At 39.9% G+C, this 72,089-nt stretch overlaps 1 protein-coding gene and 1 long non-coding RNA gene across 4 annotated transcripts; one reads left to right on the forward strand and one right to left on the reverse strand.

The window, feature by feature from the left end:
• Nucleotides 1-4,706: 4,706 nt before the first annotated feature.
• Nucleotides 4,707-10,858, reverse strand: NUDT11 (nudix hydrolase 11). Of its 3 annotated transcripts, XR_009735042.1 has the most exons (3): nucleotides 10,184-10,858; nucleotides 7,870-7,948; nucleotides 4,707-6,425 (listed from the first exon to the last, which is right to left on the reverse strand). XR_009735042.1 is itself a non-coding variant. In XM_061410126.1 (2 exons), coding segments are annotated over exons 1-2 (495 nt in total). In that variant the 5' UTR covers nucleotides 10,678-10,855; the 3' UTR covers nucleotides 4,707-6,424. The 3 variants fall into 3 exon arrangements, 2 of the variants coding, with proteins under 2 accessions (XP_061266110.1, XP_061266111.1); XM_061410126.1 differs by lacking the exon at nucleotides 7,870-7,948 and having other exon boundaries at nucleotides 10,184-10,855; XM_061410127.1 differs by lacking the exons at nucleotides 4,707-6,425; nucleotides 7,870-7,948 and having other exon boundaries at nucleotides 10,183-10,857.
• Nucleotides 10,859-21,164: 10,306 nt separating this feature from the next.
• On the forward strand, nucleotides 21,165-56,878 carry LOC133242519 (uncharacterized). The gene is made up of 3 exons (XR_009734875.1): nucleotides 21,165-21,459; nucleotides 28,509-28,600; nucleotides 56,822-56,878. It is a non-coding gene; the product is annotated as an uncharacterized LOC133242519 (long non-coding RNA).
• Nucleotides 56,879-72,089: the final 15,211 nt, after the last annotated feature.

Below are 72,089 nucleotides of genomic sequence, written 5' to 3' on the forward strand. Positions count from 1 at the left end.
CTATAGGACATTTCACCCCAAAACAATGAATTTCACCTTTTTCTCAAGTGCACACGGAACCTTCTCCAGGATAGATCACATCCTGGGCCATAAATCTAGCCTTGGTAAATTCAAAGAAATTGGAATATTCCAAGCATCTTTTCTGACCACAAAGCAGTAAGGTTAGATCTCAATTACAGGAGAAAAACTACTAAAACTTCCAACATATGGAGGCTGAACAATACGCTGCTGAATAACAAACAAATCACAGAAGAAATGAAAAAAAAATATGCATAGAAATGAATGAAAATGAAAACACAACAACCCCAAACCTGTGGGACACTGTAAAAGCAGTGCTAAGGGGAAGGTTCATAGCAATACAGGCTTACCTCAAGAAACAAGAAAAAAATCAAATAAATAACCTAACTCTATACCTAAAGCAACTAGGAAAGGAAGAAATGAAGAACCCCAGGGTTAGTGGAAGGAAATAAATCTTAAAAATTAAGGCAGAAATAAATGCAAAAGAAACCATAGCAAAAATCAACAAACCCAATATCTGATTCTTTGAGAAGATAAATAAAATTGACATACCATTAGTCAGACTTATCAAGACACAAAGGGTGCAAAATCAAATCAACAAAATTAGAAATGAAAATGGAGAGATCACAACAGACAACACAGAAATACAAAGGATCATAAGAGACTATTATTAGCAACTATATGCAAATAAAATGGACAACTTGGAAGACATGGACAAATTCTTAGAAAAGTACAACTTTCCAAAACTGAACCAGCAAGAAATAGAAAATCTTAACAGACCCATCACAAGCACAGAAATTAAAACTGTTAATCAGAAATCTTCCAACAAGCAAAAGCCCAGGACCAGACGACTTCACAGCCGAATTCTACACAATTTAGAGAAGAGCTCACACCTACCCTACTCAAACTCTTCCAGAAAATTGCAGAGGAAGGTAAACTTCCAAACTCATTCTATGAGGCCACCATCACCCTAATACCAAAGATGCCACACACAAAAAAAGAAAACTATAGGCCAATATCACTGACAAACATAGATGCAAAAATCCTTAACAAAATTCTAGCAATCAGAATCCAACAACATATTAAAAAGATCATACATCATGACCAAGTGGGCTCTATCCCAGGGATGCAAGGATTCTTCAGTATCCACAAATCAATCAATGGGATACACCACATTAACAAATTGAAAAATAAAAATGATATGATTATCTCAATAGGTGCAGAGAAAGCCTTTGACAAAATTCAACATCCATTTATGATAAAAGCCCTCCAGAAAGCAGGAATAGAAGGAACATACCTCAACATAATAAAAGCTATATATGACAAACCCTGAGCAAACATTATCCTCAATGGTGAAAAATTTAAAGCATTTCCCCTAAAGTCAGGAACAAGACAAGGGTGCTCACTCTCATCACTACTATTCAACATAGTATTGTAAATTTTGGCCACAGCAATCAGAACAGAAAAAGAGATAAAAGGAATCCATATTGGAAAAGAAGAAGTAAAACTCTCACTGTTTGCAGATGACATGATCCTCTACATAGAAAACCCTAAAGACTCCACCAGAAAATTAGTAGAGCTAGTAAAGGTGCAGTAAAGGTGCAGGATATAAAGGTGCAGGATATAAAATCAACACACAGAAATCCCTTGCATTCCTATACACTAACAATGAGAAAACAGAAAGAGAAATTAAGGAAACAATTCCATTCACCATTGCAACGAAAAGAATAAAATACTTAGGAATACATCTACCTAAAGAAACAAAAGACCGATATATAGAAAACTATAAAACACTGGTGAAAGGAATCAAAGAGGACACTAATAGATGGAGAAATATACTGTGTTCATGGATTGGAAGAATCAACTTAGTGAAAATGAGTATACTACCCAAAGCAATCAGTAGATTCAATGCAATCCCTATCAAGCTACCAACGGTATTTTTCACAGAGCTAGAACAAATAATTTCACAATTTGTATGGAAATACAAAAAAACCTCGAATAGCCAAAGCAATCTTGAGAAAGAAGAATGGAACTGGAGAAATCAACCTGCCTGACTTCAATCTCTACTACAAAGCCATAGTCATCAAGACAGTATGGTACTGGCACAAAGACAGTAATATAGATCAATGGAACAAAATAGAAAGCCCAGAGATAAACCCACGCACCTATGGATACCTTATCTTTGACAAAGTAGGCAAGAATATACAATGGAGAAAAAACAATCTCTTTAACAAGTGGTGCTGGGAAAACTGGTCAACCACTCATAAAAGAATGAAACTAGATCACTTTCTAACACCATACACAAAAATACACTAAAAATGGATTAAAGATCTAAATGTAAGACCAGAAACTATAAAACTCCTAGAGGAAAACAGGCAAAACACTCTCCAACATAAACCACGGCAGGATCCTCTATGACCCACCTCCCAGAATATTGGAAATAAAAGCAAAAATAAACAAATGGGACCTAATTAAAATTAAAAGCTTTTGCACAATGAAGGAAACTATAAGCAAGGTGAAAAGACAGCCTTCGGAATGGGAGAAAATAATAGCAAATGAAGCAACTGACAAAGAATTAATCTCAAAATTATACAAGCAGATCCTACAGCTCAGTTCCAGAAAAATAAACGACCCAAAAAATAGGCCAAAGAACTAAACAGACATTTCTCCAAAGAAAACATACAGATGGCTAACAAACATATGAAAACATGCTCAACATCACTCATTGTCAGAGAAATGCAAATCAAATCCACAATGAGGTACCATCTCATGCCAGTCAGAATGGCTGCTATCCAAAAGTCTACAAGCAATAAATGCTGGAGAAGGTGTGGAGGAAAGGGAACCCTCTTACACTGTTTGTGGGAATGCAAACTAGTATAGCCACTATGGAGAACAGTGTGGAGATTCCTTAAAAAACTGGAAATAGAACTGCCATATGACCCAGCAATCCCATTGTTGGGCATACACACTGAGGAAACCAGAGTTGAAAGAGACACGTGTACCCCAATATTCATCACAGCACTGTTTATAATAATAATGCTTCCACGACATGGAGGCAACCTAGATGTCCATCATCAGATGAATGGATTAGAAAGCTGTGGTACATATACACAATGGAATATTACTCAGCCATTAAAAAGAATACATTTGATTCAGTTCTAATGTGGTGGATGAAACTGGAGCCTATTATACAGAGTGAAGTAAGCCAGAAAAAAAAAAAAAAAACACCAATACAGTATACTAACGCATATATATGGAATTTAGAAAGATGGTAACGACAACCCTGTATGCGAGACGGCAAAAGAGACACAGATGTATAGAATAGTCTTTTGGACTCTGTGGGCTAGGGTGAGGGCAGGATGATATGGGAGAATGGCATTGAAACATGTGAATTATCATATGAGAAATGAATTGCCAATCCAGGTTCAATGCATGATATAGGGTGCTTGGGGCTGGTGCACTGGGATGACCCAGAGGGATGGTATGGGGAGGGAGGTGGGAGGGGGGTTCAGGATGGGGAACACATGTACACCCATGGCAGATTCATGTCAATGTATGGCAAAACCAATACAATATTGTAAAGTAAAAAACTAAATGAATTAGAAAAAAAAAAAAAGATTACAACCTTTAGTATCTTATTCTTGTATAAAGATCTCCACACAGGGCTTGCTAGCCTAGGCTGCAGCTCTTTCGTGGCTAAACAGATAAATAAAACAAACCTGCATTGTTCCCTTCATCAACACTTGATAGAGAACTTGGTCTGGATTTGACACCCAAGTTTTGTGCTATGCCTGTGCACTTGTACAGAAAAGAAGTAGCAAAAATTCCATGACAGCCCTGTGTAGTGTGCTATATTTAGTCGTTCTGTTGTATCCGACTCTTTGTAACTTCATGGACTGCAGCCTGCCAGGTTCCTCTGTCCGAGGGGATTCTCCAGGCAAGAATACTAGACTGGGTTGCCATGCCCTCCTCCAGGGGACCTTCCCAACCCAGGGATCGAACCCAGGTCTCTTGCATTGCAGGAGCATTCTTTACCATCTGAGCCACCAGGGAAGCCCATGACAACCATGAGAAGTACCCTAAAACACTCTGAGGAACAGCAAGGTGCCTGTGTTGTGTTTGTTTAACAATAAAGTGGTCATGGATTTTAGGAACTATTCTGGGGGAAGGGGCTCATCTGTGCCATCTGTGTCTGGGTTATGTATGTTTATATTTGAAAAGAAAAATGGCTAGAATACACACACACACACACACATTTTTTTTTTCAAACATAGTTATTCTTGGTAGGGGGATCATGTGTGATTTTTGATTCATTTATTTTGGGGGGAATTTTCCAACTTTTATGAAATTAAGATGAATTAACTTTGTAATGAGGAAAAAAATTTCAGCTTTTAAAACTAAATTATAGAATGGGGAGTGGAACCTAAGCTATGTCCACCAGTAGTGTTCAAAGCTTTCTGGTCATATTTGACATACTGATGCAACTAAAAGTCTTTTTATGTGTAGAGCTGGGAGACCTCCGAGGGAAGCATTCACATTAAGGGAAGAGAAAGTCTGCCAACATGTTAGCTCAGGAACAAAACCTAGGTTTTTTTGAGGGGAGGAGACGTTCTGGCTGTAAGGGCTGTCGACCGATGTTCCAACCAACCTTCTCAAGTCGTAGGGATAGAGGTAGGCCTACAAGTATACTCTGAAGAATTTTTTTCAATTTTTATTATGAAAAATCTCAAACATATTCAAAAGTATAGAGAATAGTATAACGAACTCCCAAATATCCATCACCCAACTTCAATAATTTTCAATTTATTGCCAATTTCGTCTATATGCTCACTCACCCCATCTAAGCAAATATCAGTAGCATATTTTTTCATCTGTTAAATTTACAGTATATTTCCCTAAAAGATAAGGATTTAAAAAACATAACCACAGTACTATATCATACCTAAAAAAATCCAATACACCAGGGAAATGTGTCTTTATTTCAAATTCTATAAAAATTGGGGAAATAATCATTACATTTCACTGGTACCATGTGGAAGGGTGTAACACTCAAATGGAGTCCAAGCTTTTTTTCGATTTTACTGCTTTACAATGCAAAAGAAAGAAAACTACCTTATTAAGGCCACTCTAGGGCCTCTGTAGGGAGATGAGGAAGAGTGCTGACATCACAAACCCCATGGCAGAACTCCATAAAATTTCCTCTAAACATCTCTGTCATTGTCTTAAAGTTGCTCTCTTGGAGGTAGCTGACCCAAGTCATCTCTAAATCTTTTAATTTTCAGCACCCTCCTAGAAGTGTCCCCCCTTGACTTTTCTAGGTGACAACAATGTAGCTCTCTTTCAATCCTCTGCATTCTCACATACAGAATCCAGGTGGGATGAGGATCTAGCTGAGTGTATTGGAAAAGGGGATGAAAACTATGGCCAACTGAATCAGTGAGAGGTAATAAAGAAACCTAGGCAAACTAAGTGGCATGATTAACTTTGGAAACTGCCTGTAGCAGTTTTTTTTGCCTCTGACATCAAATAATACAGTATACTGAATCTGTAAAATTAGAAAAGCAATCTTTTCTTCAAAGAAATGTTAAGATTACATGAAAGAAGTGGTTAGAGCAGTGCAAAAACATTAACTTTATTATTTGTATATTGTAAAACTTTTATTAAAAGCACATCATCTTATTATGTTCATTGTATTTATTTTTATAATTAGTTTTACAGCAAGTGGTATTCTTGAATAAAATTTTAAGCAAATTAACAACAGTACAAAAACACTGAAGTTGTTACACAAAGGACTGATTCTATAAAATTTTGCCCTACGTGATGTAAAAACCGTGCTATCCACTGCATGGTATGACATAGCAATAGGAGTAGTAGTTGTTGTCCTTGAATATCCTACAACTGCCTTGAAAAGTTTCCAAAATGTCTTATTCAGAAAAGCCACACACATGGTGCCTGGAGAGCATATAGCACCAGATTGGAAGGGGAATGTTTTGCCATTATAATTATATGTAGTGATTATAAAATATTAATTGAATCAAAGAACCTTCAGTGATGTCAACCATATTTCAAGTAGTGTCTCAGGGGCAGAATATGCAAAGAATAAGGAGATGTGGTTCTTGCTTTCAAGGATATCATAGTCTAATAAAGAAGGCAGACATATCAAAAAAAAGCACAACAAAAGGCTACAGGTGCTGAATAAGAGTCTGTTCATGTACAACAGTAAAATCACCAGGGCAAGAGAAGTCAGCAAAATAGACAGGGAAGGCATGTCTCAAGATGCAGGAAGAAAACCAGATGAGCTGTCTCCTTGGAAGCATGGAAGTGCTCACCTATACTTGACAATTCCATTTATTAATGGTTCACATCATTGATTCTTTCAAACAATCCTGGACATCTTTGCTGTTCATCTGGAGAAACAAACCAACATAAAATTAGAAGGCTTATATTAATTTAACAATTCTTCCAATTGATAAACTTACAAAGGCTTTATTATCTGCATCATTCACTTCACATTTGGAAAGCCTTCCCAGAATTATGTAATGCAGCTGCAATGTGAGTCTGGATAAGCAACTGAGGAAGTTATAAGTCAATATATGTTACAAAACAAAAAAATCTGGAAAGAAGTGATACCAGAAGTTTTGCAAAAGGGGGAGTGGTCATCTAAGACATAAAAAAAAAAAACCAAAACACATAAATTTCATGTTCTGGACTCTAGGCTTATGGGAATTATTGGTTCCTAGCCAGTGGCCACACAACCATGCAAATAGGTAAGTACAATAAATTGTAAAAACCATGACACACACAGGAGAGGGTATCTTGACCCAGGTGGTCAGGAAAGGCTTCTCATAGGAAAAGTTTATGAAGTAACCATTTTTATTATCTTCAATTTTATATTAAAAACCCTGAGCATCAAATAACTTGGCTGAAGTTATAGAATTAGCAAAAAGAAGCAGTTGAAAACTGCTCATAAAAATATCCAGTTTTACTTCAGTTACCATAGTGACCTTTCCGATTCTCATAATGCTATTTGCCCATAAAATATTTAATATCTGTTAAATATAGTATTAACAGTTTATCAGAAGACAACTACCAGGAAAACACTGGTGAAACCCTGGTAGTGCCTGGTGGCTTCCCTATATGGGACACCTGGAAGTAAAAGATTTGTCCCCCAAATATATTTGTGTGTGTACATATTCAGACACAATTTATTTAAAATTTTTTATACATTATAGACACAGCACCAATTATTTTCAGTGTTTCTATGTATTTATAATTAATCTCTAATGTTGCCTCTCTATAAATTAAAAGAATAAAATATTTGAGCAGCTGAAAATATATGCTGGTTATAAAACATGCAGAAAAAAATTTGATTCATTGCTGCAAACCTCAATTATCTATGGAGAGTACTCTTTTTCCCTTTTTACCAAGGGGAAGGCTGAAAAACCAAACAAACAACATATAAGTGACTTTAACACTCTTAGAAGAAAAAAAAAATCAACTGTACATCAATCTTTGGAGCGCTGAGGCGGTAGAAATTTTTTACATGATCTCTGCTCATCTGTTTAGCTTGAAAGGCTTGGTCTTAAAGAGAAAAAGAGAAGTCTCCTTGGAGCTTTAAACTATTTCGACTAGGCTAAGTTCCAGAGAATATTTCACAAAAGCTACTTAAATGAACCTAACAGTCAATCCTAAAATATAGCATGACATATTCTAAATGTTTCTGGCAAAAGCAAACAAACCCACAATGTATTTATATGCTAAATTCTTAACAAAGGGTTAATATGAATACTGTATATTTTTGCCTTTGTCAGACACTTAATTTAAGAACCAAGTAAGATGATGCATTATTACCTCTAAGAATAACAAGTTAAGGCTCCAAAGTATTTGTGACAGCATTTCAGATGGAAGGGGTTTTTATCTGCAAAAATATCTGTAAAATAAGAACCCAGTATATCTGCTGTGTTAATGTTAAGGTAGAATTTAAGAACCCTCTTGAATAACTAGGTTATTGGGGGAAAATATCTTTGGGGCTATTTGAGATTATATGAATAGTAAAGGTCAAGTTGTTTGGAATTAAACATATGTGCTCAAATATATATTTGATATAGATCACTTTTGCAGAGGAAAATTGAAAAATACACAATAATTAATCAAATGAAATAATTCAGATAATAAACTGTCACTTGTTTTTAAAACTCATTCATTTTTTAGTTTACTTCAATGGCATTAGTACAGAAAATGTTTTGTGAACTGAAACTTGCACTTTATCTGTACTTGAAAGTGTAATAAGATTTGTTTTCAAAATAGTAGTACCAAATTTCTTTAGAAAGTGAAACAGAACCCACTTTTTAGAAGCAATCATATAAGCATGTTACTAATTTATAGAATTAAAATGCAACCAAATAGAGAAAAATATTTGAGTATTTTGAGGAACAAAACACATACAGCACACAAGGGAGCAGCACAAAAGAGTATATGTTCTAAAATTCAATATAAAGTTTAAAAGTAGAACTACTCTATGGTCTTAAAAGATAGAAGGGCAGAGTACTGATTAGGAAGAGGAATGCAATGGACTTTTGAGTTACAGGTAATGTTATTAATAATTTCTGGATCTGAACTCTAGTTACATGTATTGCTCACTATGTACAGATTCATTAAGCTGTAAAGATTTGTCAACTGTTCTGCATGTATGTTGCACAACAGTAAAATATGAATTAATTTAACAAAGGATAACTTCCATTAAATCTTTAGCAGTAATTGTGTTTTAAAACAGGCTACTTTCAGGACTAACAAAATGTTTGAAATAACTATTACTTTCTATCTTATTATTTACTAGAAGGATGTTTTAAAAATGCTTAAGTATTATGTATGGAATAACTTTTTCAACCTGAAGCCCAATTTAGAAAGTAGATTTTCCATCTACCTAACTGCCGACATGGCTAGAGGAATAAAGGTAGTTCCAGAAGACAGACCTATACATTTTAGATAGGATCCCTAAACAAGTCCTGAAGCAAATGTAAGTAAGAGCTTTTACTTAGACACCCAAAAAAGATTGTCATGTGACACAAAACCTAATCCAAAATCTTCACAAGAGATTGTTCAGACATCTTAACAGTTTGAGAAGTCAGTAGTAGCTGAGTAGCTAAGAAAGCTAACTCCCTCAATTGGGATGAAATTACCATATAATATTCCAGTTCTTTGACTACTGATATTCAGACAAGTTTAACTTGACTATCACAAATTCAAATACGCAAACTTTCTTTCAAAGAATAGTTTATACTGAGAACCATAGTTGTTCTAGGGCACTGAGAAAAGAGCAATGGAAGTTGGAAGTTGAGCATGCTAAATCACACTTGGAATACAGTTTTCATAATATGTACATTATCAGGACAGTACATAACAACCTTCTCGAGAGAGTGTTTACTCTATAAAATGGTATTTTGCTAAGCTACATTTGGGCTAAAAAGGTAATGGTTATTTCAAGTAAGAAGTAAAAAAATATCAGTTATGAAAATATTCTGAAACTCGAATTAACAACATATGAATAAAGCAATTTCTGAAAAGGGCAAATTAGATCACATATCTGAACATGCAATTATTGCTCAGTGCAGAAAGAGCAAATGATGTAAAATTTCTTAAATACTTTTTTGAAATTCAAAACTGGACCGTCAAACCAATTCCCATCACAGAAGGGCTTGCTGACAGGACTAAAGCTGTGAATGAGAAAACAACTTAAAAAAAATTAATGAAAATGCCACACAACCAAGGTGATCAGATTTTAAAGGCCCTCAATACAATACAAACCACAAGACTGGTACCAAAAGTACACATGCACACAAGCGCGTGCATGCACATACACACACATCCCAAACTCTGGGTGACCAGTTAAGGCAACTTAAAAAACCCATGTGGCTTTGGCTTTCTGAAATGTTATCAAGTGTTACCAAGAAGCGATTCTGAAAGCATCTGAAAAACGTGCAAAGTGCCTGAAAACAGTGCCTGGCAACTGAGACAGTTTGCAAGCGTGATTCAGAGGTCTGCCAAGGAAACAAAAGAAGCCTCCCTCCTCCCGGTGAGACCGCACAAGGCAACAAGAGAGGTGCTCCAGGCACTACTTATTGTCAGGTAGGCGGAAAGCAGAAGTTTGTGCACGAGCGGTACATACTAGGGATCGCCCTCCGGCGGGGACGGGGCCACGGAGTTTCCATTGGTTGGGGAACCGCCCAGCTTTAGTTTTTGCAGATATTCGGCATGCACGGGCTTGTGGCACTGGAGAACCTTGATCGCATCTTCGACTTTGAACCACTCTCGCTTCCTCCCAATGCTAACCGAATCTTCCCAATCCTCCAGAATCTCAGTGACAGTCAGTACATACACGTACGTTCTGTGCTTGCGATCTTGGTTCTGCTCGAAAATGCCCAGGAGCCGGCCTAACTTCCCCTTGACTCCCGCTTCTTCAAACACCTCGCGGACGGCCGCACCGCCCGGCTCCTCCTCGGGCTCCATGCCCCCGCCCGGCACGATCCAGCGGTCCGGGTACCGACTGCTACTCACTAACAGCACCTCGTCCTCGCGCTCGCTCCGGAAGCACAGGCACGCCGCCCGCTTCTTGAACCCCTCCGGGTCGTAGGTCCGCGTCTGGTTCGGCTTGCACTTCATCTTCGAGGCCGTCCGCCGCCGCTCAGGTCCCCGCCGCAGCCGGGTCGAGGGGCTCCAAGGTGCTGGGGAGAGAAAGAGCCGCGAGGAGGAGCAGAGAGTGAGAGAGAGAGGGGCCTCAGCTCAGGAGCCCCAGGAGCTCAGGGAAGATAAGGCGGGGGCGGGGACGGGGGCGGGGGCGCGCGAGGTACGTCAGTCGGTCCGTCCCCCGCGCGGCCGGGGGTCCCGAGCACAGACGCCAGAGTGGAGGAGGCGCCGCCTCCGCCCCCGTCCCCGCCTCCGCCCCGAGCCCGCCACTCTGCGAAGAGCCCACTCGCGTCTCCGGTGCGCGTCTCCGTCCGTCCCTCCTTCCCTCCTCAGCCGCCCAGACCAAAGCTGACCGAGGTGATGCGCATTCGCGCGCGCGTCCGCGTCCCCAGGCACGTGCGCGTTCCCGTCGGAGGGCGGGGGTCTCGCGGCTCCCGCAGCGCCAGGCGCCTCTGGCGCACAGCGCAGGCGCCTGGCACTTCTCCGACTGGGAGTCTCCGTCCCCCAGGGTGAAATGCACCGCATTGTGACTTGGGCCAGCTTGTTTCCACGTGTGCCTTTGACCCACACGTGGCTGTGGCGCGGCCAGACCTCTTCAACCTCTCCATCAGGTCGCAGAAAACACACGCGCAATCGTTTTACACACAGGACCACAAGACGGATGGTCAAGTGCATAAGGTTGTAGTCATCTCCCACAATGAAGAGTACCGGCTTACTTATAGGAAGGCCTCGGTTTTGTCAAGATGATCCTAGGTATTGGGCGAAAGAGTACCGAATCATTGCTGAGTCATTTCGTGCAGTTTTGTTTTTTCAACAGGTTCTTCACTTGGCCAGGCATCTTGGCACAGTCCATGATTGAACAGCTTTCTTGAACCTACCCCTGTTGACATCTTACCTAACCTCTGGTCCCTGGTTTCCTCATCAGTAAACTCCTCACCTACTTGGTTCAGACCTTTGCACTTTAGGTCATATTCACCCAACAGCTGGAGAGCCACCCAAAGCAGTGTTTTATTCAATCCCAAGAATCTCTCCCCTCCACACACTCCACACGTCTCTCTCTCTCTCATTGGGAAGCACTGGTTGAGGTTTTGGGAAACATGCCTCTGGCAGTCCCTTCATATTTTACATTTTGAGTTTCAGAAGCCTCCTGGCCTGGGACTCCAGCAAGGCCACTTGGTGATCTCTCACCTCTGCTGCTGCTGCTGCTAAGTTGTTTCAGTCGTGTCCGACTCTGTGCAACCCCATAGATGGCAGCCAACCAGGCTCCTTCGTCCCTGGGATTCTCCAGGCAAGAATACTGGAGTGGGTTGCCATTTCCTTCTCCAATGCATGCATGCATGCTAAGTCGCTTCAGTCCTGTCCAACTCTGTGCGACCCCATGGAGAGCAGCCCACCAGGCTCCTCTGTCCACAGGATTCTCTAGGCAAGAATACTGGAGTGGGTCTAGCCATCCTATACCCTTGGCCAAGAAGTGGCCTCCCCACAACCCCAGATATAACAACCTAAAGCCTTCCCCCTCCATTTTATTTCTTCTTATTGCCTCCCTGCTCTCACAGTAACCTTATGGAGAAGACCTCTGATGTCCCCCACATTTTGCCTTATTGCAACTTAGGCATCTTTGTCTCTTTTGCCTGCAGACAGTCTGCTGGCATCAGGCAAGCTGGATCATGACAACTCACTTTTCCAAGGAAATAATCCATTCCTCAAGGGGAAATGGAATCGGAAAGGTATGTGGAAAATGGTTATGAAACATACAGTCCGGTTTTTAAATAACAAGTTTGTTCAGCTTCCCAGGGTCTGTTCCACTCTGTGTATACCCAAATAGCCCATAAAAATGATTCTGTTCCTGGTGGCAAGACTACCCTCAATATCTTGAGCATAATATGACAAAAGTATGTAGGCATGATAGAACAAAACTGTAGGAAGAAAAAGATAAGAGATACACAGAGTATCACCTGAACCAACAGCCATACTACTGCTAATGACCATATTTCAATGATATATGGATGATCAAAGAACAGTTGGTGGAATGCAACATACCATGACCAAAAACAAACTAGGAGGACTTCCCTGGAGATCCAGTGGTTAGGACTCTGCACTTCAAAGCAGGAGGCACGAGTTGGATCCCTGCTCAGGAAAGTTTCCTCTGCTGCATGGTAGGATTTCCACCCCACCCCACCCCCCAAAAAAAACTACACTAGGAAAAAATATAAATTTCAGCAAGATGTATTCCTCAGTGTGTTTATACTCACAATTAAAAAATCAAAAACAAAATCCATCATAATCAGAATCTAAGCAAATATATCAATTATCACCCATGTTATTACATATCATTTAAAATTTTCTTTCCCATGTAATGAGATCATAAAGAGAAAAATGCCTGCCATTTTGGAAAAGAAGACAAAATTCTCTTTTTGGCAGACAGTAGGAATATATTCTTGGGAAACACCTGAGAAACGATGTAAAAATAAACTTCTTTAAGTGGGAGAAATTAATAAACATTAAATTTAAAATCCCAAAAGCTTTCATGTATGCCAGCAATAATCCTGTAGAAAATAGAATGGGTAAATGATGACATCACAGTAGTAGTATCAACCACTACAAAGTAAATGAAACGCCAAGGAATCCTAAAAATATGGTTAGGACGTTGTAGTAGAAAATGATAAAACTCATACTCAGCTTTAAAAGATATTTGAGTAAATCAAGAGGCACTTTAGCAAAGTTGGGAGATTGGGCTGGTGTCTGCAGGGATTATTATTATTCATTTCTTGCTTAGTACTTTCTTGTTTTCAGTCACTTAGTCGTGTCGTGACTCTCTGGGACCCCATGGACTGCAGTACGCCAGGCTTCCCTGTCCTTCACTATCTGCTTAGGACTTGAAAGTGTCAGTCCCTTAGTCGTGTCCTGCCAACTCTCTGTTCATGGGATTCTCTGGGCAAGAATACTGGAATGGGTTGCCATTTCCTTCTCCTGTCTGCAGGGAGGTGTGGACCAAACAGGCTGCAGCTACAACACAGGTCTGCTTCACAATTGCCAGGTACTATCTCCTTGTCTTACCAGAGGTGGCGTTTTATAGTCTATTCCACCATTCCCACGTCAGATTACACCCATGTAACATGTCTGTGCTGGGGGTGGGGCATAGTTTTTGGAAGGTAGAGGAGAGGCAACATTATAATATGGAAGGAGGTAGAGAGTGAATTCCTACTGGCAAAGACCCACAAGTTGCAGGTTTAGTACAATGCCAAGGATATTTACAGATTAGTTTTTCCCTTGATTTTCATAAAATAATTGTATTTTCCACCTGTTAAAACAATAGGGCAAGACAGTTTTGACTTTTTCTAAACAAGAGTAGAAATCTTTTTTGAAAGACTAGCACTCCACTGCGTGGTTTATCTATACTTCAGGGCTACTGCACTGATGAGCAGGGTTGTTTTTTGAGCCACTGTAGTAGTAGACTGTTACAGCAACAGCTGTGATATGTGCATGCCTCCCACATTGTCGTAGCCTTGGCGATGGAGCTTGCTTTGTCTGATGGCACAACAGCATGTGTGAAGCAAGCAGAGAGTTGAAAAGTGCTTGCACACTGGGGTTTGCCCTCTCTTGCTGTTCTTGAAACAAGATGATAGCAATGTGAAGAAGCCTGGGATAGGTGAATGAGGCGAGATCCATGGTCCATGTTTCACCCTAGCTGCCAGAGAATCATTTACCAGAAGTGTGGGTGAGACCGTCCTATACCATCCAGCCCCCAGCACAGCCAGTTAGCTAACAGAGCACTGACCACGAATGCATTAAGTAAGGCTTCTGAGAACAGCAGGACTGCTCAGCTGAGCCCAGCTGAACTCATTGAGCTGCAGAATTGTGAGCAAAAGACTCAGTTGTGTAAATTGTGGGGTGCATCAAGAGCTAGCTGACACAATCATTAACTGCCATCCATCAAATTCCAACCAAAACTAAAGAGAGAACGTATATTTCCTAGTAGAATTTCACCTCTTTTGAAGAGATTGACATTGAACTGAGTCAGACCTTGACTCTGACTCCAAAGGTAATCTTCCCTTCACTATGACAGATTGCACATGTGCTGAGATTGCTGAGATGCACACACAGTACATGTTGTTCCTTATGGTACAGACTTTCTCTTCTCTCATTTTTTTTTTTCTACCTGGGTGATCCAGACACCCAGGAGACCATAGCTTCTATGTAACATTCTAAAACTAAGAAGACCTGCCCTGAGAGCAACAGGTCAGGGATACGTATTTGTGCACTTTTTCTGAGTTAGGAAGGAGCAGGCAGATTGGAAAGTGAGAGCAAGATTAGAAACATGATCCTGCACAGTTGGGCACCTTTCTTGGTGAGATGGGGATGGAACCTAGAGTTGTCTCTTTTGTGATTAAATTAAAGTGGAATGCAATTCTAAGAGGGAGGAGTTCTCCAGAACAGATGTCAGCTCAGATGGAGACAATTTCAGGCCTTCTCAGAGCTTTATGGTATTCACAGCTGATTCTAGCTTTCAGGAGAGTTACCACCCATATCTGCCAGGATTTCTGGATGTATTAAAGGGAAGCTGAGTCAGGGAATGTGATTTTAGTAGTAGTCAATGAGTGGGGGAAATTGGTGTTTTGTTAACCCAATGCCCTAGCATTTAAATCTCGCTCTCTCACTAGCTGTATAGTCTTAAATCAGTGAATATCTTGGACCTTGATAGTTCTCATCTATAAAATGCAGATAATGAAAGTACCTACCTCATTAATTTCTCCCTCCCGCAAAGGCTTTCCTGACCATTACTCACTCATCTCTTATACTGTGATTAAATTACCCTCCTCCTTTTTGCCAGGCTCCCTTGACTTGAATTCTGTCATAGTTTTATTTAGGGAGCGCTGTGATGATCTGTCTGCATGTTTGAGAAAAATGTAAAGGCTGGGGGCCAGCCAGATACGTACCTGTTCCCCGAGTCAGCACAGTGACCTGAACTTGGCATCCAGCAGGGATTCAAAATATATTGATTGAATGAAAGAGTGTGACAAAGGCTATTTGGATCATGAAGGATGGTTCTCATTACACCTAATAATTGTTTATTCCAAATATAAAATGAGAGATGAGTGAACACAGGCAACTCCATACGTGGCTTTTCATGTGGGGAGGCTTCATCGTGTTCCTTGCATTCTCTCTTTTTCCCTCAAGCGCAGAGAGGGGCTATAGTAAGTCATTCAGTAGAAACTTCTCAAACACCAAGTGATTAGAACAAAACAATGCCTCTCCAGTCTTTCTCTTTGATTAATCAGTGAACCATGGGGATAAAAACAAGACTTCTAAGTTTGTGATTGTGTGAGTAACAGCACACGTGTGAACAATCAAGGGTGTGAGCACAAAGGTCAATGGAGATCAAGTCCAGGTGAGTGTTACCACTCTCAAAGAGGCCGTGAGCACCCCTTAATTCCTCCTGCTTCTTTGGTGACTCCCTCTGGTTCCCTGACTGCAGTGTCCCCCTTTTTCACCGATTACTGTCCTCTCTACCGACCTAAATTCAGCACCCAAACCCTTGCTAGTGCTGTCTCTAGAGTCAAATGCTAATCACTAAGAGAGGTGTTTGAGGTCCTATAGGATCTGACCCTGTCTCCTCCCTGACTGTACCCCCAGCAGCCTCCCTTCAGTCACTCAGCTCCAGGTCAGCTGGGCTCTGCAGTTTCTGGGTCATGTCAGCGAGGCTCCCTCCTCAGGGCCTCTTCCCTTTGCCTGCATGCTCCTCACCCACATCTGCCTGGCTGACTTCCTCACTTCCATGGAGGTCTTGCTCATTTCTCACTTGCTTCCTCTGTGAGGGCTACCCAGGCCACTGGACAGTATATTGGCAAGTGCACCCACCTTTCCCACCGTCCACCCTATCTCTCATCCCCTTTATCTTGCCCTACATTGTCCTTTAGTTACAACATGTATCACCTAACAGACTCTGTTATTTACTTCTTTGCTTTGTTTGTACTTATCTCTGTCCTCCCCCATAGTTCCCAGCTGCAAAGTCCTTGATCTTAGAAATCTTTCTCTCTTGCTCACTGGTCAATCTCCACCAGCCCAGAACATTACTGAGAACACACTGTAGTCACGCAGATGATATCAGTTTATGTACTGAATGTATCTGCCTCCCTTGGTACATTGTGATACCCTTGAGGGCAAGGGCCGTTGTTTGTCTCTGTCAAACCATGGATCTTTGTCACTCCATGATCCAGCAAACTTTCTGATACAGCTGGAGAGACACTACTGAATATTCACTGAATTAATGAATTAATTTGTGAAAGTGGCACTAACAGAGAAAAGATTCTGTTTCCAAACTGTAGTGCTTCCAGTAGGCACCATCTGTGTGAGAACCATGGACCTATCAGCGCCATGCAAACTCTGCTAGTCAGTGCGGCCAGATGTCTGACTTGTTTTCTGTGGAAATCTCATAGGCTAGCACTCGGCTTACTACCCAGCCTGACTTAGGGTGGCATTTCTGGAACTCATCTAAATAGACTTTGCTTTAGCTGTGCAGAACATGCAGTACTTTATGTATTTTCTTTCAATAAAATTGTATCTTTGAGAATAAAAGGTAATCATATAATCAAACGTGAGTGCAAAAGAAGGTAATGAGCTAGTTGGAGGAAATTGGAGACTACCATGGAATAATAGTACACACAAAGATTGGCACCAAGCTAGGCTCTTCCTGGATCTTCTGTAGTTGAATCCTAATAAAAACCCTCAAGAGGTAATATTGTCATTCCCATTTCACAAGGGAGAATATTGAGACCATGGACATTCTGTGAGTTGCCTGTGATCTGGCAGTAGATAGCCCAATGAGAGCCCAGTTCAGGGCTCATTGGTGATAACACCTCAGAGCAAGTTCAGCATAGACAGTTGCTGTTGCTGTTTAGTCACTAAATCGTGTCTGAATGACCAAACGGTCTATAGCCCACTAGACTCCTTGTCCATGGGATTTCCCAGGCAAGAATACTGGAGTGGGCTGCCATTTCCTTCTCCAGGCGATCTTCTGGGCCCTGGGATTGAACCCGCATCTCCTGCATTAGCAAGTGGGTTCTTTACCACTGAGCAACCAGGGAAGCCCACAGCATAGGCAGATCCCCCAACACACTTAATCTGCTCCCAGCAGTCCTGTTTGGTTCCCTTCCTTTTTTCACTGATCCGCTCTCCAAAGCTTCATCCCAGCTCATATCACTTGCAGAAGTGCTTCATCCCAGAGATTTCGCCCCAGCTCCTTTGATCAAATGTTGGTGTATTCAACACTGACCCCTGCTGTGGCAGATGGAAGGTGACTGTTCTGAGCCCTTGCGAAGGAACAAAGTAACTGTTATTTATACTTCTTCATGACTTTTGATGATTGTGTATGCTGGGGAGGGTCCTTTGCTGCAGAGCTAGTTTCCTTGTGTGAGAATCGTGTTCTTGGCAGGATGCCCTTTCCTTCCACAAAGACTTCAAACTGGCCCAGGATGGAAGGTCAGGATCTTACTGATCAGTGCTGCTGTGTACCCACAGGCCCAAGCACCGCACCATGAGACCGGTTCCCTCAGAAGCAACACAGATCTCTCAGGGTTACCAGGCTGTTCTGCACATTTCACAGGCTCCTTTGATAAAGACAACAAGTGAGATTTGGAATCAAAATTGGGATCAGGAAAATGACCACAGTCTTCCAGGACCTCAGTAAAATCTGCCTGTTCTGGGATGATGCACATTAGTGAGCAGCATGGTAGAGGGGCTCTGACCATGGGTTCTGAGCCAGGCATCATTCTCTTGAATTAGAGATTAGTGGACAATGGCTTCCCCCTTTTTTTCCCCATCTTCTCGGGTATTTATTTCAGGGCACATTTGAAAATCAGTGGTTTTGTTAGCAGTTTTCATAAAACAGAAGATCTCCTAGCAGAGGACACCAATTAGACTCTTATTTTCTAAACTTCATTTTAACGTTGATCAGATTGCTTTTAGTACCAGCCTACACCTCACAGGAAAGCTCCTTGACTTGTTGCTTTGGATGAATCTTCTGATGTGTATAATTCCCAGAGTTCTTGTAAAGGAATCCTAGTTCTCTTGTTGCTGTTTCCGAACTACATATCAGAAGAGATGATAGAATCTCTTTGGGGGCTACTGCAGGTCAGCTATTTTCATAACTCACTGACAATTTTCATAAAATCCCTGCAGCATAAATGCCATTATTCCAGTGTCACAAATGAGGGAATGAAGGCCCGGGAGGATAGATGCCTTGCTCATCACAGAGTGAGGAAGTGGCAGAGCTGGGATTTAGAACTGCTCTCACAATCCATTGTCTGCATATCTCCACAATTTAAAAAAGTATTTGAAGAACATTCTTGTGTTTTTGAGAGTCACCAATGTAAATTGAAAAATTCTATACTGTTTCTCTATCTCATCATTCTGTTTATTTTTAGAGTCTTTCTCATGACAAATAGTACTTTCCTTTACAGACAGTATTAAGGTTATAACATTATACTTGGGGGTGGCAGACGTGGAAAGGCATATACATGACTCAGTTCTGCAAAGTGTCGCATTTCGCCATACTGTGGGCTAAAAACTGTGCCATATACTGTGTAGATGCACATGGAGAAAAGAGCCAGGTCTCGTCCTCCAAAACCTCCCGAGTTTCTAGAAGAGTTTGCATGGCACCTGATACTCATAAACCACAGCTATGCTACCTGTGTAGAAAGCCTCTACTGTACTACCCCCAGGTTGCGAATGGATGTTTTTGAGGTTAAAGTTTCACGTTTCAGCGATGCCTAAGATGTTTCCTGCAGTGTATGTCCTACATGATAAGCAAAGAGCAAAGCAACCATGGTGCCAGCCCTTAGGATCTCACAGGAAAACAAACCAAAAAGAAGTTGTACTTGCTAAATTAGAAGTATCCATGGAGTACATGTACAGTGCAAGATGGGAAAAGAGGAAGAGGAGACAAAGATTAGGGCTGAGAATGAAGAGAGGCAGTAGGGTCAGAAGTCAGATCATATTGTGACTGTGAACACTTAAGGCCTGTATTGGAAAATTCCACTGTTTGCCAGGGGATGTGATTCCTTAATCCTGAATATTTGTGATTTTCAACAGAATGATTAAGTAATCACATTGCCAGCTTTATCAGTTCAGTTCAGTTGCTAAATTGTGTCCACCTCTTCGGGACTCGGTGGACTGCAGCACGCCAGACTTCCCTGTCCATCACCAAGGTTGCTCAAACTCATGTGCATCGAGTTGGTGATGCCATCCAACCATCTCATCCTCTGTAGTCCCTTTCTATTATATTCTTATACCAGCCTTATATTCACTAATTAATCTCTCAGTTACATTTTTTAAATAATTTTTATGTTTCTGTCATTTTTTTATTTGCAAAGCTTTGGATTTCGAAACGCTCCCATCATGAGGACATTTCAGAAACTGAGAGATGTTAGAAAGACCAACGATGATGAATCCAGGAAGTCGCCAGTACACTAGTAGTAGAGGCTCCTGAGTACAGGGAGCTGCTGTAAAAGTCAGGAGATGCGTACGTTCCACGCGCCATGGTAGGGTCTGGGATTAGAGCAATCAGGCAAGCTGATCCAGGTCTCTTAGTACAGAATCATGCAGTCATATCTTAAACCCAGTGGTCTGGAAAGATTTGTCAGGATTGTTGATGGAGGAGGTGTCTTACCTGCGCACACACACACACACACACACAGACACACTCACACACAGTTAATAAATTAGAATTCTGAAAGCCAGCTAAGATCACAGTTTTGGAGCCAGTCTGTCTGCCTCCAAAGCCTCAAAGAATGTCTATGACATCAAACCCTTTTTCATAATAATTTATTTCAATTTAATTGAGAACCACTACCTGCAATTCCCCTGACTGTGCTTGCCTGTTGTTGCCCTTAAGAGGAACTGGGAACTGAATGTTCTGCCTTATCTAAACGGCAGGGACTGAGTGGGCAGCTCCTGCGCCCAAGCCCTTCATGTTGAGTATGGCCCCATCTGACAGCCATGTGACCTCATGTTGCTGTCCCACTGCAGGCTGCCTGTTTTTGCCTCTATTTTGCAATTAGTCTTCACTACAATTAGAGTTAGAATTCTCTGCACTGTGACTTTGGTGATTCTTATTTTAATTGGCACTTTTTGAGGTATGTGTGACTATCACTGGGCCAGAAATGATTCCTTAACCTCCCCAGTAGATTGGATAACCTCCCCAGTAGATTGGATAATGCAGAGAATTACCTTATGCTCAACAGATTCAATACGCCAATAACTTAAATACCTGTGATCAGTTTTTGATTGCTGCACAGCAAATTGCCTCGAATTTGGCAGCTTAAACCAGCCCATATGTATTATTTTCTGGTTCCCATAGATAATGCATGCTGCATCGATCAAGTGAGTTCTCTGCTTAGGGTCTTACGAGGCTGAAATCAAGGTATCAGTGTGGCTGGAATCTTACCCGGAGGCTCTGGGGAGGAAGCAGCTTTTAAGCTAATCCGGGTGATTGGCAGAATTTATCTCTTACGGTGGCAGGACTGAACTATGTCTTTGCAGGGTCTTGTCGAAGCTGCTCTCGGATCCTAGAAGCTGCCTGTTTTTCTCATCATATGGTTCCCTCAATCTTCAAGCAAATGATGGTGTGTCAAAACCTTGTGCTTCAAATTTCTCTTGCTTCCCTCTGCTGCAAGCCAGGGAAAACTCTCTGCTTTTAAAGGACTGCTGTTATTATGTTAGGCCCCTTTGGATAATCCAGGATAATCTCCCAATTTTGAGGTAAGTGGATTAATAATCTCAGTTACTACTGCAAAAGCCCATTAGCCATGCAAATATAACACAAATGTGCATGTGATTCCTCCTCTAATTCACAGTACCTGGGATTATGGCAAGGTATCTTGGGAAACCAGTATTAGGATTCTGTCTACCATAGCCTTTAATAACCATCAGATAATTATTTATTAAAACCCTGTTTTGTGACCCTGATGGAGTATCTGTAAATTCTGTGATCATACTGCAGGTCTTCATTGAGTTCTATCATGTCATCATGTAATTTTATTTGCACCAGTGACTAGTGCCTTCACAAGTGTATTGGTCAGAGTTCCAGAGGAACAGAACCAATAGGATATTTAGAGAGAGAGAGAGAGGAGAGAAATAGATTTTTTTATTAGGAATTGGCTCACATATTTATAGAGGCTGACAAGAGCCCAAGATATGCTTTCAGCAACGTGGAGACCTAGGAAAGCTGATGGTACAGTTCGTCTGAGTCCAAAGGCTGAGAACCAGGAGAGCCAGTAGTGTAAGTTCTAATCCAAAAGTGCTGAGATTGAGCCTTAAGAGCTTGTTCAGTTCAAGTCCACAGGCAGGAAAAAACCAGAGTCCCACCTCAAGCAGTCAGACTTGATTCCCTCCTCCTTGAAGGAAGCTCAGCTTTTTTTGTTCTATTCAGGCTTTCAACTGTTTGGTATGGGACATCCCCATTAGAGGGCAACCTGCTTTACTCAGTCCACTTATTCCAGTGCTGATCTTATCTAAAACTCCCTCACAGACACACTCACAATAATGGTTGACCTACTGTCTGGGCACTTTCTGTGGCCCAATCACATTGACGCAAAATATTGCACATCAGTCCAGGCATCTTGACACAGTCCATAGGTTATCATTTATTTTAAAATTCCTATTCTTTGTTAATTAACTGCTTAGTTTCCCAGCTTCCTTGTCTGTGGATAAGTTCCCTTTGTTAGTTTTATTGTAACTAATTACCTTTAAGAGTATATGTGTTAAAGGGAAACACTGATCAGGAAGCAGTGTACATTCTATATGGTAAAGGAGAATATTGCATCATGTAGCATGCAGATTTAATAATACCTAATATTTATGAAATAGTTACCATATAGCACATCCTTTTGTATGTTTTTAAAGTGCTTTACCTCGTTTGTTCAGCAAAATCCCATGAGATACATGCCATTGTTATTCCCATTTCCATATGAAGAAACTGGGGCACAGAAGTAATTTGCTGCAGATGTCAACTGTTAAGTGGCAGGCCCAGGGTTGGAATCTATGGCTTCAGAACCAATGTCCATAACTAGTTAGTGTGAGCATATAATTTATCATCCACACCAGAATGAGAGCACTATGAAAAATTATACCTCAGTGGGCATAAAACAGAAGACTTACATGTGTGAAGATGCTGTTCACTCTATTAGTGAAAATCCTTTGGGTTGCAAGGAGCAGAAAATTATTTTCTAGGTTGGCTCAATGGAAAAGGAAGTTCATGATCTCAGAGCATTTGTAATATCTGCATCACTTTCCCTCCCTCTGGTAGATTACTCCTGTCAAAATAAAAATTGATTTATTATTATTATTTAAAAAACAAACAGAAAAAAACCTTCTTTTTGCCTCCCTATTTCTTACTCCCTATGGGGACATTTCTCCTCCCCTTGGTAGCCTACTTCACATAGCGAGGGTCTATACTCACTGTCTCCAGTTTCCTATCCTTCCATTCTGTCTTAATCTCACTGTGATTGAGTGACGACATCTTCACCTGAGCTGAAACTGTTCTAATCAACGTAATAATGACATCAATATTTCTAAGTCAGTGGCTATGTCACAGTTCCTTGTGTATTCTGTCTATAATTTTGGGCCAAGTCAATCACTCCTTCCACCTGGAACTACTTTATCCCCTGGTGTATTATTTAGCATTCTCTGGAGATATGGAAACAATAGGATATATATATATAGGAAGAGATTCTTTAAAGGAATTGACTTACGCAATTGTGGAGACAGAGAATTCCCCCAATCTGGTGTCTGCAAGCTGGAGTCCCAGAGAGGCTTGGTGGCTTAATTCATTTCAACTCCAACAGCCTGAGAACCAAGAGAACTAATGAGGTAGATTCTAGTCAGGGTCTGAAGACCTGAGAAACTGTAGCACCAAGAACAGTAGAAGATCAATGTCCCAGTTCGTTCAATCAGGCAGGAAAGGCCCAGATTTTCCTTCCTCCACCTTTTTATTGTATTCAGCATTGTTTGCCCTCACACTGGGAAGGGCAAACTTCTTTTCTAAGTCCAGTCCAAATTAAATTCAGATGTTAATTTCACCCGGAAATAGCCTTGCAGACATACTCAGAAATGATGTTTAGCCAAATATTTGGATACCCCGTGATCTAGTCAGGTTGACGCATAAACACCTGGGTTCCAGGACAACACTTTCCTGGTTGTTCCCTGATATAATGTAGCTGTAGCTGCTCAGTCTCCTTGGCTTGTTCTTCTCCTTTCCTTGTGTTCTCTCCATATTGACAAACCTCAGAACTGAATCCTTATCCTCTTCTTCTCTACCTATACTCATTCCTTTCGTGATCTCATCCAGGACTGAGGCTTTCTATGCCATCTATACCCTCTTCTCTCCCCAGCTTTGATATCCAACTTAGGCTCCAGAGTCTGTTTTCACTGTCCACCTGGAAGTGCAAATGGATATCCAATAGACATTACATTTCAATCATGCAAAAAATGAACTTATTTCATTTCAGTCAATCAAATTCTGTTGGTTGTCATCTCAGTTAACATCAGCCTTCCAGATACTCACTTAAAAATACTGGGGTCAGAGGAATCCCTAGTGGTTCTGTGTTCCCAGTGCAGGGGTCCTGGCTTCGATTCCCTGATCAGGGAACTAGATTTCATATGCCCCAGCTAAAAATCCCACATGTGGCACCAAAGATTGAAGATCTTACATGCTCCAACTAAGTCCTGGCACAGCCAAATAAATAAATATTAAAAAAAAAATATTGGAATCAGTCTTACCATTATACCCATCCAGAAATCCTGTTGCTTCTGTGGTCTAAGTAGATTGGGATTATGAAAAATTTTGCCTTCCCCACACCTACCATTTGATTCTAAGCCACTACAACTTCTTGCCTTGATTGGTGCAACAACGCAACATCAAAATATTTACATGACCTACAAGTTTCTGCAAGATTTGATGTGTTATTTCTCTGAAATCCAACTACACTACCACGAAATCCCTCCATAGCTACCTTAAGTTAAGTAATCACAGTTTACCTGAATGCTCTTCAACTGGCTGTTGTCTGTGTTTAAAATGTTCTTCTTCTACATATTTAATGGCTCATCCTACCAACTCCTTCAAATCTTTGCCTAAATACACTTTCTGAGTGAGGCTTATTCTGACTACTTAACAAAATTTCCAATTTCTCAACATTCCAGATTTTTCTTTGTTGTTTTTATAGTTCAGTGGCTAAATCGTGTCTATATAGAAATATATATACTTTGTCTACAACTCATGCTTCCAGTTTTCACAATCTTCCAGTTGTTGTTCAGTTGCTCAGTTGTGTCTGACTCTTTGCAACCCCATGGATTGCAGCATGCCAGGCTTCCCTGTCCTTCACCATCTCCTGGACTTTGCTCAAACCCATGTCCATTAAGTCGGTGATGCCATCCAACCATCTCATCCTCTGTCATCCCTTCTCATCCTGCCTTCAATCTTTCCCAGCATCAGGGTCTTTTCCAATGAATCAGCTCTTCACATCAGGTGGCCAAAGTATTGGAACTTCAGCTTCAGCATCAGTCCTTCCAATGACTATTCAGGGTTAATTTCTTTTAGGATTAACTGGTTTGATCTCCTTGAAGTCCAAGGGACTCTCAAGAGTCTTCTTCAGCACTACAATTAGAACACATCAGTTCTTCAGTGCTCAGCCTTATTTATTGTCCAGCTCTCACATCCATACATGACTACTGGAAAAACCATAGCTTTACTTATACAGACCTTTGTAGGGAGTGATGTCTCTGCTTTTTAATATGCTGTATATGTTTGTCATAACTTTTCTTACAAGAAGCAAGCATCTTTTAATTTCATGGTTGCAATTACCATCAACAGTGATTTTGGAGCCCCCAAAATAAAATCTGTCATTGTTTCCACTTTTTCCCCTTCTATTTGCCATGAAGTGATGGAACTGGATGCCATGGTCTTTGTTTTTTTAATGTTGCATTTTAAGCCATCTTTTTCACTCTTCTTTTTCACCTTCATCAAGAGGCTTTTTAGCTCCTCTTCACTTTCTGCCATTCGAGTGGTATCATCTGCATACCTGGGGTTGTTTATATTTCTCCCAGCAATCTTGATTCCAGCCTGTAATTCATCTAGTCAGCATTTCATGTGATATACTCTGCATATAAGTTAAATAAACAGGGTGACAATGTAAAGACTTGTCCTACTCCTTTTCCAGTTTTGAACCAGTCAGTCCTGGCATGTAAAGTTCTAACTGTTGCTTCCTGACCCACATACAGGTTTCTCAGGAGATAGGTCAGGTGGTCTGGTATTCCCAACTCTTTAAGTAATTTCCATAGTTTTTCATGATCCACACAGTCAAAGGCTTTAGCATAGTCAATGAAGCAGAAGTAGATGATTTTCTTGAATTTCCTTGCTTTCTCTATGATCCAGCAAATGTTGTCAATTTGATCTCTGGTTCCTCTGCCTTTTCTACCCCTTGCTTGTACATCTGAAAGTTTTCAGTTCACATACTGCTGAAGACTAACTTGTAGACTTTGAGAATTACCTTATTAGCATGGAAAATGAGTGTAATTGTGCATTAGTTTGAGCATTCTCTCTGCCCCCTTCTGTTATCTGTGTCAGAAATCTCTTTCTGACACAGATTTCTCTATCTCTTTTATACTTTGATAAAACTTTATTACACAAAAGCTCTGAGTTATCAAACATCATCACTGGCCCCGGATTGAATTCTTCTCCTCCGGAGGCCAAGAATCCTGGCATCTTTTGTGGTTTAGCAGTAACCTTTCATCTTGGGGCCTCATCCAGGATTCTTCAGGACAAGTAAGGATGCTTGGAGCTCTAGTTCTTTGTTCTCCTAATGAACATGCTTTCTGCTGTACTTTACTAACTCTACAGTGTGCTTGTGTGAATGAATGACATGCCCTGTGTGAAGCAAGTGAGGATCCCTGCTCTGCAGTTCCACAATTCCATAGTGACCTCATATGGCTCATGGCAGAAACCCTGTCAGGGGTTTATACCAACCTGCCAATGGACTTCCCTGGTGGCTCAGACAGTAAAGCGTCTGCCTACAATGTGGGAGACCCGGTTTCAATCCCTGGGTTGGGAACATCTCCTAGAAAGGAAATGACAACCCACTCTAGTATTTTTGCCTGGAAAACCCCATGGATGGAGGAGCCTGATAGGCTATAGTCCATGGTGTTGCAAAGAGCTGGACACAGCTGAATGACTTCACTTTCACTTTCTTTCACTTTGAGCATTCTTTAGCACTGCCCTCCTTTGAGATTGGAATGAAAACTGACATTTTCTGTCCTGCAGCCACTGCTGGGTTTTCCAAATTTCCTGGCATATTGAGTGCAGCATTTTATGAGCATCATCTTTTAGGATTTGAAATAGCTTAACTGGCATTCCATTACCTGCACTAGCTTTGTTTTTAGTGATGCTTCCTGAGGCCCACTTGACTTTACACTCCAAGATGTCTGGCTTTAGGTGAGTGACCACACCATCATTGAAAACCTGGTCATTAAAACCTTTTTCATATAGTTATTCTGTGTATTCTTGCCACCTCTTCTTAATCTCTTCTGCCTGTTAGGTTCTTACCGTTTCTATCCTTTATTATGCCCATCCTTGCATGAAATCTTCCCTTGATATCTCCAGTTTTCTTGAAGAAACCTCTAGTCTTTCCCACTCTATTGTTTTCCTCTACTTCTTTGCATTCTTCATTTAAGAAGTCCTTCTTATCTCCCCTTGCTGTTCTCTAGAACTCTACGTTCAGTTGGTTATCTTTCCCTTTATCCCTTGCTTTCCACTTCTATTCTTTCCTTGACAATTTATAAAGCCTGCTCAACTTGCTCTAATCTGCTTTCCATAGCAGTATAATATTCCTACTTACAGTGTAATTCAGTGATTTATTTATTGTTTATACAGGTACCCCAAAATATGAGTTCTGTGAAGGCAGAGACAGATGTACATTTTGTTTACTTTAGTATCTTCAGGGTCAACAGTAGTGCCTGGCAGGTAGCTGTTAGTCATTACATATTTGGTCTAATTGCCAAGTAGACTGGAAGTGCAAAGTAGGGTGGGTTCTAGACATGGAGAAGTCCAGTTCAGGGGTGTCATTAAGGGTTCAGATTCTTTCCCTCTTTTCTTATCCACCTCAGTGTCCTCCATCATTCTGGTACCCAGATGTCTGTAGCAATACAGAGCTCATATCTAGAAATGGTAATATTTAGGGAAAATGGAAAATATCTTCCAGTGTTCCTTTTCCAAGAGCAATAAAACTGTGACATAATACTTTCTACCCCCATCATCCCAAGAATATGAGACTGAATCTGGTCACATGACCAACCCCAAATCAGTGATTGTCAGTGATACTGGATGCATCATAACTGGCTTAGATGAACATGAGATGATGAGGATTTTATCACAATGTCCCCTGAAAAACATCCATATACTGTTATGATGAGAGAGTGTGTGTGTGTGTGTTTGTGTGTATGTGATTGATAGCGGGGGTGGAATTCTGATATGTAGTGGTTTCAGATCATGAAGAAGTAGATTATGGTAATTCAGGAGGCAGGAGATGGGGGAAGAGTTGACATTTTGCCTAGAAACTCCTGGTCTGCTAATCACATGAGGCTAATGTCATTTGATATGTCTATCTCAGACTAGATACTATGTTGACAAAGGCACTAAGAATACTCAGTCAAGTTAGTAGAGACATTTTTGCCCAAACAGTGGTTAGATTGGCATTAAAAGTTTTGTTTTATGAATGAGTAACCTACCCCTTCTGACTGATAACATCTTCTTCATGTAGCCATGTTAATGCATGTGTGCTGAGTCATGTCTGACTCTTGGTGACCCGATGGACTGTACCTAGCAGGCTCCTCTGTCCATGGAATTTTCCAGGTAAGAATATTAGAGTGGGTTGCTGTTAATACCTTTATTCAAATCTCAGCATTTGTGTCTTGGGACCTACATATTCCCTTTCGTTGGGTTCAGTTTTGAAGTAATATATAACATACGTAAGAAGCATGAAACATATACAGAGATTAATAATGAATAATTATAATGTGAAAACCTATATAACCACCACCCAAAACAGTGACTCAAATATTATTAAAATCCCAGAGCCCCCGCAGCTCCCCTCTCTGACCACAACAGTGTCTCCTCAATAGAGAAATCTGCCATCCTGATCCTTGCTCAGTATCTCTTCCTTGCAGCTTATTATAGCTTCACCTACTGCCTATGTAAACTACACTAAACTATCTAGTTTCATTAAAGATAAACCTTGTGTCAATAGATATCACATGTTTGATTTTTTTAGTGTACACTTAGAGAGCCACCTCATGTAACTTGTTTCTACAAGCTCTCTGAAATGTTGAAAGGAACCCTTCTTTCCAGGTTAAAGGAAGAAATTCTGTCCCCAAGTATGTGCTTGAGAGTGAATTCAGTGCGAGAGTATACATGAGAGCTAAACAGTATTTTTGACCTCCAGTGAGTCTATAGGCCAGTTAGGAAGATGGTGTAGGCTGTAGGCTGCTAGAGCTAACAGTAGCTCAGGTTAGCAGTAAGGCCACGGGTGAGGCATTCCTTGTGCTACCTCTTACTGGTTTGTGATTTGGGGCAAATCTCTCTACATCTCTGAGCCTGTGAGCTTCTTTTTTAAAAAACTTATTTATATTTAATTGAAGAACACTTGCTTTACAATATTGAGTTGGTTTCTGCCACACATCAACATGAATCAGCCATAGGTATACATATGGCCCCTCCTACTTAAACCTCCCTCCGACTTTCCACCCCATCCCACCCCTCTAGGTTGTCGCAGAGCCCTGGTTTGAATTCCATGAGTCACACATGAAATTCTCATGGCTATCTATTTCACAAATGGTAATATATGTTTCCATGCTATTCTCCATTCGTTCCACATTCTCCTTACCTCTCTGTGTCCACAAGTCTGTTCTCTATGTCTGCATCTTCACTGCTGCACTGCAAATAGGTTCATCAGTACCATATTTCTAGATTCCATATGTGTGCATTAATATATTATATTTGTTTTACTCATTCTGACTTACTTCACTCTGTAAAATAAACTCTAGTTTCATCCACCTCATTAGAACTGACTCAAATGCATTTCATTTTATGGCTGAGTAATATTCCATTGTATATATGTACCACTACTTCTTTATTCATTCATCTGTTGGTGGACATCAAGGTTGCTTCCATGTCCTAGCTATTGTAAATAGTGCTTCAGTAAACATTGGGGTATGTGCTCTTTCAAATAATTTATGGTTTCCTCAGGGTATATGCATTCATCTCACACACTAGTAAAGTGATGCTTAAAATTCTCCAAGCCAGGCTTCAGCAATACGTGAACCATGAACTTCCAGATATTCAAGCTAGTTTTGCAAAAGGCAGAGGAACCAGAGATCAAATTGCCAACATCTGCTGGATCATCGAAAAAGCAAGAGAGTTCCAGAAAAACATCTATTTCTGCTTTATTGACTATGCCAAAGCCTTTGACTGTGTGGCTCACAATAAACTGTGGAAAATTCTGAAAGAGATGGGCATACCAGACCACCTGACCTACCTCTTGAGAAACCTGTACAGAGGTCAGGAAGCAACAGTTAGAACTGGACATGGAACAACAGACCAGTTCCAAATCGGGAAAGGAGTACGTCAAGGCTGTATATTGTCACCCTGTTTATTTAACTTATATGCAGAGTACATCATGAGAAATGCTGGGCTGGAGGAAGCACAAGCTGGAATCAAGATTACCGGGAGAAATATCAATACCCTCAGATATGCAGATGACACCACCCTTATGGCAGAAAGTGAAGAAGAACTAAAGAACCTCTCAATGAAAGTGAAAGAGGAGAGTGAAAAAGTTGGCTTAAAGCTCAACATTCAGAAAACTAAGATCATGGCATCCGGACCCATCACTTCATGGGAAATAGATGGGGAAACAGTGGCTGACTTTATTTTTCTGGGCTCCAAAATCACTGCAGATGGTGATTGCAGCCATGAAATTAAAAGACGCTTACTCCTTGAAAGGAAAGGAGTGACTGACCTAGACAGCATATTAAAAAGCAGAGACATTATTTTGTCAACAAAAGTCCATCTAGTCAAGGCTATGGTTTTCCCAGTGGTCATGTATGGATGTGAGAGTTGGACTATAAAGAAAGCTGAGTGCTGAAGAATTGATGCTTTTGAACTGTGGTGTTGGAGAAGACTCTTGAGGGTCCCTTGGACTGCAAGGAGATCCAACCAGTCCATCCTAAAGATCAGTCCTGGGTGTTCATTGGAAGGACTGATGTTGGAGCTGAAGCTCCAATACTTTGGCCACCTGATGCGAAGAGCTGACTCATTTGAAAAGACCCTGATGCTGGGAAAGATTGAGGGCAGGAAGAGAAGGGGACGACAGAGGACAAGGTGGTTGGATGGCATCACCAACTCGATGGACATGGGTTTGGGTGGACTCCGGGAGTTGGTGATGGACAGGGAGGCCTGGTGAGCTGCGGTTCATGGGGTCGTAGAGTCGGACACGACTGAGTGACTGAACTGAACTGAACATGGTATATGCATGGTAGTGGCATTATCGTGTCATATGGTAGTTTTCTTCCTAGTTTTTTGAAGTTTTCCATAATGGCTATATCAGTTTACTTTCCCGCCAGCAGTGCAAGAGGGTTCCTTTTTCTCCACATCCTCTCCAGCAGTTTTTGTTTGTAAATTTCTTGATTATGGCCCTTCTGACTGGTGTTAGATGATACCTCATTGTAGTTTTGATTTGCATTTCTCTAATAATGAAGGATGTTGAATATCTATTCATGTGTTTATTAACCACCTTCATTGGAAAAATATCTGGTTAGGTCTTCTGCCCACTTTTTGATTGAGTTGTTTGTTTTTCTGGTATTGAGCTGAATGAGCTGCTTGTATATTTTGGAGATTAATCTTTTGTCTGTTGTTTCATTTGCTGTTATTTTTCTCCAGCAAATTGAGGGTTGTTTTGCTGTGCAAACGCCTTTATATTTAATTAGGTCCCATTTGTTTATTTTTGTTTTTGTTTCCATTACTCCAGGAGGTAGGCCGCAGAGGATCTTGCTGCGATCTGTGTCAAAGAGTGTTCTGCTTATCTTTTCCTCTAAGAGTTTTATAGTTTCTGGTCTTACCTTAAGGTTTTAAATTCATTTTGAGTTTATTTTTGTATATGGTGTTAGGAAATGTTCGAATTTCATTCTGTTGTACTTAGCTGTCCAATTTTCCCAGCACCACTTACTGAAGAGACTACCTTTTCTCCATTGTATATTCATGCCTCTTTTGTCAAAGATAAGGTGCCCATAGATTGGTGGATTTATCTCTTGACATTCTATCTAGTTCCATTGGGTTGTATTTCTACTTTTGTGCCAGTACCATACTGCCTTGATGACTGTAGCTTTGTAGTGTTATCTGAAATTAGGAAGGTTGATTCCTCCAGCTTCATTGTCAAGGTTGCTTTGGCTATTCAGGATCTTTTATGTTTCCATATAAATTGTGAAATTATTTCTTCTAGTTCTGTGAAAAATAATCATTGGCAGTTTGATAGGGGTTGCAGTGAATCCATAGATTGCTTTGGGTAGAATAGTCAATTTCACAATATTGATTCTTCCAATCCAAAAGCATGGTATATATCTTTTTTTTTTTTTGGTATATATCTCTTGATCTGCTTGTCACCTTGATTTCTTTAATCAGTGTCTTATAGTTTTCTGTATACAATTCTTTTGTCCCTTTAGGTAGGTTCATTCCTAGGTATTTTATTATTTTTGTTGGATTGATGAATGAATTGTTTCCTAAATTTCTCTTTCTGAGTTTTCATTGTTAGGGTATAGCAGTGCAAGTGATTTCTGTGGATTAATTTTGTATCTTGTGACTTTACCATAGTCACTGATTAGCTCTAGTATTTTCTGGTGGCTTTTTTTTTTAGCATTTTATATGTTTAGTATCATGTCATCTGCAAACAGTGAGAATTTTACTTCTTTTCCAATCTGAATTCCTTTTATTTCTTTTTATTTTCTAATTACTGTGCCTAGGACTTCCAAAACTATATTGAATAATAGTAGTGAGAGTGGACATGCTTGTCTTGCTCCTACTGTTAGAGGAAATGCTTTCAGGTTTTCACCATTGAGAATAATGTTTGCTGTAGGTTTGTTGTAGGTGGCCTTTATTATGTTGTAGTATGTTCCTTCTGGGCTTCCCTGGTGGCTCAGATAGTAAAGAATCTGCCTGTGGTGCAGATTCAGCCTGGGTTCAGTCCCTGGGTCGGGAAGGTCATGTGGAGAAGGGAATGGCTACCCACTCCAGTATTGCCTGGAGAATTCCATGGACAGAGGAGCCTAGGGGGCTACAATCCATGGGATCACAAAGAGTTGGACACAACTGAGCAACTAACACTTTTACTTTCACATGTTCCCTCTATGCCTACTTTCCATAGAGCTTTTATCATAAATGGGTGTTGAATTTTGTAAAAAAATTTCTCTGCATCTGTTGAGATGATCATATTGTTTTAATCTTTTGATTTGTTAATATAATATATCAAAATGATTGATTTGCATATACTGAAGAATCCTTGCATCCCTGGGATAAAGCACATTGGATCAGAATGTATGATCTTTTTAATTATTGTTGGCTTCTGTTTGCTAAAATTTTGTTGAGGATTTTTGCATCTATATTCACCAGAGATATTGGCCTGTAATTTTCTTTTTTTGTGGTATTCTTGTCTGGTTTTGGTATCAGGGTGATGGTGACCTCATAGAATAATTTTCAGAGTTTTCCTTCCCCTGCAATTTTCTGGAAGAGTTTGAGCAGGATAGGTATTAACTGTTTTCTAAACTTTTGGTAGAATTCACCTGTGATACCATCTGGCCCTGAGCTTTGGTTTGTTGGAAGATTTTTGATTACAGTTTTGATTCCTATGCTTGTGATTGGTCTGTTCATATTTTCTATTTCTTCCTGGTTCAGTTTTGGAAGGTTATACTTTTCTAAGAATTACTCCATTTCTTCCAGGTTGTTCATTGTCTTGGCATATAGTTGCTTGTTATAGTCTCTTATGATCCTTTGTATTTCTGTGTTGTCTGTTGTAACCTCCTTTTTCACTTCTAATTTATTGATTTGAGTCTTCTCCCCTTTTTTCTTGATGAGTCTGTCTAATGTTTTGTCAGTTTTGTTGACAAAAAACCAGGTTCCTATGTTAGGTTCTTTGGTCTTCTCAAAGAACCAGCTTTTAGTTTTATTGATCTTTTCTATTGCCTCATTCATTTCTTTTTCAGTTATTTCTGTGCTGATCTTTATGATTTCTTTCCTTTTACTAATTTCGGGATTTTCTTGTTTTTATTTTTCTAGTTATTTTAGGTGTAAAGTTAGGTTGTTAATTTGATATTTCTCTTGTTTCTTGAGATAGGCCTGAATTGATATAAACTTCCATCTTAGCTCTGCTTATGCTTGATTTCTTTAGTGACCTCTTGGTTTTTCAGAATTGTATTGTTTAACCTCCATGTGTTTATGTTTTTAATTTTTTTCCCTGTGGTTGTTATCTAACAGCGTACAATAAAGATACTTGAAATAATTGCAGTTTTCTAAAAGTTACCAAGGCTTGATTTGTGAATCGAGGTGTGATATATCCTGGAGAATGTTCCATGTGCACTTGAGAAAAAAGTGAAATCTACTATTTTTGGATGAAATGCCCAAGAGATATGAATTAGGTCCAGCTGGTCCAGCGTATCATTTAAAGCTTGTATCTCCTTATTAATTTTCCATCTGGATGTTCTGTCGACTGGTGTGAGTGGGGTGTTAAAGTCCCCCACTATTACTGTGTTATTGTCAATTTCTTCTTTAATACATGTTAGCATTTGCCTTTGGAGAAGGCAATGTCACCCCACTCCAGTACTCTTGCCTGGAAAAATCCCATGGATAGAGGAGCCTGGTGGGCTACAGTCCATGGGGTCGCTAAGAGTCAGACATGACTGAGCGACTTCACTTTCACTTTTCACTTTCATGCATTGGAGAAGGAAATGACAACCCACTCCTGTGTTCCTGCCTTGAGAATCCCAGGGATGGGGGAGCCTGGTGGGCTGCCGTCTATAGAGTTGCACAGAGTTGGACACAACTAAAGCGACTTAGCAGCAGCAGCATTTGCCTTATGTATTGAGGTGCTCCTATGTTGGGTGCATATATATTTATAATTTTTATATCTTCTTGGATTGATCCCTTGATCATTATGCAGTGTCCTTCATTAACTCTTGTAATAGTTTTTATTTTAAAGTCTATTTTATCTGATATGAGTATTGCTACTCGCACTTTCCTTTAATTTCCATTTGCATGGAATATCTTTTTCCAACCCCTCACTTTCATTCTGTATGTTTCCCTAGGTCTGAGGTGGATCTCTTGTAGACAGCATATATAGGGGGTCTTATTTTTGTATCCATTCAGCCAATCTGCATCTTTTGGTTGGAGCATTTAGTCTGTTTACCTTTAAGGTAATTATTGGTGTGTGTGACCCTATTACCATTTACTTTATTGTTTTAGGTTTGTTTTGTAAACCTTTTCTTTCTCTTGTGTTTCAAGAAGTTCCTTTAGCATTTGTTGTAGAGCTGGTTTGGTGGTGCTGAATTCTCTTAACCTTTGCTTGCTTGAAAAGTTTTTGACTTCTCCTTGAAATCTGAATGACATCATTACTGTATAGAGTAGTCTTGGTTATAGATATTTTCCATTCATCACTTTAAGCATATCTTGCTACTCCCTCTGGCCTACAGATATTCTGTTGAAAGATCAGCTGTTAGCCTTATGGGGATCCCCTTGTATGTTATTTGTTGTTTTCCCTTGCTACTTTTAATATTTATTCTTTGTGTTTAATTTTTGTTAGTTTGCTTACTATATGTTTTGGTGTGTTTCTCCTTGGGTTTATCCTGTATCAGAGTCTATGGGCTTCCTGGACTTGGGTGACTATTTCTTTTCCTATGTTAGGGAATTTTTCAACGATAATCACAAGTATTTTCTTGTACCCTTTTTATTGTCTTCTTCTGGGACCCCTTCTTTGAATGTTGGTGCACTTAATGTTCAAGAGGTCTCTGTGACTGTCCTCATTTCTTTTCATTATTTTTTCTTTATTCTTCTCTGCTTCAGTTATTTTCATCATTCTATCTTCCAGATCACTTATCCATTCTTCTGTCTCAGTTATTTGCCTATCAGTTCCCTCTAGTGTATATTTAATCTCAATTATTGATGTGTTCATTGCTGGTTGTTTATTCTTTAATTCTTCTACATGTTTGTGAAACATTTATTGTATTTTCTTGATCTGTGCCTCCAGTCTATTTATCTGTACCTCCATTTTATTTCCAAAATTTTGGATCATATTTACTATCATTACTCTGAATTCTTTTTCAGTTAGACTGCTTATTTTCTCATCATTTGTTTTGTCTTGTAGGCTTTTACCATGTTCCTTCATCTATTGCATGTTTCTCTAACTTTTCATTTTAAGTTACTGTGTTTGGGGTCTCCTTTTCTGCTGGCTGGAAGGTTGTAGGTCCTCTTAATTGTGGAGTCTGCTCCCTGTGGATGGTGTTGGCCAGTGCCTTGTGAAATTTTTGTTGTTGGGGAGACTTGTGCCTGTGTTCTGGTGGGTGAAGCTTGATCTTGTCTCTTTGAAGGGCAGTGCCATCCATGTCCAGTAGTGTGTTTTGAGGTGTCTGTGGGCTTGGTATGACTTTGGGCATCCTTTCTGCTAATGGCAGGGTTGTGTTCCTGTTTTGCTGATGATTTGGCTAGAGGCGTCCTGCACTGGAGCTTGCTGGCCTTTGGGTGGTGCTTGGTCTTAGTGTGGACCTTGAGGCCTTTGGTAGATCTCTCACCAATTAATGTTCCATGGTGTCAGGAGTTCTCTAATTGTCCAAAGTGCTAGAATCAGGTCTCCCACCTTGGAGCTTCAAGCCAGACTCCTTACTGCAGCACCAAGACTTCACAGGCCACACATCACAGAAGACAAAACCCCAAGACTAATGGTGAAAGCAACATTCAACATCCAAGAACACCCAAAGAAACTCAAACACAAAAAATAGGAAAGGAAAAAAGGGATAAAAACAGGAGTCAAAAAGGAAGAGAGCAATTAAGGCAATGAGCAAACCTCTAAGTGAAAATGAATACTAAAAACTAGACTAGCAAAAATACAGAATCAAAAACATTGAAAAAATACATGGGGAAAATGCGATATAACTAATGACTATTGTAAAAATAGGAAAATAAAATGAATTTATTTAAAAGTAAGGTGTTTTAAAAAGAAAAAAGGAAGAGGCGGTCCTAAGATGATGGAGGAATAGGATGGGGAGACCACTTTCTCCCACGCAAATTCATCAAAAGAACATTTGAATGCTGAGAAAATTCCACAAAACAACTTCTGAATGCTAAAAGAGGACATCAGGCACCCAGAAAAACAGCCCATTGTCTTCAAAAGGAGGTAGGAAAAAATATAAAAGATAAAAAGAGAGACAAAAGAGATAGGCATGAAGCTCCATCCTGGGAAGGGAGTCTTAAAAAAAAGAGAAGTTTCCAAACACCAGGAAACACTTTCACTGCCGAGTCTGTGGCAAGCCTTGGAACCACAGAGGGCAACATAATCAGGAGGAAAAATAAATAATTAAAACCCACAGATTATGTGCCCAATGGTAACTCCCGCAGTGGAGAAGCAGCACAGATGCCTGCATTCACCACTAGCAAGCGGGGGCTGGGCAGAGAGGCACAGGCTGCATTGCTTAGAGTAAGGACTGGGCCTGAATGCCCTAAGAGCAATGTGAGGGAACTAACTTGGGCTAGCAAACCAGACTGTGGGATATGCTACCACGCAAAAAGCCTTAACCTAAGACACCGCCAGGCCCACTCATAGAACAAAGGACTGAGCAGAGCTAGCCGGCTGCAGACCAGCCCATCCCCCTGTGATGACAGGCAGACGAGGGCAGCCAGAGCTGGAAGGGAGCAATCGTGGCCCCAGAGAGGCATTATCTACCAAACTGCAAGCAGGCTTCATTGCTAACCAAGACTTCTTGGGATTCTGGACGGTCAACATCTGCCTGAGAAGGTGTGCCAGTTGTATACCCAGAAAACCAAGCGGCAGGGACGGTGGGAGGCAATAAATCACAGTGACCACGCTCGCCAAACACCTGGTCACCTGAGCTGCTTGGACCTGGGAAGGGCACAAAATGCAGGCCCAACCGAGTCTGCGCCTCTGAGGAATACCCAAGTACCTGAACCTGAGCAGCTTAGACCTGGGAAGTGCATACAACCCAGGGCTGGCCTCAGACAGTTCCCAGCAGAGCAACCTAGAGCCTAAGAAGTGTAGACAGGGAAAGCACACACACCGTGAATGGGGGCAAACCCAGTGTGGCCAAGACACTGAAAACACACAGCAATGTTATTTGTTTGCAGCGTCCTTCCCTCCCCACAGCACGACTGAACAAGTGAGCCTAAAAAGTGTCCACCACTGCCCCGTTGTGCCAGGGTGGAAATTAGACACTGAAGAGACCAGGAAACAGAAGAAGCTAAAACAGAGGGACCCTCCTTGGAAGTGACAGGTGCAATAGATTAAAACCCTGTAGTTTGCACCAACTACATAGGAAGGGGCCTATAGATCTTGAGAAATATAAGCCGGACCAAGGAACTATCCGAAAATGAACTGAAACCACACTGCCCACAACACCACCAGAGAAAGTCCTAGATATATTTTTTACTATTTTTACTATCATTCTTTAATTTTTTTAAATTTTAAGTCCTCTATTACTCCTTTAATTTTCATTTTTATAACCTACTATTACTTTGCAAAAAAAAGAGATACCCTATTTTTTAAAGCAAACTTCATATATATATATATATATATTTTATAATTTTTGTGACTTTGTTTTGTTTTTTTCTTTTTCCTTAATATTGTATTTTTGAAAATCCAACCACTACTCTAGATTTTTAATCTCTGCTTTTTCTTATTTATTATCAATTTTGTACCTTTAAGAAACCAATATTCAGTATGCATTTTTACTTGGGAGTGAGATTACTGGCTTGACTACTCTCTTCCCCTTTGGCCTCTCCTTTTTCTCCACCAGGTTGCCTCTATCTCCTCCCTCCCCCTTCTCTTCTCTACCCAACTCTGTGAATCTCTTTGTGTTCCGGACAGTGGATAACCCTTAGGGAACTGATTACTGGCTGGATCTGTCTCTCTCAGATTTGATTCTCCCCTTTATCCTCCTGGCCACCTCTGTCCCCTTCCTCCCTCTTCTCTTCTCTGTATAACTCTGTGAACATCTCTGAGTGGTCCAGACTGTGGAGGGCACATAAGAAAGTGATTACTGGCTAGCTTGCTCTCTCCTCTTTTGATTCCACCTCATCTCATCCGGGTCACCTCTATCTCCCTCCTCCCTCTTCTCTTCTCTTCTCTATGTAACTCTGTGAACCTCTCTGGGTGTCCCTCACTGTGGAGAAACTTTTCATCTTTAATGTAGAGATTTTATCAATGGTGCTGTATAGATGGAGAAGTCTTGAGGCTACTGTAAAAATAAGACTGAAAACCAGAAGCAGGAGGCTTAAGTCCAAATCCTGAGAACCCCTGAAACTACTGACTCCAAGGAACATTAATCGACAGGAGCTCAACAAACGTCTCCATACCTACACTGAAACCAAGCACCACACAAGGGCCAACAAGTTCCAGAGCAAGACATACCACTCAAATTCTCCAGAAACACAGAAACACAGCCCTGAGCTTCAATACACAGGCTGCCCAAAGTCACTCCGAACCCAATGACGTCTCATAACTCATTACTGGAGACTTCATTGCACTCCAGAGAGAAGAAATCCAGCTCCACCCACCAGAACATGGACACAAGGTTCCCTTACCAGGAAAGCTTGATAAGCCAGCCATACAACTCCACCTACTCCACAATAAAGAGAACTCCACAAACTGCCAGAATACAGAAAGGCCACACCAAACACAGCAATATAAACAGGATGAAGAGACAGAGGAATACCCAGCAGGTAAAGGAACAGGATAAAAGCCCACCAAACCAAACAAAAGAGGAAGAGATAGGGAATCTACCTGATAAAGAATCCAGAATAATGATAGTGAAAATGATCCAAAATCTTGAAAACAAAATGGAATCACCAATAAATAGCCTGGAGACAAGGATTGAGAATATGCAAGAAAGGTTTAACAAGGACCTAGAAGAAATAAAGAACAGTCAATATATAATGAATAATGCAATAAATGAGATCAAAAACACTCTGGAGGAAACAAACAGTAGAATAACGGAGGCAGAAGATAGGATAAGTGTGGGAGAAGATAGAATGGTAGAAATAAATGAATCAAAGAGGAAAAAAGAAATATGAATTAAAAGAAATGAAGATAATCTTAGAGACCTCTGGGACAATGTTAAATGCCCCAACATTCGAATCATAGGAGTCCCAGAAGAAGAAGACAAAAAGAAAGACAATGAGAAAATACTTGAGGAGATAATAGTTGAAACTTCCCTAAAATGGGGAAGGAAATAATCACCCAAGTCCAAGAAACCCAGAGAGTCCCAAACAGGATAAACCCAAGGCAAAACACCCCAAGAGACATATTAATCAAATTAACAAAGATCAAACACAAAGAACAAATATTAAAAGGAGCAAGGGAAAAACAACAAATAACACACAAGGGGATTCCCATAAGGATAACAGCTGATCTTTCAATAGAAACTCTTTAGGCCAGAAGGGAATGGCAGGACATACTTAAAGTGATGAAAGAAAATAACCTACAGCCCAGATTACTGTACCCAGCAAGGATCTCATTCAAATATGAAGGAGAAATCAAAAGCTGAGAGAATTCTGCACCACCAAACCAGCTCTCCAACAAATGCTAAAGGATCTTTTCTAGACAGGAAACACAGAAAGGGTGTATAAACTCGAACCCAAAACAATAAAGTGAATGCAATGGGATCATACTTATCAATAATTACCTTAAATGTAAATGGGTTGAATGCCCCAACCAAAAGACAAGGACTGGCTGAATGGATACAAAAACAAGATCCCTACATATGTTGTCTACAAGAAACCCACCTCAAAACAAGGGACACACAGCCTGAAAGTAAAGGGCTGGAAAAAGATATTCCATGCAAATAGAGACCAAAAGAAAGCAGGAGTAGCAATACTCATATCCGATAAAATAGACTTTAAAACAAAGGCTGTGAAAAGAGACAAAGAAGGATACTACATAATGATCAAAGGATCAATCCAAGAAGAAGATATAACAATTATAGATATATATGCATCCAACATAGGAGCACCACAATATGTAAGACAAATACTAACCAGTATGAAAGGGGAAATTAACAATAACACAATAATAGTGGGAGACTTTAATACCCCACTCACACCTATGGATAGATCAACTAAACAGAAAATTAACAAGGAAATACAAACTTTAAATGATACAATAGACCAGTTAGACCTAATTGATATCTATAGGACATTTCACCCCAAAACAATAAAATTCACCTTTTTCTCAAGTGCACACGGAACCTTCTCCAGGATAGATCACATCCTGGGCCATAGCCTTGGTAAAAAAAATTGAAATCATTCCAAGCATCTTTTCTGACCACAATGCAATAAGATTAGATCTCAATTACAGGAGAAAAACTATTAAAAATTCCAACACATGGAGGCTGAACAACATGCTGCTGAATAACCACAAATCACAGAAGAAATCAAAATATGCATAGAAATGAATGAAAATGAAAACACAACAACCCAAAACCTGTGGGACACTGTAAAAGCAGTGATAAGGGGAAGCTTCATAGCAGTACAGGCATACCTCAAGAAACAAGAAAAAAATCAAATAAATAACCTAACTCTACACCTAAAGCAACTAGAAAAGGAAGAAATGAAGAACCCCAGGGTTAGTAGAAGAAAAGAAATCTTAAAAATTAGAGCAGAAATAAATGCAAAAGAAACAAAAGAGACCATAGCAAAAATCAAGAAAGCCAAAAGCTGATTCTTTGAGAGGATAAATAAAATTGACAGACCATTAGCCAGACTCATCAAGAAACAAACGGAGAAGAATCAAATCAATAAAATTAGAAATGAAAATGGAGAGATCACAACAGACAACACAGAAATACAAAGGATCATAAGAGACTAGTATCAGCAATTATATGCCAATAAAATGGACAACTTGGAAAACATGGACAAATTCTTAGAAAAGTACAACTTTCCAAAACTGAACCAGCAAGAAATAAAAAATCTTAACAGACTCATCACAAGCACGGAAATTGAAACTGTAATCAGAAATCTTCCAGCAAACAAAAGCCCAGGTCCAGACGGCTTCACAGCTGAATTCGACCAAAAATTTAGAGAAGAACTAACACCTATCCTACTCAAACTCTTCCAGAAAATTGCAGAGGAAGGTAAACTTCCAAACTCATTCTATGAGGCCACCATCACCCTAATACCAAAACCTTGACAAAGATCCCACAAAAAAAGAAAACTACAGGCCAATATCACTGATGAACATAGATGCAAAAATCCTTAACAAAATTCTAGCAAAGAGAATCCAACAACATATTAAAAAGATCATACATCATGACCAAGTGGGCTTTATCCCAGGGATACAAGGATTCTTCAATATCCACAAATCAATCAATGTGATACACCACATTAACAAATTGAAAAATAAAAGCCATATGATTATCTCAGTAGATGCAGAGAAAGCCTTTGACAATATTCAACGTCCATTTATGATAAAACTCTCCAGAAAGCAGGAATAGAAGGAACATAACTCAACATAATATATATGACAAACCCTGAGCAAACATTATCTTCAATGGTGAAAAATTGAAAGCATTTCCCCTGAAGTGAGGAACAAGACAAGGGTGCCCACTTTCACCACTACTATTCAACATAGTTTTGGCCACAGCTATCAGAGCAGAAAAAGCAATAAAAGGAATCCAGATTGCAAAAGAAGAAGTAAAACCCTCACTGTTTGCAGACGACATTATCCTCTACAATAGAGGACCCTAAAGACTCCACCAGAAAATTACTAGAGCTAATCAATGAATATACTAAAGGTGCAGGATATAAAATCAACACACAGAAATCCCTTGCATTCCTATACACTAACAATGAGAAAACAGAAAGAGAAATTAAGGAAACAATTCCATTCACCATTGCAACGAAAAGAATAAAATACTTAGGAATACATCTACCTAAAAAACATAAGACCAATATATAGAAAACTATAAAACACTGGTGAAAGGAATCAAAGAGGACACTAATGGATGGAGAAATATACCATGTTCATGGATAAGAAGAATCAATATATTGAAAATGAGTATAACTACCCAAAGCAATCTATATATTCAGTGTAATCCCTATCAAGCTACCAATGGTATTTTTCAGAGAGCTAGAACAAATAATTTCACAATTTGTATGGAAATACAAAAAACCTTGAATAGCCAAAGCAATCTTGAGAAAGAAGAATGGAAATGGAGGAATCAACCTGCCTGACTTCAGGCTCTACTACAAAGCCACAGTCATCAAGACAGTATGGTACTGGCACAAAGACAGAAATATAGATGAATGGAACAAAATAGAAAGCCCAGAGATAAATCCACGCACCAATGGACACCTTATCTTTGACAAAGGAGGCAAGAATATAGAGAGGAGAAAAGACAATCTCTTTAACAAGTGGTGCTGGGAAAACTGGTCAACCATTTGTAAAAGAAAGAAAGAAAGTAGAACACTTTATAACACCCTACACAAAAATAAACTCAAAATGGATTAAAGATCTAAATGTAAGACCAAAAACTATAAAACTTCTAGAGGAGAACATAGGCAAAACCCTCTCCTACATAAACCACAGCAGGATCCTCTATGACCCACCTCCCAGGAATATTGGAAATAAAAGCAAAAATAAACAAATGGGACCTAATTAAAATTAAAAGCTTCTGCACAACAAAGGAAACTATAAGCAAGGTGAAAAGACAGCCTTCAGAATGGGAGAAAATAATAGCAAATGAAACAACTGACAAATAATTAATCTGAAAATTATACAAGCAACTCCTACAGCTCAATTCCATGAAAATAAATGACCGAATCAAAAAACGGGCCGAAGAACTAAACAGACATTTCTCCAAAGAAGACATACAGATGGCTAACAAACACATGAAAAGATGCTCAACATCACTCATTATCAGAGTAATGAAAATCAAAACCACAATGAGGTACCATTTCATGCCAATCAGAATGGCTGCTATCCAAAAGTCTACAAGCAATAAATGCTGGAGAGGGTGTGGAGAAAAGGGAACCCTCTTACACTGTTGGTGGGAATGCAAACTAGTATAGCCACTATGGAGAACAGTGTGGAGATTCCTTTAAAAACTGGAAATAGAACTGCCATATGACCCAGCAATCCCAGTGCTGGGCATACACACCGAGGAAACCAGAATTGAAAGAGACACGTGTACCCCCAATGTTCATTGCAGCACTGTTTATAATAGCCAGGACGTGGAAAGCCACCGAGATGTCCATCAGCAGATGAATGGATAATAAAGCTGTGGTACATATACACAATGGAGTACTACTGAGCCATTAAAAAGAATGCATTTGAATCAGTTCTAATGAGGTGGATGAAACTGGAGCCTATTATACAGAGTGAAGTAAGCCAGAAAGAAAAACACCAATACAGTATACTAATGCATATATATGGAATTTAAAAAGATGGTGATGATAACCCTAAAGAAGCTGAAGTTGAACGGTTCTATGAGTACCTACAAGACCTTTTAGAACTAACACCCCCAAAAGATGTCCTTTTCATTATAGGGGACTGGAATGCAAAAGTAGGAAGTCAAGAAACACCTGAAGTAACAGGCAAATTTGGCCTTGGAATACGGAGTGAAGCAGGGCAAAGACTAATAGAGTTTTGCCAAGAAAATGCACTGGTCATAACAAACACCCTCTTCCAACAACACAAGAAAAGACTCTATACATGGACATCACCAGATGGTCAACACCGAAATCAGGTTGATTATATTCTTTGCAGCCAAAGATGGAGAAACTCTATACAGTCAGCAAAAACAAGACCAGGAGCTGACTGTGGCTCAGACCATGAACTCCTTATTGCCAAATTCAGACTTAAATTGAAGAAAGTAGGGAAAACCACTAGACCATTCAGGTATGACCTAAATCAAATCCCTTATGATTACACAGTGGAAGTGAGAAATAAATTTAAGGGCCTAGATCTGATAGATAGAGTGCCTGATGAGCTATGGAATGAGGTTCGTGACATTGTACAGGAGACAGGGATCAAGACCATCCCCATGGAAAAGAAATGCACAAAAGCAAAATGGCTGTCTGGGGAAGACTTACAAATAGCTGTGAAAAGAAGAGAAGTGAAAAGCAAAGGAGAAAAGGAAAGATATAAACATCTGAATGCAGAGTTTCAAAGAATAAAAAGAAGAGATAAGAAAGCCTTCTTCAGCGATCAATGCAAAGAAATAGAGGAAAACAACAGAATGGGAAAGACTAGAGATCTATTCAAGAAAATCAGAGATACCAAAGGAACATTTCATGCAAAGATGGGATCGATAAAGGACAGAAATGGTATGGACCTAACAGAAGCAGAAGATATTAAGAAGAGATGGCAAGAATACACAGAAGAACTGTACAAAAAAGATCTTCAAGACCCAGATAATCATGATGGTGTGATCACTGACCTAGAGCTAGACATCCTGGAATGTGAAGTTAAGTGGGCCTTAGAAAGCATCGCTACGAACAAAGCTAGTGGAGGTGATAGAATTCCAGTTGAGGTATTCCAAATCCTGAAATATGATTCTGTGAAAGTGCTGCACTCAATATGCCAGAAAATTTGGAAAACTCAGCAGTGGCCACAGGAATGGAAAAGGTCAGTTTCCATTCCAATCCCAAAGAAAGGCAATGCCAAAGAATGCTCAAACTACCGCACAGTTGCATTCATCTCACACGCTAGTAAAGTCATGCTCAAAATTCTCCAAGCCAGGCTTCAGAAATATGTAAACAGTGAACTTCCAGATCTTCAAGCTGGTTTTAGAAAAGGCAGAGGAACCAGAGATCAAATTGCCAACATCCGCTGGATCATGGAAAAGCAAGAGAGTTTCAGAAAAACATCTATTTCTGCTTTATTGACTATGCCAAAGTCTTTGACTATGTGGATCACAATAAACTGTGGGAAATTCTGAAAGAGAATGGAATAGCAGACCACCTGATCTGCCTCTTGAGAAATCTGTATGCAGGTCAGGAAGCAACAGTTAGAACTGGACATGGAACAACAGACTGGTTCAAAATAGGAAAAGGAGTACGTCAAGGCTGTACATTGTCACCCTGTTTATTTAACTTATATGCAGAGTACATCATGAGAAATGCTGGACTGGAAGAAACACAAGCTGGAATCAAGATTGCTGGGAGAAATATCAATAACCTCAGATATGCAGATGACACCACCCTTATGGCAGAAAGTGAAGAGGAACTAAAAAGCCTCTTGATGAAGGTGAAAGTGGAGAGTGAAAAAGTTGGCTTAAAGCTCAGCATTCAGAAAACGAAGATCATGGCATCCGGTCCCACCACTTCATGGCAAATAGATGGGGAAACAGTGGAAACAGTGTCAGACTTTATTTTTCTGGGCTCCAAAATCACTACAGATGGTGACTGCAGCCTTGAAATTAAAAGACGCTTACTCCTTGGAAGGAAAGTTATGACCAACCTAGATAGCATATTCAAAAGCAGAGACATTACTTTGCCAACAAAGGTTCATCTAGTCAAGGCTATGGTTTTTCCTGTGGTCATGTATAGATGTGAGAGTTGGACTCTGAAGAAGGCTGAGCGCCGAAGAATTGATGCTTTTGAACTGTGGTATTGGAGAAGACTCTTGAGAGTCCCTTGGACTGCAAGGACATCCAACCAGTCCATTCTGAAGGAGATCAGCCTTGGGATTTCTTTGGAAGGACTGATGTTAAAGCTGAAACTCCAGTACTTTGGCCACCTCATGCGAAGAGTTGACTCATTGGAAAAGACTCTGATCGTGGGAGGGATTGGGGGCAGGAGGAGAAGGGGACAACAGAGGATGAGATGGCTGGATGGCATCACTGACTCAATGGACATGAGTCTGAGTGAACTCCGGGAGTTGATTATGGACAGGGAGGCCGGGCGTGCTGTGGTTCATGGGGTCGCAAAAAGTCGGACACGACTGTGCCACTGATTTGATCTGATCTGATCTGATAACCCTGTATGTGAGACAGCAAAAGAGACACAGATGTATAGAACAGTCTTTTGGAGTCTTTGGGTGAGGGCGAGGTGGGATGATTTGGGAGAATGGCATTGAAACATGTATAATATCATATGTGAAACAAATTGCCAATCCAGGTTCGATGCATGATACAGGATGCTCGGGGCTGGTGCACTGGAATGACCCAGAGCGATGGTATGGGGAGGGACGTGGGAGGTGGGTTCAGGATGGGGAACACATGTACACCCGTGGCAGATTCATGTCAGTGTATGGCAAAATGAATACAATATTGTAAAGTAATTAGCCTCCAATTAAAATAAATAAATTTATACTAATGCATATATATGGAATTTAGAAAGATGGTAACAATAACCCTGTATACGAGACAGCAAAAGAGACACTGATGTATAGAACAGTCTTTTGGACTCTGTGGGAGAGGGAGAGGGTGGGATGATTTGGGAGAATGGCATTGAAACATGCATAATATCATATATGAAACGAGTCGCCAGTCCAGGTTCGATGCATGATACTGGATGCTTGGGGCTGGTGCACTGGGACGACCCAGAGGGATGGTATGAGGAGGGAGGAGGGAGGAGGGTTCAGGATGGGGAACACATGTATACCTGTGGCAGATTCATTTCGATATATGGCAAAACCAATATAATATTGTGAAGTTTAAAAATAAAAAATAAAATAAATTAAAAAAATAAAATGAATAAATAAAAAATAAAAACAAAAAATATAAAAATAAAAATTAAAGGAATAAGAAAGAAAGAGCAATGTTAGAACAATATGAAAAAGAATAAAAAGAAAAAATATATAGAGAATGATAGTAAAGGTGATTTCCTCATAATTCCTCCGTTGTCCTATTCCCAAAATGTGCTCCAGACAATCTGCCTACTCAGGAAGACCTCCAACATTTCTAGGAAGGTCTCTGGACCTGCTGTGGGTACTGTGGGGTCAGTGCAAACTCAGATCTTTCCTTAGTCCAGCTTGTACTTGCTTCCAAGGTGCACAATCGCCCCTAAAGTCCACAGTCTCAGCTAATTGCAGTGATATAATCTGCACTGTAGGATTATGGGAGGATTGTAGGCTGTAGGAGCTAATTCTCTTCCTCTTCTTTGGTCACACAGTCCCTAGTGCTCCACTTGGTTTTGGGTCTGCCTTTGTAGGCTGCCCTCCAGTGTTTGTTCTCTACCCAAACAAGAGGAGGCAAAGGCCAAGGCTTATTAGGGCTCACTTTCTCAGTTGGGCTGGGGAGAGGGGGGTGTTTGGAAGCCACAACTGAGATGTACTAAGGAGTGCCTGAGGCTGTGGAGACCAGAAGGATGTTGTTACAGTCTGAGGCAGTTTATGTGTTCTCCCATAGGATTTGGCCTCGCGTTGTATATTCCTAGGGAAAATCAAGGTACTTAGACTCCCAGGAAGGTGTGGGCAGTAATCTGTGCCTGCTCACAGCTTGGTGGCAACTGCCACCTCTGGGGTTGGGACCGTAGCAGCGGCATTTTGTTGCTGCTTTAGGCCCTCTCCCTGGTTTTGGCAGTGGCTTATGTTCCCCTCTCTGGTATCATAAACTTTAGACATGCCATGTCTGCCAACTTTGATGGCCACCCACTGGGCAGCACAGCCACTGTCTGTGAGTACATGGAGTTAGAGTGTCCTGGCGACAAGAATCTCTTGTCTTTCTGGCAGGCCCAGGCTTTACCCTAGACTCCCTCAGCTGTGTCGTACTAGCCTGCTCAGAATATCTTCAGGGCAGTCAACCCCTGTCTTCTGCTTGGGGTCTGACCCACTGAACCTGAGCCTCAGTACCCATCCCCCACTCTCCTTGGTGGGTGCAGGAGTACTGTTCGCTTCTCGTCTGGGAAGTGCTGTTCAGCAATGATCTCTCTGGTAAATTCTTTCCGTTTTGCCTTCCAAGCACCTGTTGCTGCATTCACCTCTGAGGTTCCAAAGCTCCTCAATGATTCCACATGTGAGGGGTTTCTGAGTGTGTAGAAAGTTTTCCTCCTTCAGGACTCCCTCCCCAGGGCACAGGTCCCTGTCCTGAAATCCTTTACCTCTTTTTTATCTTTGTCTTTTCCCCTACCTTGTTCTAAGGAGATTTGTTTGCCTTTTGGAAGTCTGAGGTCTTCTGCCAACATTCAGAAGTTGTTCTGTAGGAGCTGTTCCATATGCACATAAATTTTTGATATATTTGTGTGGAGAGAGGTGGTCTTCCCATCTTTTTCCTCCACCATCTTGGAAGTTCTCCCTACCACTTTACTTTTAACCTCTGTGTCTCTATATTTAAAGTGGGTTTCTTGTAGACAGTATATAGTTGGGTATTCTTTTTTATTGCCTGTCCTTTTATTGGTATATTTAGACCATTGATATTTAAAATGATTTTTATATAGTCATATTAATATCTACCAGTGCTACTATTTTCAAAACTGGGTCTTTATTTTATTATTGTTTTTGAGAATGAATATGCTTTTAATAATGTCATCTCCTTACTGCACAGATACTAGCTACATTTCCTTGACTTTGCTTGCCCATAAATTTGAAAACTAAATCTGCTCAGGATAGTATAAAAATGACCAGGAGAAAACACCAAGGAGGAACAGCTAAAAATCTCTTAGCCTAACTTAATCCTCATAGGAACATTATGAGCTATTTTCTGACATAGGTGTAGCAAACAAAGCAGTTGACAAGCAATTAATCTCAAAAATATACAAGCAGCTCATGCAGCTCAATTTCAGAAAAATAAACGACCCAATCAAAAAATGGACCAAAGATTTAAACAGACATTTCTTCAAAGAAAACATATAGATGGCTAACAAACACATGAAAAGATGCTCAACATCACTCATTATCAGAGTAATGAAAATCAAAACCACAATGAGGTACCATCTCACACCAGTCAGAATGGCTGCTATCCTAAAGTCTACAAGCTGGAGAGGGTATGGAGAAAAGGGAATCCTCTTAACTGTTGGTGGGAATGCAAACTAGTACAGCCACTATGGAGAACAGTGTGGAGATTCCTTTAAAAACTGGAAATAGAACTGCCATATGACCCAGTAATCCCACTGCTGGGCATACACACTGAGGAAACCAGAATTGAAAGAGACATGTGTACCCCAATGTTCATCGCAGCACTGTTTATAATAGCCAGGACATGGAAGCAACCTAGATGTCCATCAACAACGAATGGATAATAAAGCTGTGGTACATATACACAATGGAATATTACTCAGCCATTAAAAAGAATACATTTGAATCAGTTCTAATGAGGTGGATGAAACTGGAGCCTATTATACAGAGTGAAGTAAGCCAGAAAGAAAAATACCAATACAGTATATTGATGCATATATATGGAACTTAGAAAGATGGTAATGATAACCCTATATGCAAGACAGCAAAAGAGACACAGATGTATAGAACAGTCTTTTTGACTCTGTGGGAGAAGGCAAGGTGGGATGATTTGAGAGAATAACATTGAAACATGTATATTATCATATGTGAAAGAGATCACCAGTCTAGGTTCGATGCATGAGACAGGGTGCTCAGAGCTGGTGCACTGGGATGACCCAGAGGGATGGGATAGGGAGGGAGGTGGGAGAGGGGTTCAGGATGGGGAACACATGTACACCCATGGATGATTCATGTCAAAGTATGGCAAAACCACTACAATGTTGTAAAGTAATTAGCCTCCAAGTAAAATATAAATTAAAAATTATATATTAGCTCAAAACCAAAAAATGAAAAGAAAACCCTTAAGACAGTATCAGAAATTTACTAGAGCTAATCAGTGAGTTTAGCAAAGTTGCAGGATACAAAATCAAAATACAGAGATCACTTGGATTCTTATATACTAACAATGGAAAATCAGAAAGAGAAATTAAGAATCAATCCCATTCACCATTGGAACAAAAAAGGATAAAATATCTTGGAGTAAACTTACCTAACGAGACAAAAGAGCTGTATACAGAAAACTATAAGAAAGAAATCAAAGATGATATAAACAGTGGAGAGATAGTCCATGTTCCTGAGTAGGAAGAATCAATATTCTGAAAATGACTATACTACCAAACGCAATCTACAGATTCAATGTGATCCCTATCAAATTACCAATGGTTTTTTTCACAGAAGTAGAACAAAGAATTTCACAATTCATATGGAAACAGAAAAGACTCCAAATAGCCAAAGCAGTCTTGAGAAAGAAGAATGGAGCTGAAGGAATTAACTTCAGGAATTTCCTGACTTCACATTATACTACAAAGCTACGGTCATCAAGACAGTATGGTACTGTCACAGAAACCAAAATATAGACCAATGGAACAAGATAGAAAGCCCAGAAATAAACCCATGCACCTATGGGTACCTTATTTTTGACAAAGGAGGCAAGAATATACAATGGGGCAAAGACAGCCTCTTCAATAAATCGTGCTGGGAAAGCTGGACAGCTACATGTAAAAGAATGAAATTAGAACACTTCCTAATACCATACACAAAGATAAACTCAAAATGGATTAAAGCCCTAAATGTAAGACCAGAAACTATAAAACTCTTAGAACACATAGGCAGAACACTTGATGACATAAATCAAAGCAAGATCCTCTATGACCCACCTCCTAGAATAATGGAAATAAAAACTAAAGTAAACAAGTGGGACCTTATTAAACCTAAAAGCTTTTGCACAGCAAAGTAAAGTATAAGCATGGTGAAAAGACAACCCTTAGAATGGGAGAAAATAGCAAATGAAACAACTGATAAAGGATTAATTTCCAAAATATACAAGCAGCTCATAGAAGCCAATACCAGAAAAAAGAAATAACCCAATAAAAATGTGGGGAAAAGACCTAAACAGACATTTCTCCAAATAAAACATTGCTAAGAAACACATGAAAAGACTCTCAAAATTGCTCATTATTAGAGAAATGCAAATCAAAACTACAATGAGATATCACCTCACAAAGTAAGAATGGCCATCATCAAGTCTACATAATAAATGCTAGAGAGGGTATGAAGAAAAGGAAACCCTCTTTCACTGTTGGTGGGAATGTAAACCAATGCAACCATTATGGAAGACTGTATGGAAATTCCTCAAAAGGCTAGGAATAAAACCACCATGTGACTCAGCAATCCCACTCCTAGGTACATAGCCTGAGGAAACCAAAGTTGAAAGAAAACACATGTATCCCATTGTTCATTGCAGCACTGTTTACAGTGGGTAGAACTTGGAAGCAACCTAGATGTCAATTGACAGATGAATGGATAAAGAAGTTGTGGTACATATCCACAATGGAATATTACTTGGCCATAAAAAGGAATGCATTTGAGTCAGTTCTAATGAGGTGGATGAAACTAGAGCTTATTGTACAAAGTAAAGTAAGTCAGAAAAAGAAAGATGAGTATCATATACTAACACATATATCTGGAATTCAGAAAGATGGTACTGAAGAATTTATTTGCAGGGCAGCAGTGGAAAAAAACACATAGAGAACAGACTTATCGGCATGGGGAGAGGTGGGGAAAGGGTGAGGTATATGGAGAGAATAACATGGAAACTTACATTACCATATGTAAAATAGACAGCCAATGGGAATTTGCTGTATGTCTCAGGAAACTCAAAAAGGGGGGCTCTGTATCAACCTAGAAGGGTGAGATGGGGAGGTGGATGGGAGGAAGATTCAAGAGGGAGGGGATATATGCATACCTATGGCTGATTCATGCTGAGGTTTGACAGAAAACAACAAAATTCTGTAAAGCAATTAACCTTCAATTCATAAATAAATTTATAAATTGCATTTGTTAATATTATAATAAGGTATCAGATGAGTCCTTAAGTATGAAGAGAAAAAAAGCTTGGGTTGTAAACTGGATATTTTAGATAATATATTGTAGCAATTCTGGATTTGGTTTTAACTTTATGAGTTTGTTTTTTTCTTTTTTTTTCTAGAGAGTTACCTAACTTTAGCATTGTAATTTCTTACTCCATGGTAAGCAGCCAATGAGATTTCTGTTCATTTTTTTTATTTTAATTTTTTATTCTGACTTCCTATTTTTCCTTGTGTCTACATAGCTTAGTGATCGGGCAATGATTTGGGAAGAGGTTGTTCTCAAATATCTTGAGCCTGTAAGGCTCCCACCCTCAGCTGATCTGGGAAGCACAATCAACATTTCAGTCAGTTCTCGTCTACTTTCAGTTTTACTTTTTCTTTGCTTCTCTTGGATCTCTTTCATAAGTATGCATATTTTCCCAGTCAGTCAGAGATATGTAGAACTCTAGTATGGTGCTTTCATTTTTAAACTCTCCCCATCAAATTCTTGCATGGTTCACTGCTTGTCCCACTGAAACCTCAAACGTGGGCTACCAAATGAACAGATTTTACCATTTGTTTCCTAATGAGTTTATAAGTATTAGCTAACAGTCTTTCACTATCTGACCCAAATGGAATTTACTTCCTCTCAGAGTTAAGCTGCTAATTTTGGGGGCCAGCCCATAGTTTGGTAAAACTATTCTTCTCACCTTCATAGCTGAAGGGGAATGAAGGGGGTGCTTGATGGGAACAGCCTCATGCAAGGCCACAGACTCTTATTCCTGCACACATCTCTAGTAGTTTTGCAAGGCTGGCTGTGCTTCAGTAAGTTCTTTGGCTTCAGTGGACTTTCATAGACATAAAATGGTTGCTTGTTTTGTATTGATTTCAGCCTATCAGTAGTGATGTTCTTGAGTACAAATGCCTAGAGGCAGTCATCTGGACCTCTGATAATTGTGGGACACCCCCAAAGAAATTTCCCCAACCATAGCTAATGTTGTGGCTGAACTGGCCCTTATGAGTTTTATTATTAATGATATGATGTGATAACATGACACCTCAGCAACAACCATCAAGGAACTTTGAAAAATACAAGGTTTATTATTTACAAGTCCTGGAGAGTACATGGCATACCCAGGGCCTCACAGGGAGGTCATTGGGAGAGACAGAGAGAGAGAAAGCCTGAACCTGAAGTTGTGCCTTTATTTGGGGTTGAGTTTGAGGCATCTAGGGTTTTGTATGTTCGCTCTTTATGGGTGAACTTAGGAGAATAGGAATTAAAGTGTGGGAAGGGAAGCAGGATCACTCAAATGGTCAGTAATCTAGGTCAACCAGGGCTTTCTAAAATGGGTGGGGCAGCCTGGCTCCTTCTCTAGTTGTGTGTTGGGCAATGTGCTTGTTGGAGATGGATGTTGGAAATAGATGCTGTAGCAATCAAAAGCTTAATGTCAGGCACTTACATTATGATTAGCAAAGCTAATTATCTGGCACTTACTATGCTGCTTTTGACAACTTTTTCCAGCTTTATACTTGAATTTCACAGAGAGAATTAGCCAAACCTTCCAGCTATCATAACCAGAGTTTTCACTCTATCAGGTAGAATTCTTTTCATTTTCTCATAACCAAACCTAAAAACTTTGCCACATTCACTCTTCTATCAGTTGGTTATTGCTGTATAATAAATAACCCCTATACTTAGTGGCTTAAAATGACACCCATTTATTTAGCTCTTCTTACTCTGGTTGAGCAATTAAGGCTTAGCTCAAATAATCTAGTCTCCGTTGGACCCATTCATATTCCTGTGGTGAACTGTCAGATAAACCAGGGAATGGATTTTTTAAGATGGCTCCAGATGCCATGAGTTGTCTATTTCTGCTACTTGTGGTCTCTCATCCTTCAGTCAACTGGCCCAGGATCATCCACGTGGAAACTGAGCAGGGCTCCAAGAGTGAAAGCTGAAGTACACAAGAATTGCTGACCCATGCCTCCACAGGAGACATTCAAACACTCAAAGGCAGGTCTAGCTCAGACTCTTGTGGGGGTCACTGCTCCTTTCCCTGGGTCCTGGTGTGCATGAGGTTTTATTTGCACCCTCCAAGCATCTCTGGCAGGTATGAGGTTTGATTCTAAATGCAATTGTGCCCCTCCTACCATCTTGTTGGAGCTTCTCCTTTGCCTTTAGACATGGGATATCTGTTTTTGGTGGGATCCAACATTTTCCTATTGATGGTTGTTCAGCAGCTAGTTGAGATTTTGGTGTCCTTGCCGGAGAACATGAGCGCACATCCTTCTATTCCACCATCTTGTATCACCTCCACTTCTTACAGAGATGGGAATACGAGACCACCATACCTGCGTCCTGTGAAACCTTTATGCAGGTCAAGAAGCAACAGTGAGAACTAGACATGGAACAATGGACTAGTTCAAACTTGGGAAAAATGTACATCAAGTCTGTATATTGTCACCCTGCTTATTTAACTTATATCCAGAGTACATCATGCGAAATGCTGGGCTGGATGAAGCACAAGCTGGAATCAAGATTGCTGGGAGAAATATCAATAACCTCAGATATGCAGATGACATCACCCTTATGGCAGAAAGTGAAGAGGAACTAAAGAGACTCTTGATGAAAGTGAAAGAGGAACTAAAGAGCCTCTTGATGAAAGTGAAAGAAGAGAGTTAAAAAGTTGGCATAAAACTTAATATTCAAAAAATGAAGATCATGGCATCTGGTCCCATCACCTCATGGCAGATAGATGGGGAAACAATGGAAACAGTGACAGACTTTATTTTCTTGGGCTCCAGAAATCACTGCAGATGGTGACTGCAGTCATGAAATTAAACAACACTTGCTCCTTGGAAGAAAAGCTATGACCAACCTAGATAGCATATTAAAAAGCAGAGACAATACTTTGCTGAGAAAGGTCCATATAGTCAAAGCTATGGATTTTCTAGTAGTCATGTATGGATGTGACAGTTGGACTCTAAAGAAAGCTGTGCACCAAAGAATTGATGCTTTTGAACTGTGGTGTTGGTGAAGACTCTTGAGAGTCCCTTGGATTGCAAGGAGATCAAAGCAGTCAACCCTAAAGGAAATCAACCCTGAATATTCACTGGAAGGACTGATGCTGAAGCTGAAGCTCCAATACTTTGGCCACCTGATGTGAAGAGCTGACTCATTAGAAAAGACCCTGATGCTGGAAAAGATTGAAAGCAAGAGGAGAAGGGGACAACAGAGGATGAGATGGTTGCATGACATCACCAGCTCAATGGACAGGAGTATGAGCAGGCTTTGGGAGATGGTGAAGGATAGGAGGCCTGGAATGCTGTAGTCCATGGGGTTGCAAAGAGTTGGACACGACTGAGTGACTGAACAACAATACTCAGAATTGGCACAATACCATTTACTCAGCACTTTATTAGTCAAACCAAGCTACAAGACCAGCCCCGATTCAAGTACGGAGAAAAAGACTACACTTCTTGATGTGAGGAGCTTCAAAGTCGTGTTGGAAAGGGATGTAACCCTTTCTGGAAGAGGGTGGGGTAAAGAATTCCATTTTGAAATAGATTACAACATCCATCCTTGTACTTGAAAGGAATTCAAGTACAGTAGAAGAGATTTCCTTTCTCCCACCTAAGACAATTCCCTCCACTTGTGCTCTGTATGCTTACTTCTTCCATCTTTTAACTCTCTAGAGGGAAGGTATCATTCTTAGTTGTCTTTCCTTCCATTCCCAGTATGAAATGGATCAATGAGGCAAAAAAAAAAAAAAAAATGATGATTTTATGTATGGTATTTCTGTGAGAGATCATGATAATGCATGTGTTTGTCCTTTATGTGTGAATTTCCAGTTACTCTCTTGTTCATTTGTAAGTATGAAAATGATGTCCTTGCCAAAAATGAATGTTTTGTGTTACTCGATATTTTCCTTCAATTCAAGAATAGTCAAGGGTAGTATTGATAAACAAGTGTGCTCCCTAGGTCCTGATTACATTGTTTCTCTAATAATTATTATTGGCCCCATTTTACAGATGAAGAAGAAGAAAATGAGGCTCAGCAAGCCACTGCTCCAAGGTTAAGAAATGGGTGAGTACATATTTGAATCCATATATGCTCTTCCAGATTTGTGTTTTCTTCATCACACATTTCAAGTGATATACTGAGAGTTCTGAGAAAAACTATCACAGCTGAAGTCCATTTTGAGGGATGGAGGTAAACAAATAGAAATGAAGACTTTGTCACATTCCTGTTCATGTTCTAGGCTTCATTTGCTGCTTATCACATACAGCTAGTAAAAGCTTGAAATTTCACTGACTGGAGCTTGATCCAATAAAGATCACTGGAAGTAAAGTCTGTTAGAATGATTGATATATGTAGTCCAAAACATTATATGTTAGCTTTTTTCTGTTTCAGTCTGCCAGATTAATGAGTGGCAAAAGATAATTTTTATTTGTTTGACTAACTTTAGTAATATTATTTTAGTAGTATTTTTTAGTTATAAGAATAGAAAGTCATTAATATATTTAGAAATGAGGAAAAAGCAAAGCAATCATTCATAACATCTTCATATATTCCCATTCAATCATTTTTTCTGTTTATTTATAATGGGTGAATATTTTTATATTTTACATTTTAAGCAAATATGCAATATATAGTTTTTGTCTTGGATATTTTAGTTCATTTTTTATTAAAACATATTAATTTTTAAAGCAAAACATAAGCAGTGGAGATTTGGGGGGGGGGAAGCATAAACAGTCCATATAGGTTTCCCCACAAAATTAAAATATGTACTAACCAGCATAACACTGGTTAAGTAATTCATTATTTATAAGCAATTTGATGGTATACTGAGGAAAACGAGAGTTAATGGAGAAATAAATCTCTTAGTTACAGTGCTTGGCAAATCATCTGTACACATGACTCCCAGATTGCTATTTCCCAATATACCATAAATAATGACTTAGTGACACTAGCAATAAAAATAAAATATCTAAGAATAATGTTAAAGAGATGTGGGTTGTACATGAAAACAAATATTAAATGGAGTAAGAATAAAAGATGATTTGAACAAACAAATATTTATTGTGCAACTAGATTTGAAGACTGTATTATACAGATTTAAATTATTTTAAGGACACAATAGATTTTCCAAAGGCAATCAAAAATAATTCAGCACCTATTCGCATTAAAAAAAAAAAACAACACTGTGTACTTTAAAAGTATATTTGTAGAAGGCTACATTGAGGTGAGTTTTTTTTTTTTTTCTGTAAAAAGACACAAAATGATTTTATAACCACCACTGGAGGAAATTCCATTAAAATTAGGACCAAGACAAATATGCTCATTATCTCCACTACCTAATATTGCTTTAGAAATTCTCTCCACCATGAAAAGATATTAAAAAGAAATGAAACTTATAACTTTCAGGATAGAGAAAAAAATAATCATTGCTCAAGGATGATAAGAGTGTATTATTGGAAAACACATTAAAAACAACACAAAATGCCTTGGTACATATGTATTCTATAAAAGGCTAGAATAAACAGCAACTATTTAAACTATCAATAACTTTTATGTGTATCAGCAAGAACCACATACAAAACATAATAGAAAATGATGGCATTCACAGTAGTTAAAGAGAAGTGATAAAATTGAGAGTTTTGAAACAAGGTTTGAATGATAAACGGAGAGACAGTTTATCAGTTTTGCAGAGCTAAGGATGATGGAGGTGGTGACTGGGGTGATAGGAAAAGAATCACAGATTATAATCTCAGGTTCTAGCCAAGGATCCCTCATAGTCATCAGGCAGGGTTCCCATGTCTCATCTATGTGTCCTTTTGTATAATTCGTTATAATATAAAAATTCAACACTTTCACAACCCATTATGCCCTTCCAATCTTTACAAATGTCTGTGCCAAAGGCAAGGGGAAGAAACTAACACAACATTGTAAAGAAACTCTACTCCAATAAAAGTTAATTTTAAAAAGGGAAGGGAAAGGAAGAGAAAGACTTGCTAACACAGGAGGGGAGTTACAGGATAGGTGGGTGATCTAATAATAATGGTAGACAAAACCTTATTTCCAGAGCACAAGGGTTATAAATTTCACAATAATCCGAATCAAAATGTCAATGGTATTTTATTTGTAAAACTCAACATAGCCATATTAATATTCACCTATTAGAAGAGTATTGAAAGAATGCATAATTTAAGAAGAGTAAAATCATTTTTAAAACCTTGGCATTCCAATGTCTGGATTTGCAGTAATTATTAAATAATTTGATAATGTTGCTTAAGTATTTTTGCCAACTGCTTTGAACTTTAAGTCCCATCTTTTGACTTCACCACAAAGGAGAGAGACAAAAATGACCACAAAACTTGCCTTTGTTGTAGAAATTAAATCTGTGGTCAAGGGGTTCAATGCTTAACATTGGCTAGGTAGAAGGAAAGGGAAGGATTTAAGTCATCCAACATTGATTGAGGACAATCTATGTGCCAGGTCCTGTGCTAAACACTTCATCATTAATTATCATAACATTTTGCTATTATTGCTAATTATATAAAAGGAGACCAAAGATTAGAAGGTAGTTGGAATTTGATTTCAAGTTTTTCTGGCTCCCCAGCCTGTGCTCCTTGCACCACCACCATGACTTATCTAAAGAGTTATTTCATTGAGTAGTTTTTTTGTTATGATATTTTTGGTGGTGTATAGAGGTTTGCAACTTAAATAAGGCCCTCCGCTCCTTAAAAACACTACATACCTGGATGGTGTTGACTATGTTGGTTTTTTCTTCTTCCACAGGATATAATGAATGATCTTGAGTTTTATAATACTGATCTGCATTCCAGTTACATTCCTAGCAGTTAATAGCTGTGTAAATAGCTGGACAAACTGTTTAAACAGTTGGAGCCTCAGTTCCGTCAGCATGCATAAAACTTCATGGAATTACTCAGTTCTGAGGATAGTCTGTTTTGCCATCACCCCATGCAGCCATTTTGATAAAATCTTCACCTTCACAAGGGATTCTGTGACATTTTGGGGTATGATATTGTCATCATAGTTGCCTTTATATACCTTAACTACTGGGTGTGTTTATCACCCAGCCTAGTGTAGAATACTGCTGCTGCTGCTGCTAAGTCGCTTCAGTCGTGTCCGACTCTGTGCGACCCCATAGACGGCAGCCCACCAGGCTCCCCGTCCCTGGGATTCTCCAGGCAAGAACACTGGGGTGGGTTGCCATTTCCTTCTCCAATGCATAAAAGTGAAAAGTGAAAGTCAAGTCGCTCAGTCATGTCCGACTTTTAGCGACCCCATGGACTGCAGCCTACCAGGCTCCTCTGTCCATGGGATTTTCCAGGCAAGAGTACTGGAGTGGGGTGCCATTGGAAAGAGACAAATCTGGCCCACGTCTAGCAACATCCCAATCAAAGCCTCAAGTAAAAATAACCAAGTTAAAAGTTTTCTGTTTGGTGGGTTAGTTAGTTTTCATAGAAGCGTTGGATACAAGTTTTGAAAAGAATTTTCTAATGGAATCATATTATCTTGCAGAGGAAGAGATCCTTTTTGTATTTGATCAACTAGAATACACTGACAGGAAGTACATATTAGGTGCTATGCTAGGTGTGGAGGTGCAGATATGAATTATATAGAAATCCTTCCATCAAAATGTTAAGAGTAGTCGGGGGAGAAACATAAACAGATTAACAAATCTTAACATTTTTGACGATCTACTCTGTGCCATGCAAATTAACATATCATTTATTATATATAATTATACATATATTTATAGCATATACATATTTTTTTCTCAATGGGGTTTTCTCAGTGTTGCTGAGAGGGTAAATAACTAAATAGTGAATGGTGGAACTGAGACTTACACTAAATATGTGGACACTAAAAGTGATCCTTTTTCCACTCATTATGGCAAGAATTATTTCATATGTAGTGGCAGGTATAATTTCCCAATGAGACAGTCATCCTGTTTCCAAAAGGACTCATGTCTGTAAAACTCCAGCCATACAGCAAGGCTTAGCTTCTCCATAAAGAACCAGGTTACTCTTAGTCAAAACACAGATTAGTAGTGTGTTTTATATTAGTGTCAACTTAAAGAAAAATGCACAATGTAGAAGTTGTGAGTTGAGTTTTATTCAGGGACCCTACTGAGGACTATAGCCCCAGAGACAGCTTCTCAGATAGCTCTGAGGAGCTGCTCTGAAGAAGTAGGGGAGGAGCCAGGATATATATGAATTTTTTTTGGCTGGAAAATGCCTGTAGTCAAGCATACATCTTGGTAGAAAATGACTTCTAATTACAAAGAACATACTTCAAGTTAACGCAGCTAATGCTTTTCTATGTATGAAAAGATGCAAGAATCTAGGATCATTGAAATTCTTCCTTACTTATGCATCTTAACTATGTGGGGCCCATATATCCAAAGCACAGAATATTTCATCCTTTTTTTCCCATCCTGTATTCTCCTAAGTGTACATTGTCAGTGGGCTACTGCAGTGGGTTGCAACTTAACCCTCTGCATAACGAGATGACGAGCAACACTCTTTGTTCTTTTTGTTTACAGTAGGAATGAGTGGAGAGCTTGGAAATTGAGAGCTACAATAGTGGGCCCTTCTGTAGAAGGGATTTTACCAAGTATAAAGAGCTGTAAACCTCCAGTTGCCTCTTTGTTTCTGCCATCTCAGTGGGGTCCAATGCTAAGAGAACAGTTGTTATTTTGTAAAGGGGCAATGAAAGGCCTGGCTTGGTGCCTTCAGCCACTTACAGCTGGCCCAATCTTTCATCTCCAGGGTTCCCCTGTGAGAGGTGCCAGGAAGTTTCTTTAGAGACATCAACAAATTTTAAGTAGAACCAAAAGAGCCATGGGACATCTTTTGGAGGCTAGAAATGAAAACATACTGCAGGTTGGAGTGAAGAGACCCAGAATTGAAAACTGACTTTAGCACTACCACTAGCTAACTAGCTGTGTGATACTGATTATAGAACAGTTCCTGACATTGTATTCACTCAATAAATACTCATTGATTATAGGTGTTTGTTTCCCCTACTTGATTATGAGATCCTTGAGGGCAAGGGCAAAATTCAGTTGGTCTTTGTAAATCTAGCATCCAGTTCACTAAGTTCTGTTAAGCTCCACTAAATTTTGAACTAGTTTTTTTTTTTTTTTTAGTAACATTGATAAGAAAATCATTCACCCAGAAAGGACACAGTTCAGAAGTTCTTATGGATGTAGGCACCACGTAGTTTACTCTTAAGTATAGGTATCAAGCAGATTATTCTTTTTAATCAGCTGTGAGTTTTTAAGAGCAAAGAAATGCCCATTATCTTTGGCATTCCACACTGAAGCTAATATTTATAGTACATGTAATGATTTACTTCAGCTTTTCTTTTATCTCAATCATTCAAGTGTCACTCTTAGTGGTTTTTGCTTTATCTGTGCGCAATCTGTACTTTTACTAAATGTTTTCATTTTTGAAATAAAAAAATCTTTTAAAGTGAAATATAACTCTGAGATTAAAAATTAAGAACACAAAATAATGTTATGAAATATTTTAAAGTGAAATTAAGATTCAGTACAAGTAATAGTAAGCTAGTATGTGCATGCATGTGTATGCGTGCTCAGTCGTGTTCAACTCTTTGTGACCCTATGGAGTGTAGCCTGCCAGGTTTCTCTGCCCATGGGATTCTCCAGGCAAGAATACTGGAGTGGGTTGCCATTTCCTTCTCCAGGAGATCTTCCTGACCCAAGGACCAAATCTGCATCTCCTGCATTGGCAGGTGGATTCTTTACCACTGAGCCACCTGGGAAGCCCAAGCTAGTATGTACATTATACTAACTATATACCTTCTCTCTTTCAATAGTTATGATAGCTCTTCTAGAAAAATGTTCTTCCCATGACCACAATTGAGATTAAGAGCCAGGGAAGTTAGGCAATAGCCCAGTGTCACACAGCTAGGATAAGGGAGAATCTTAAGTCTAACTCAAGATTTTTAGATGCTAAGGCCTACATGGAGTGCACTGTCCCTAGCTTTATTACACTAAGTCCCCTACAGATGAATGAGTTCTGTTCTGAGAGCATACTCATAAGTCCAATTTGTTCACAAATCCAACAAAGTTAGCCTAAATACTCAATTAACACAATCAGCTATACAGTACTGTACTATAATGGGTTTATAATACTTTTCACACAAATAATATGTACATAAAAAACAAACACAAAAAATAAACATTTTTAATCTTATAGTACAGTGCCTTGAAAAGTACAATAGTAGTACAATAGCTGGCATACAGGGGCTGGCATCAAGTGAAGATTTTCTGTGGAGGAGGGAATTCTTTCCCTTTTTTCTCACTGATCCAGGCTTCCTTGGTTTTCAGGTCATCTCCTCTTTATACTTTCAGGAGCTCCTCATCCCACAGGCACTCCCCAGAGCCTGTGGCCCACTGTCGATACATTCAGCACTGAGGCCTGCTGGAACAGAGGAAGAAATGGATATTTTAAAGTCTTTCTGAGAACACAAAATAATTGTTATCTATACCTTCCTGAGAAGTATAAACAAGTGAGCATCTGAGGAGGGCTCTTTGTGATCTAGTTTCTTGGAGTGAGAATACAAATCAGAGTTCTGAGAGAGAGATAGAAATTATCTTGCTTGTGTAAAGGACTAGGGGAGGAGATAGAGTCTAGAAGATCTAGAGGTTGCTATGGAGGGAGGGAATAGGGACACTGAGTTGCTGACCTGCAGGAAATGTAGGAGATAAGGAAGGGCACAAGACTCAGCTTATGGTGGGCACACAGTAAATGTTCATAGATTTTAACTGGAAAGAGATGTGGTAAATTGTGGGGAACCATATAATCAGGAAATTGCCTTCTAAACTGAAGCTGTGACCAGAAACTTTGCCTTTGGGTTAACAAACGTCTTTCTTCTGTTTTTAGAAACTGAGTAGCCAGATCAAGGAAACTTGAAGCAGCAGTGATTTGAGATGAGATAAGCTTCAAGGAATAATGAATCTGAGCTCATAGCTGAAGCCAAGGGATAGAATATGCAGTAAGAGAAAGAGAAGAGGGAATTATGTTGTTTATTGGCACCCTTCCTCCACCATGTCAAATAATTTATGTATATTACTCCATGAAGTTTTCAGAACCAATCTGCAAGGCAGGTGTTCCCCCCACACGACAGATGAAGAAATAGGCTCAGAGTGATTGAATGTCTTGTTAAAGGTCACAGAGATTGAAAACGTCAGAGCCTTGGGGTGTTACCTCTAGTTGTTTGTGACTCAAAGAAAAGTTAATGACAGCGCCTGGATTCTAGAGTAGGAATGTGGGTTTGATAAAATTTTCTCTATTTCCTTGGCAGAGAGCAGTCTGATTCCCTGGATCAGGCTCTAGAATAACCACAGGACTGACCCAGGATGTGTCTGGATTCCTTAGATTCACATAATTCTTAGGCTGTAGTTTTTGTTTTCAATTTTTATAGTTATAATGAATGCTACAATAAATTCCTTCATTACAAAGATTTTATTAAAACCCCTTTGCCAGCAAAGTATCTAATATAATTCAGTTTATGTGTCAGTTTATATGTGTGTGTGTGTGTCTGCTTATGTGTATACATCCTAGTTATTCTATTTGAACATATCTGGATACATCAGAGATGCTTAGTGAATACTTACACATTTATTTATTTAAAAAATAAAATTTATTTCCAAATCCTTAAGTGAATAAATGACTTACAGAAAATAAGAACAATTTCAGAAATGAGGAAAAATTCTTAATTCTTTGCTACTTTAGGCAGCCTCCAGTATACAACATTGTAATTAAAATGTAGGCCACAAAGTTATATTTATGGAATTATGGCAGTGACCAAGACCTATTGAAAAGAACTCAAAATGCTATGGTAAATAACACTGTAACTTATCATTTTGGAGTATTTTGTCTGAGATTATTAATTGTCCCTATAAAAAATAAGAATGATTTTCATTTTTGTTCTAATTCAATGGTCATTCAGACGGCCCCAAGTCATTCTAATATTTTGTGAAAAGGGGCACTTCGTTGGCTCTTCCTAGACCAACTCAGGAAGGAGGAGATTAGCAAGGTCCCTGGTGGCTCAGATGGTAAAGAATCTGCCTGCAGTGCGGGAGACCTGGCTTTGATCCTGGGGTTGGGAAGATCCCCTGGAGAAGGGAATGGCAACCTACTGCAGTATTCTTGCCTGGAGAATTCCATGAACCAAGACTACATACAGTCCATGGGGTTGCAAAGAGTCAGACACAACTGAGCAACTAACACTTTCACATACTGTTAATATGCATATTAAAGAAAGTTGTTCTGACAGATATTTGGCAAATGAATGCTTCAAGTGCTCCTCCTCTATAGTATAGTCTCTTCCTGATGGTTTTAGCATGTTACATCCACTGAATACACAAAGTCTTTTATCAAACTTTTTCATGGTGGATTTTTCTGCAGAAAGTTGAAAAATGGCTATTTATAGGATGTTAACTATATTTGGGAACTGGCTTAATTTACTGCCAAATCCAAGGGAATACAAACTGTTAAATCCACATAATGATATAGACAATACAATTAATTACTGATTTGAAATATTAGGAAAGTGAAGCTCAGAGAGGATAAGCAATTTACCTGAGATCATATAGTTAATAGCTGAAAAAACTAAAGTTGGAACTTAACTTGGTCAGTGATATGCTGGTAAATGTTTAAAAACCAGTAAGGGAAGAAGGAGAGGCCTGAGAGTACATGTTTTATAGTTTTCTGGTTTCCGAGGTGGAAATAGTCCACGAAAATAGACAATTTCAAGGGAGAGATGCATACAATCAGCTCTCAAGAGCCAGCGTGAGCCAGCTCTGGCATTCCACAACAGTGTGGCAGGCCATTAAACAGGCAGCATCATAATTTCCTCACTGTAAGCTGAGAATGACAATCATTGCACTGAAGGAATGCTCTGAAGGCCTACTGGGATAACAATGGGAGAGTGCCTAACACTGGGCTTGGCAGGTGCACAAAGAAAATATTTTAGAGTAATAATAATGACAAAAATAACTGTTTTCTGTGTAACAATAAAACAAGATAATTACCATTTTCCTTAACTCCTGAATTGAATCTACTCTTTATGAGCAATAACTAACATATTTATGAGAATATTCCTGTATGGGCCTTTCCCTAGAGACAAATTTAAAAATTAACATTTGAATAATAATTTATAACATGTAGCACAGCAAACCATAGACTGACCAGGTTCTGAGTAGCATGCCTTAACTAGTAGTTATCTGACCTCTCTGAGTCATAGCTCCTTATTTAAATAGGCATCATATGAGTTACACTTCAAGTCTGGTAGGATAGTGACAGAATTTGGTGGCACATCTGGCACAGAGTCTGGTACATAGTGCAAACACTGTATATGGTACCTGCAGACTGACATAATAATTCACATTCTGAAGCTTTTCCTGATATAGTCCTTTTCACTCTGAAAGTAGGGAGGATATTTTTCTTTCCCCCAGGGACACCAAACAAGACTAGGAGAAAGGAGTGTTTATATTTCCCAGGGTCGTCAGGCAGCTTCAGAAATCTCACCGAGTCCTGAAATTGAAAAAAGAAAGAAAGAAAGAAAAGCTCACACAAGTATGCTTATCCTTTTGGTCCCAGAATGTGAGGTCAGTAAGTAAAGTGGCTTGCATTCCCTGTTCATTTGTAAAACCTTTTAAATGTCTCTCTGTACAGTCAACCTATTCTGGAGTGATACCTCATTAGCAGGCACTAATGGTAGAGAGGTTATGACCACAGGCTTTAATTTGGGCATTGTTTTTTTGGAATCTGTCTGGAAGGAAAGCAGCTCAGCCCTTTTAATTTCAGGCTGTGTATTTCAGGACCATTTTTTCCCAATAGGCAACTGTGTTTTAGTTTTCCCAAATTACAGCGATGTTCTGTAGGAGATGGTATTGAAACCATTTACCTCAGATTGGGACTTGAACCCATATTCTAGGACTCAGCAAAAACCCTGCTTGGGACTCAGAACACAATCTTTTAATTAGAATCACTCACCTAGTGGCTGGACTTACTGAGGTTCATGTTCTTTGTGTCTCAGTGCAGAAGGAATTCAGTGAGAGGCAAGAAATAGATTTATTAATATAGGATGCTTTTAAGAGAAGCAAGCAGGCAGGTGGGGGAGCCCTGCCCAGAGAATTAAGTGGACTATAGTTTTATAAGGAAAGGGAAATATTAGCTTCTTTGAGCAGACATGAAGCTTACATCACTAATTACTCATTTGCCGTATCAGGCAGGAGAGTGTCTGATTCTACAAGGTCAGACTAGGATTATCATATCAGTAGAAGGGTGGTGACATTTTTCTTTCATTAATGGACTTGGGAATATCTCATGCTTTTATTTATGGATTTATAGTTAGGCAAGCCTGCTTCCTTCCACAACATTCCCATAGCTTTCTTGAGCCATCATTAACTTAAGGTTCAGTTCAGTTCAGTCACTCAGTCGTGTCTGACTCTTTGCGACCCCATGAACCACAGCACGCCAGGCCTCTCTGTCCATCACCAACTCCTGGAGTTTACGCAAACTCATGTCCATTGGGTCAGTGATGCCATGAAACCATCTCATCCTCTGTTGTCCCCTTCTCCTCCCACCCTCAATCTTTCCCAGCATTAGTTCAGTTCAGTTCAGTTCAGTGCTCAGTCGTGTCCAACTCTGCGACCCCATGAATTGCAGCATGCCAGGTCTCCCTGCTGCTGCTGCTGCTGCAGCTGCGTCACTTCAGTCGTGTCCGACTCTGTGTGACCCCATAGATGGCAGCCCACTAGGCTCCTCTGTCCCTGGGATTCTCCAGGCAAGAACACTGGAGTGGGTTGCCATTTCCTTCTCCAATGCATGAAAGTGAAAAGTGAAAGTGAAGTCGCTCAGTCGTGTCCAACTGTTAGCGACCCCATGGACTGCAGCCTACCAGGCTCCTCTACCCATGGGATTTTCCAGGCAAGAGTAGTGGGAGTGGGGTGCCATTGCCTTCTCTGCCAGGTCTCCCTGTCCATCACCAACTCCCGGAGTTCACCCAAACAAATGTCCATCGAGTCAGTGATGCCATCAAGCCATCTCATCCTCTGTCATCCCCTTTTCCTCCTGCCCCCAATCCCTCCCAGCATCAGAGTCTTTTCCAATGAGTCAACTCTTCGCATGAGGTAGCCAAAGTACTGGAGTTTCAGCTTTAACATCATTCCTTCCAAAGAACACCCAGGAGTGATCTCCTTTAGAATAGACTGGTTGGATCTCGTTGCAGTCCATGGGACTCTCAAGAGTCTTCTCCAACACCATGGTTCAAAAGCATCAATTCTTTGGCACTCGGCCTTCTTCACAGTCCAACTCTCACATCCATACCTGACTACTGGAAAAACTATAGCCTTAACTAGATGGACCTTTGTTGGCAAAGTAATGTCTCTGCTTTTGAATATGCTATCTAGGTTGGTCATAACTTTCCTTCCAAGGAGTAAGCGTCTTTTAATTTCATGGCTGCAGTCACCATATGCAGTGATTTTGGAGCCCCAAAAATAAAGTTTGACACTGTTTCCCCATCTATTTCCCATGAAGTGATGGGACCAGATGCCATGATCTTCGTTTTCTGAATGTTGAGCTTTAAGCCAACTTTTTTACTCTCCTCTTTTACTTTCATCAAGAGGCTTTTAGTTCCTCTTCACTTTCTGCCATAAGGGTGGTATCATCTGCATATCTGAGGTTATTGATATTTCTCCCAGCAGTCTTGATTCCAGCTTGTGCTTCTTCCAGCCCAGTGTTTCTCATGATGTACTCTGCATAAAAGTTAAGTAAACAGGGTGACAATATACAGCCTTGACGTACTCCTTTTCCTATTTGGAACCAGTCTGTTGTTCCATGTCCAGTTCTAACTGTTGTTCATGACCTGCATATAGGTTTCTCAAGAGGCAGGTCAGGTGGTCTGGTATTCCCACCTCTTTCAGAATTTTACACAGTTTATTATGATCCACACAGTCAAAGGCTTTGGCATAGTCAGTAAAGCAGAAATAGATGTTTTTCTGGAACTCTCTTGCTTTTTCGATGATCCAGTGGAGGCTGGCAATTTGGTCTCTGGTTCCTCTGCCTTTTCTAAAACCAGCTTGAACATCTGGAAGTTCACAGTTCAGGTATTGCTGAAGTCTGGCTTGGAGAATGTTGAGCATTACTTTACTAGCGTGTGAGATGAGTGCAATTGTGTGGTAGTTTGAGCATTCTTTGACATTGCCTTTCTTTGGGATTGGAATGAAAACTGACCTTTTCCAGTCCTGTGACCACTGCTGAGTTTTCCAGATTTGCTTCCATATTGAGTGCAGCACTTTCACAGCATCATCATTCAGGATTTGAAATAGCTCAACTGGAATTCCGTCTCCTCCACTAGCTTTGTTCGTAGTGATGCTTCCTAAGGCCCACTTGACTTCAAATTCCAGGATGTCTGGCTTTAGGTGAGTGATCCCACCATCATAATTATCTGGGTCGTGAAGATCTTTTTTGTATAGTTCTTCTGTGTATTCTTGCCACCTCTTCTTAGTATCTTCTGCTTCTGTTAGGTCCATACCATTTCTGTCCTTTATTGAGCCCATCTTTGCATGAAATGTTCCCTTGGTCTAATTTTCTTGAAGAGATTTCTAGTCTTTCCCATTCTATTGCTTTCCTCTATTTCTTTGCATTGATTGGTGAGGAAGGCTTTCTTATCTCTCCTTGCTATTCTTTGGAACTCTGCATTCATATGGGTATATCTTTCCTTTTCTCCTTTGCTTTTCACTTCCCTTCTATTCACAGCTATTTGTAAGGCCTCCTCAGACAGCCATTTTGCTTTTTGGCATTACTTTTTCTTGGGGATGGTCTTGATTCCTGTCTCCTGTAAAATGTCACGAACCTCCATCCATAGTTCATCAGGAACTCTGTCTATCAGATCTAGTCCCTTAAATCTATTTCTTCTACTTTATAGTCACAAGGGATTTGATTTAGGTCATACCTGAATGGTCTAGTGGTTTTCTCCACTTCCTTCAATTTCAGTCTGAATTTGGCAATAAGGAGTTCATGATCTGAGCAACAGTCAGCTCCCAGCCTTGTTTTTGCTGACCGTATAGAGCTTCTCCATCTTTGGCTGCAAAGAATATGATCAATCTGATTTTGGTGTCGACCATCTGGTGATGTTCATGTGTAGAGTCTTCTCTTGTGTTGTTGGAAGAGGGTGTTTGCTATGACCACTGCATTTAATTGGCAGAACTCTATTAGCCTTTGCCCTGCTTCATTCTGTACTCCAAGGCCAAATTTGCCTGTTATGCCAGGTGTTTCTTGACTTCCTACTTTGCATTCCAGTCCCATATCATGAAAAGGACATCTTTTTTGGGTGTTAGTTCTAAAAGGTCTTGTAGGTCTTCATAGAACCGTTCAACTTCAGCTTCTTAAGTGTTAACTGGTTGGGGCATAGACTTGGATTACCATGATATTGAATAGTTTGCCTTGGAAATGAATAGAGATCATTCTGTCATTTTTGAGATTGCATCCAAGTACTGCATTTCGGACTCTTTTGTTGACTATGATGGCTACTCCATTTCTTCTAAGGGAATCTTGCCCACAGTAGTGGATATAATGGTCATCTGAGTTACATTCACCCATTCCAGTCCATTTTAGTTCACTGATTCCTAGAATGTCAATGTTCACTCTTGTCATCTGTTTGACCACTTCCAATTTGCCTTGATTCATGGACCTAACATTCCAGGTTCCTATGCAGTATTGCTCTTTACAGAATCAAACCCTGCTTCCATCACCTGTCACATCCACAACTGGGTGTTGTTTTTGCTTTGGCTCCATCCCTTCATTCTTGTGGAGTTATTTCTCCACTGGTCTCCAGTAGCATATTGGGCTCCTACCGATCTGGGGAGTTCATCTTTCAGTGTCCTATCTTTTTGCTTTTTCATACTGTTCATGGGGTTCTCAAGGAAAGTATACTGAAGTGGTTTGCCATTCCCTTCTCCAGTGTACCACATTCTGTCGGACCTCTCCATCATGACCTATCCATCTTGGGTGGCCCCACATGGCATGGCTTAGTTTCATTGAGTTAGACAAGGCTGTGGTCCATGTGATCAGATTGGCTAGTTGTCTGTGATTGTAGTCTGACCACATTCTGTCAGACCTCTTCATCATGACCCAGCTGCCTTGGGAGGCCCCACATGGCATGGCTTAATTTCATTGAGTTAGACAAAGCTGTGGTCCATGTGATCAGATTGGCTAGTTGTCTGTGATTGTAGTTTCTGTAATTGCACTCACTCACATGCTAGTAAAGTAATGCTTAAAATTCTCCAAGCCAGGCTTCAGCAGTACATGAACCGTGAACTTCCAGATGTTCATGCTGGTTTTAGAAAAGGCAAACGAAACAGAGATCAAATTGCCAACATCCGCTGGATCATCAAAAAAGCAAGAGAGTTCCAGAAAAACATCTATTTCTGCTTTATTGACTATGCCAAAGCCTTTGACTGTGTGGATCACAATAGGCTGTGGAAAATTCTGAAAGAGATGGGAATAGTAGACCACCTGACCTGCCTCTTGAGAAACCTATATTCAGGTCAGGAAGCAACAGTTAAAACTGGACATGGAACAACAGACTGGTTCCAAATAGGAAAGTACATCAAGGCTGTATATTGTCACCCTGTTTATTTAACTTATATGCAGAGTACATCATGAGAAACACTGGGCTGGAAGAAGCACAAGCTGGATTCAAGATTGCCGGGAGAAATATCAATAACCTCAGATATGCAGATGACACCACTCTTATGGCAGAAAGTGAAGAAGAACTAAAGAGCCTCTTGAGGAAAGTGAAAGAAGAGAGTGAAAAGTTGGCTTAAAGCTCAACATTCAGAAAACTAAGATCATGGCATCTGGTCCCATCACTTCATGGCAGCTAGATGGGGAAACAGTGGCTGAATTTATTTTTCTGGGCTCCAAAATCACCGCAGATGGTAATTGCAGCCATGAAATTAAAAGACACTTGCTCCTTGGAAGGAAAGTTATGACCAACCTAGACAGCATATTCAAAAGCAGAGACATTACTTTGCCAACAAAGGTCCATCTAGTCAAGGCTATGGTTTTTCTGTGGTCATGTATGGATGTGAGAGTTGGACTATAAAAAAAGGTGAGCACCGAAGAATTGATGCTTTTGAACTGTGGTGTTGGAGCAGACTCTTGAACGTCCCTTGGACTGCAAGGAGATCCAACCAGTCCATCCTAAAGGAGATCAGTCCTGGGTGTT

Source organism: Bos javanicus, chromosome X (genome assembly GCF_032452875.1).
Source record: "Bos javanicus breed banteng chromosome X, ARS-OSU_banteng_1.0, whole genome shotgun sequence".
NCBI lineage: Eukaryota > Metazoa > Chordata > Mammalia > Artiodactyla > Bovidae > Bos > Bos javanicus.

Excerpts from the sequence above, each read along its gene's own strand:
- NUDT11 (XM_061410126.1), bottom strand. The coding sequence starts at position 10,677 with ATGAAGTGCAAGCCGAACCAGACGCGGACCTACGACCCGGAGGGGTTC.